This window comes from Phascolarctos cinereus, unplaced genomic scaffold (assembly GCF_003287225.1).
Source record: "Phascolarctos cinereus isolate Bilbo 61053 unplaced genomic scaffold, phaCin_HiC Scaffold_30;HRSCAF=533, whole genome shotgun sequence".
Lineage (NCBI taxonomy): Eukaryota > Metazoa > Chordata > Mammalia > Diprotodontia > Phascolarctidae > Phascolarctos > Phascolarctos cinereus.
The window spans coordinates 20,533-92,621 of NW_027555636.1; the positions used below are offsets into that span (position 1 = coordinate 20,533).

Consider the following 72,089-nt stretch of genomic DNA (forward strand, 5'->3'; position numbering starts at 1 on the left):
ACAACATTTTTTTTTATTGTGACTGGAACTCTGGGATCATTTTATATGATGGCATATAGCATCTAATATAAATTTCATCATGAATTTTCAAGTTACATGTGGGAAATCCAATCTCCAAATTCTGTTTACAAAAATAAAATTGAATGAATGAATGAATGGACTAAAGGGAGTCCTGGGACCGGTGATTGCCCCCAGGGCAAGGGGATTGACTTCCCTGGGCTGTTTTTCCCAGTGAGGAAGGGTATCAGCCAGGGTCATGGGGAACAAGACAGAGACAACAGGAGGGGGGACTCTGTAGTGGCCCGTCCACCTGGTCTTGAATCTCAAATTCTACTCAGCTCAGTAAACCTGGTAAAATCAAAGCAACTAATGGAGCATTCATTTTCTTGAAACAGAAGGCCTTTCCTTTACAGGAGAAGTTAAGAAAATAATAGGCTCTCTAGGCCCTTAGATACCACTGAAATACTCAGAAGGCTTAAAAAGTCCATGAGAATGCAGTTGAATTCATTAACTCCCTGACACTTGTCCCTCAATAGCAGTATTATTATTATTCTTTTATCAGGGTTTAGAAAGGAAGAAGACTTTGCTCCTCATATAGTATTCATGATGACCTCATGAAAAAGGAAGCAGGCTATAAAAATCAGGTATCAATGTTATCTCAATGCTTACCTTTTCATCAGGATCAATGCATGATATGCATTCAAACTTACACTCTTCAAGCCAATTTCTTATTATGTTTATATCCTGCTCAGCCCCTGGTCTGCCTGTCTTCATACACATCACAAAAACCTTACAAATTTTTTCCATGTTATAGCATTCCTGTTTGTAAGTAAAATTAATAAGGCCAGTTTATTCCTATGGATCAAAAAATATAACATCCTAGACACACAGGCCCATATGCTGCCTGTCCATCTCCTGGGGTCAGGGATGGGGTTTATCTGAGAGCTCAAACTAACCATCTCTCTTTGGAGTAGGGGTATATGTGTATGTGTGTGTGTGTGTGTGTGTGTGTGTGTGTGTATTGAAATACACAGACCAGTACAGCAGAGCCATTCTAACAAAACTGGCATAAAGGTGGCACTACCACATGAAAACCACCTGTACTGCACCACTGAGTAACATCATATCACTCTGAGATAAGGCAGGGCTTGGGTTTGAGTTTATCTGGGGAATGGGTAGTCCTGTGAGGGAACAGGAATGATAGCAGCATGGATTCCCTAGGTGCTGGATGGGGCCATATCCAGTGACTTTGCACAGCCCTCCCTCATTCAAATCCAATTCCTATACAAGTCATGGCATCACCTTCCTGATGTGTGGGACAGTGACCACCGAAATCAAGAGTTTGGAGTCTGCATCAGAGATCAGAAAATGTCTTTATTCTTTCTCATGAGAAAGGGCACAGCCCTTATCACTCAAGCAGCAGCAGCCAGGGAGTGAGCCCGCTGGCTGTGAGAAGCAAAGTTTTATAGCCCTAACGGTGCCCCCTCCCACTCTCTTACCTCTTTCCCCCATTGGCTGGGTACTCAAGGCGTACAATCTAAACTCGGCAACTAATACCCAATAGAAGCAAACATACCCATATTTGGAAACTAGATGTATGTATGTGCCAGGAAGCGGAGCGACCAGGAACTGCCTTTGCTGACCTGGATTTTTGAGAAAGGGGGAAACTCAACTTAGGGCTTTTCTAGAAAAGTGAAACTTAGGCCTGAGGGAACTGCACTTTAGGCCATCTCTCACACTGATGTTATTGTCCTCTTTGAGAATGAAGGACAAACAAGACAAGGTGAAGAAGGAGAGTACTCCAAGCATGGAAAGACAGTCTGGTGGAATGCTGATTCTGGAGAAGATCAAGCAGTCCAATTTGACTTGACTAGAAAACAGATGAAGGGGTGCAATATGAAATCAGTTTGAAGAGTTAGGTCGGAGCCAGATTTTGAAGGGCTCCAGATGCCAAACAGGGAAGTCTATGTTATCTCAAAGGGAATAGACAGCCAATGGAGTTTTTTGAACAGATGAGTGAAACAACATACAAATCTCCCCTCTTACAGCTATGGTAAGGAGCCAGTTCGACTGCCTGAACGAGAAGCCATGCAGTTGTCAGATGCTTACATTACTCAAGCTTAGATAAAATTAAGAATTTACCAGTTCAGGGCCATCATTTTTTTCATACTGTCCCTTTGAATTCAACCTTGAAGTAGTTGCTGTTTTCATGATAAAATAGGATTAAAAAAAGAACAAAAGAATAAGGTTACTTATTTATTGCTTTCCCACATATTCTTTCTCTCTCACACATTTTTTTAACCCCATTCCCTCCTGTGTTCTCCAGCAGATTGCTCCTATAGTCATTTCCCCTCTTCCTCTATCTTCTAACCTCTCCCTATCCATGAATCACTTCCCTACAACCTATAAATAGGCCCAAGTCTTTCCTACCTTCCACAAATCTTCACCTTCCCTGCTAGCTGTTGCACTCTCTCTCTCTCTCTCCTTCTCTCTCTCTCCTTTTTTTCAGCCACACTCCTGTCTTCAATCATTTGCTTTACTTCCTCTCCTCTCACTCACTCTTCAACCCTTGTTATCTGGCTTTAGGTCTCATCACTCAACAAAAACTGCTCTCTGCAGATTCACCAGTGCCCTCATCACCTCATCATTGTTTTAAAATTGTTTTAAAATCCTCATCCTTCACCACTCTGTAGCATTTGACACTAAAGACTGCCCTACCTTATCCTCCTCTCTCATAGATGGTATTTTGTGATACTAGAGAAAGGAAATAAGCATTTCTATAGTGCCTACTGTATATCAGGCACTTTTTATGATTTTTAACTCATTGAATCCTCACAAAAACCCTGCAAGGGAGGTACTATTTTTTAAAAAATAACAAGCATCAGCAGATATTTATTGAATTAGATAGTGACAGATAAAGTCTAGGAGGTAAGGAAGAGGAAAGGCTTGAAATTGACTTGAAATTTTTTAATTTCAAAGACTGAAAAACGTCAATATAGCAGAGATTCTACCACATACACACTACTGCCATTACCTGCTATACATTAGTAAGAGAATCAGAGTCTATCATATTCTTTTTCATACAGTATTTTATTTTTTCCAATTACATGTAAAGATAGTATTCAACATTCACTTTTATAAGATTTTGAGCTCCAAATTTTTTCTCCCTTCTTCCCTTCCCCCCTCCCCAAGACAGCATCCAATCTCATATAGGCTATACATTTACAATTATATTAAATATAGTTCTACTTCAGTCATGTTGTGAAAGAAGAATTGGAACAAAAGGAAAAAAATGTGAGAAAGAAAAAGCAAATAAACAAAAAAAAAAAGAGTATGCTTTAGTCTGCTATTTTATTCCCATTTTTGAGTTGACAAAATTAAAATTGAGGCAAATAGGTTAAGTGACTTCCCCAGGGTCACACAACTAGTAAGTGTCTGAGGCTGGATTTGAGCTCCAGACTCAGGGCTCTGTCTACTGTGCCACCAGCTGTCTGTCTTGGTTCTCCTCTTCCCTGTCTGGCTGCTCTTTCTCAGTATCCTTTGCTTAACCATCACCCATATTTATGTTCACTTACAGTGGGTATATCCCAAGGCTCTGTCCTGGAACTGATTCTCCTCTCTTCCTTTCCTCTGTAATTGGTGGATTACCATAGCTACTATTCTCTCATTTGGTAACTTCATTAGCTTCTATGTATGTAATCACAGTTCTGGTGTAGATGACTCCCAGATCTACATATATGGCCCTGGCCTCTCTCCTCACCTCAAGTACCATATCACCAACTGCTTCTGAAGTGGACATACTACAGACATCTCATAAGAGCCATGTCTGAGCACAACTCATTGTCTTTCCTCTTAAACATACCTGTCTTCTAAACTTCCTTGTCCCTGCTAAGGCTACCACCATCCTTCCAATGATGCCCAACACTCACTCCTCAAATCCAATCTGCTGTCAAATGTTATCAATTCTGTCTTCATGACGTCTCTTCCACATGCCCCCTTCTCTTCCACACTAGTTCAGCCTCTCCCTTCGCCTATTACAACAGCCTCCTTATTAAATCTGCCTTCCTTAAGCCCCTCCCCACTCCAACCTATTGCCCTTATACCAGCCAGAGTGATTTTCCTGAAGCACAGGTATGACCACGTCACTTCTTTTCTCAAAAAGCTCTAGTGACTCCTTATTACATCTAAGATCAAATATAAGGCCATATTATTTAAAGCTCTTTGCCTTGTGGACTCCACCTATCTTCCTAGGCTTACTACACAGTATTTCCCTTCATGTTCCCTCCAGTCCAGCTAAATTGACCTTCTTGCTGCTTCTGAGACATACATAACCTTCTATTTCACAACTCTTTGCCCTTTTACTGGCTTTCCACTACACCTGACACATACTCTGTCCTCATCTCTCCCTCTTAGAATTCTGGATCTCCTTCAAGATTCAGTTCAAGCTCCATCTTCACATGAGACCTTTCCTGATTCCTGCATCTGCAACTGCCCTGCTTCCAAAAATCACTGTGTATAGATTCTGATTGCATTTTGTATATATACTTCTAAGTGCATGTCTCCTTCAACAGAATGTAAGCTCCTTGAGGGCAGGAACTATTTTACTTTTGTCTTTGTACCCTCAGCATCTAGCACAGTGCTTGACACACAGCCTGTGCTTAGTAAATATTTGTTGATTGATTTTTAAGTCCTGGGTTTTTTTTTTAATTTCTATGAATGTTTCCCTGCTTTTGTCTATTTGCTGGATACTCTATGTAAATCATGAGGGAGGAGAGATGAGAGAAGGGTAGAAGTAAACCAAAGATGTAAATGCAGAAAGTCTGTGGTACACGGGCAAGTTAAGAATAGAAGGAGTTGGCCATCAGAAGAAATGAATTTCATGAAGTCCAAAAATATAGGTAGAGTCAGAGCCTTTTGTTCAAAAGTTTGCCCGACTATACAGGATTATAAGCAAAAAAAAAATAATAAATTGAGGATAGACAGAAAAATTGATAAGCACATAAATGAATTAATATATGGATGGAAAAAATAAAGAGAAGCAACTTGTATTTTTTAGGTACAAATTTAGTGTTTAGCTTTCTTTAACTTGACAATGGGATGGTTTAAAACTGGAGTCAAATCAGCAAATATTTATTAATGTGCCAGGCGCTGCAGTAAGCTCTGAGGATACAAAGAAAGGTAAAAGACGGTCCTTGCCCTCAAGGAGCTCACCTCTAACTAGAGGAAGCAACATGCAAACATTTACAGGAAGCCAGGAGGTGGAGATGAGGAGGGAGAACTGGAGGCTGGAAACACAGTCCAGCTGGGCTCACTCGTAACTGTCTTTGCTGCCACGACAGATACTGTTTACAGTTCCTCAAGATGGGAAATGTTTCTTGCTACAAAATAAGGAGATGTTACAAGGATCACTTCCTCCCCAGGAAACTGGGGAGGGAGGGAGGGAAATCATAGGCATAAATCAGGAAGTAAAAGGGAAAACAAGATTCCCATCAACAGGCTCTCTACTCCCCTGATGTAATCCTAGTTTGATTCCCAATGTTAAAGTTCAGAGCCTAATGTTCACATGGCTCTTTTCTTATATGCCCACCCTGAACTTGCCCTTTTCACAAAACTGCAGATTTGGACAACAGCTAAGAAGCCCTCTGCTACAATCAACCCTGACCAAGAATCTCCTTCTAACAACATCCCTGATGCAAGGGCTAGTCTCCCGCTCAAGACACACACACACACACACACACACACACACACACACTCCTCGAGTTAGGGGAAGATTCATGGAGGCTGTGCATGCCACTTCTAGACAGCCCTAACTGTTAAGAAATTTCCCCTTACATCAAGCCTAAACTTGCTTTTTCAGGACCCCCACCCGATAGCCTTATCTTACTGTCTGGGACCAAGCAGAATAAGGATTGGCCCCTCACCCATATATATTCTGATAAAGTTTCATTTACTGAGTTTACTGCTGCATCGCCAACCTGAGAAAGTCTAAAGTCTGTTGTGAAAAGAGCATGTTTGATTCAAGGGCATGCTGGGAAATATGTTTAACAACCAGCTTGGGGAGGGGGTATAGAGTAGGGGGGGATGATTATACCCTGGACTCCTATATAACTACTATATAACCTGCATTACTAATATTTTATCCATCATTTTCTTAAATTAGACAACCAAAAACAATAAATCAAATCCCCACTTGAAGTATAAATGCTTATACTGACAATCTAACAATCCCCACCAAGGGAGCAGGTTCTGCTACTTAACATTATTGACCCTGGGCTAGTGACTTGACCCCTGGGATGCTTACCTGTCAGAAGAAAGGACAATATTTGTATCATCGGGGTTGCTGTGAGAAAAACCTTTTGTAAACCTGGCAGTGCTTTGAACATATTGGCTGCTGAATGTGGGCACAAAGCTCCTCTGACTTTTTCATCAAGCTGGGACTCCAGGATCCCACAGTGCTGTGGGCTAATGACAGCTCCCTGAAACAGTCTCCCTTAGACCCTGCAGTCCTGACTGACCTTGCTCAGGCAGCTCAGCAGCATGTGCTTAAACAAGATGTTTCTGCCTAGACGTGTTGATAACTCTAAAAGTGAAACCCATTCATAAAGAGTCCACTAACATTAATCTGAGTTTTGAGACACAACCCTCTTCCACAATCTGGCACCTTTCCAGCTTCATCTCTTTACTCTGGGGCTTGGACCCTGCATTACACATTAATTGGGCCATTCTCTACAAAGGCTGCTACACTCTACCACCTTCCTGCTTTTGCTCATGCTATTACCTAAACCTGAGATCTCTTCCCACATGCTCCTCTTCTACTCAATTTCTATCTTTTAAAGCCCAACCTAAATGCTTACCCAAGTGGTGGCATGGTACATTGTCTAGACTACTGGACTTGAAGTCAGGATAAACTGACTTTGAATCCCACTGTTGGCAATTACTATCTGGATGATCACAAGCAAGTCCCTTCCCCTGAGACTCAGTTTCTTCACATATAAAATGAAGACAATAACAACTTTAGTACCTACCACTCTATACTACAGCCACATTGGCCTGCTTGATCCTTATACAAGGATCCATCTCCTCTCTGGGTCTTTTCACAGGCTTTCTCCCCAGGCCTATGGAGCCCTTCTGCTTAATAGAATCCCTACCTTCCTTAACTGACCAAAGTGAATTTCAGTTGTTGCTTTAGAGTTGAGGGGGAAGCGGGGAACAGTCCTCTGAATAACACCACCCCTTCCTATCCTGATCCCCCAGTTGCTAGTGTCCTCTCAGAGATAACTTTGCATATCTATTTATTTAATTTTCTGTGTATGTATTGTCTTCCCTAAAATGTAAGCTCCTTGAAGGCAAGAGCTAAATTGGTTTTAGCTTTGTATTCCCAGCACCCAGCACATACTAAGTGTATACTGAATGAGTGAAGCAAGTTGGCAGGGACCACTTATTTTGTCAAAGTCCTTCCCTATGGTCAACAAGTAGGAAGCCCTTTTTATATGCTAAGCACCAAAGATATAGAGGAATGCAAAAACAGAGTCCCTGCCTGTCCTCGAGAAGCTCAAATTCTAATGAGGGACACAACATACAAACAACTACATACCTTTTTTTAACTGACCCAGTCTCTAACCTGGGAATAAGGAGACAGAGCAGATAAGAGACTAGGTACTTGTGATCAAGTGGCGTATTAGTTAAATAGTTTCATTATGAGGAACAGATTTGCACATTGGGAATCCTCCTGATCAGGGATAAACTCCAAGGATCAGATAGATTATAAACTCCTTCAGGTATAGAGAACCTTGCCTAGCCTATAGCTGAACAAAGGGAATCTCAGTAAATACCTGTTGGTTTGGAATGGAAAGGGGGGTGGGGAGATGTCCCCTGAATAACCATTTATGGAGTTATCAAAATGAATCTTGAATCTATTGATGGTTTTGGTCTCAGCACTTGGTAGGCCTGGTACTCTAAAAAGGGCCCTGGTTAGAAGCCAGAAGACCTCAGATCTGGTCCTAGCTCCCCACTTACTAGCCAAGTGACTTTGGACTAGTAACGTAACCTCCATAAATATCAGTTTCTTCATCTCGCTTCCTGTGTATTTCCTGGTTATTTCAAGTCCTCATCTTTTTGACTGGAGCTCCAAATGCCCATCGTAGCCCCTGATCTTTTTAAACTCTCTCTACCTTTTCTATGTGGGTGACAGCTGGGAGTGAAGCAGCAAGGTCAAAGCTCTGGAATCCAACACTGTGTCTGACTCTCACTAGCTGTGCAAATTCAGCTGACTGGTGTAGGAGCTGGGCAACCATAAACAGGAAAGTCTTTAACCTCCAAGCCTCAGTTTATCCGTTTGTGAAATGGAGCTAAAAATACCTGGGTCAGTGGCTTAGCTTACCAAAGGTCTAGTGGGGTTCACAAATGAGAAGACGATTTAAAGAGCTCAGTGACAGTCAAACCTGATTATTCCTATGGGGGTCTGGATAGGAGGGTGTCGGTGCAAGGGAAACCTGATGGGTGGAACCCCCACCAACCCCCAGCAGGAGGGGAGCCCTGACCGAGCAGCCCCACCTTACCCAACTCAGCTACCAGGTCTGTTCGACCTATATCCAGCAATCCTTCAATTAACTCCAAGAAGGCCAGGGTCATGACATAATGCTTCATTCGCTGATCGGACAGCTTGGAGGTCTTGGTGGATTCCTTCAGGCATTCCACAGGCATTTCAGCTTGGTTCGGTCAGCTTCTCCAGTGTACTCATCACTTAGGCCTCTAACTCCTCCATGGCTCGGGAGAGGGCGTCGGGGGCTGCAGGTGAGGGGCGGGGGAGAGCTATCGGGCCCAGCCCCGAGCTAGGGGGCTGAGGCAGCGAAAATGAAACTGCTGCCTGTGGACTTGGAAGACCAGCGCGCTGGCCTGACCTAGATAGACTCTGGGCTGGCTGTCTCGGGGCAGGGAGGAAGAGCTGTCCAGGACGGACGCCGCCAAGGAGGGTGTGGATGGGAGTGGGCTGCGAGGAATGGTTTCTTTTCTCCCCTCTGCTTTCCTCTGCCAGTCTGTCCTGTACCTGAGTCCATACTTCCGCCACGGATCTGTCTTTTCTGTCTCTCTCTGCCTCTGTCTCTTTATCTCTCTGTCTCTCAGTCTCTGCCTCTGTGTCTCTCTATCCTCCTTTCTCTTTCTCGTCTTTTCTCCCTACCCTTTCTTTCCCCTCTCCGTCTTCTGTCTCCCTCCCCTCTCCTCTCTCCCCTTTTTCATCTTTCTATACGCTTTCTTTCCCTCCCTCCTCTCTCCCTCTCCACTCTCTTCTTCTACACCCTTCTCCCTATATCTCCTTTTTTTAAATTTTTTTTCTTCCATGTGCTTTTGAGTTGAAAATTTTTCTCCCTTTTTCTCCCCCCCACCCTCCCCAAGATAGCGCACAATCTGACATAGGCTTTACATTTACATACCCATTAAACATATTTTCACATTAGAGAAGTTGTAAGTAAAAATTAAAACCAATAGGAGGAACCATCAGAAAGATTAAACAAAACTCAACAGAAGGTAAAAATAAGTGATAGCAATTCGACTTCCATAGTTCTTTCTTTGGATGTGGACAGCATTTTCCACCCCGAGGCCTCTGGAGATGTCTTAGATCCTCATAATGCTGAGAAGGGTTCAGTTTAACATTCTTAGTCATTGCATAATGTGGCTGTTATTGTGTACAAAGTCCTCTTCGTTCTGCTCACTTCACTCTGCATCAGACCATATAAGTCTTTCCAGGTTTTTCTGAAGTCAGCCTGTTCATCATTTCTTATAGCACAATAGTATTCCATTACATTCATATACCACAACTTGCTCAGCCATTCCCCAATTGATGGGCATCCTCTCAATTTCCAATTCTTTGCCACCACAAAAAGAGCTGCTATGAATATTTTTGTACATGTGGGTCCTTTTCCCATTTGTTTGATCTCTTTGGGATATAGCCCTAGAAGTGCTATTGCTGGATCAAAGGGTATGCACATTTTTGTAGCCCTTTGGGCATAGTTCCAAATTGTTCTCCAAAATGGTTGGATCATTTCACAACTCCGCCAAAAATGTATTAGCGTTCCAATTTTCCCACATCCTCTCCAACATTTATCATTTTCCTGTTTTGTCATGTTGGCCAATCTGATAGGTGTGACGTGGTACCTCAGAGTTGTTTTGATTTGCATTTCTCTAATCAATAATGATTTAGAGCATTTTTTCATATGACTATAGATGGCTTTAATTTCTTCATCTGAGAACTGTCTGTTCATATCCTTTGACCATTTATCAATTGGGGAATGGCTCCCTATATCTTCTATTCTAAAGTCCAGTATTTCTAACCCTTTTTGCACTGAGGATTTGGGACAAAATCTGCAGAATGAATCAGTGTGGTTGATCTGGCCATTCAGTTATTCCCTAATGCCTCAGAATATCCCAATTTTACCCACTCTTTCAATCCTAACTCAGGTAACCACTACTCACTTGCCCTGATTTTTCTCAGCTTGCTTTACCCTTGTGGTCACAGAGCATTTTGAAAAATTAAATTTTATTGACATCTTCAGCTTCTTACATCATCAGATTTGTCCCAAGTACCCACCTACTTGAAACGCCTCTCATGTTTTTAATTGGAAAACAAATTGCATTTTGGAAGAACTCACCATACAAAGTGACAATTCCAAAATCAAAGATGTGGCAGAGGAAATGAACAAATATCTTGAACTTAGGCATGAAACAGGGAATTGGTGCTTACCAGGGATCACAAGGGATGCTCTTGCAAAGGAGATCCAAACTTATGAGATGACCTCTCAGTTTCCTTACCCACTGAGATGGCCACTTTCAGGCATTTGGAAAGGACCCTGCATTTGAATTCTCAGTTGAAAACAATGCCTAAAGGGTCAGTTACATGGGACAGTGGATAGAACATCTGCCTTCGAGTCAGGAGGGCATGAGTTCAAATGTCACCTAGCACATTTACTAGCTATGCAACCCTGGGCAAGTCACTAAACCTCCAATTATCTCATAAAAAAAAATAACTGTTTGACCTAGAGATAGTCACTTAATCTCTTTGGGTTTCATCTACAAAATTGGTAAAAAAAAAAAATTGGAGGGTAGGACTATTCTGTGATCCCTAATAACCATCCCACGGCTCATAGAATAAAGTCTGAACTCTTCAATCTGGCTTTGAAGGCCTTCTATAATACAGATCCTCCCTACCTGTTCAACCTCATCTTTCATCAGTCTGAGTCAGATCCTTTTTCTGTGGACAGTTAGCAAGTGATTGCCTGTTGTTCCTGACTCCACCATTCAATGGGGTCCCCACCTAGGTTCTTGAGTTTCTATTCTAGTGGGATATAGGCTCTGGAAGAAAGGCCCTGAGTATGGGCAGGGAGATGGGGTTGTAGGACAGCAATTTCATGAGAACAAGCTTAAGTTTGCAGAGGCTCATATGCAGGTTGGCTGCCAGATGATGGACTTTCTGGCCACAATATCTCTCAAAAACCTTTTAAGGGGGCTGTGATCTGTGAGAGAAGAAGGATTATAAAGTAGGAGTGAATTACAGACCCCTGAAATATAATGGCTTGCAGAGCACTTTTTTCACTATAACCCTCTGATGCCAGTAGTGGGAAGTTTATTATGCATGTTTGGTAACTTCCTTGAGGGAGGCAAAGGAGCACTTGGGAAAGACCATCAGCTCTGGAATCAGAGGACCTGTGTTTACATCACACCTATGTCATATATTACCTTTGAGGCCTCAGTTTCCCCATCTGCAAAATGAGCAAGCTGGACTATAGTGCCCTCCAGCACGAGGTTTATGGTCCCATAAATAGTAGCCTACTCCAGATTTCTAGGCTGCATATCCACTGTTCTTTCCTTTTGTTACAAACAGGAGCCCCTGTCCCTTAGGGCATTGGGAAGAGCAAAACTAGATCTTTAAAAAACCCTCTTTGCATAACACCAAGTTCTGACTGGTATTATTGGGCCCCCAAGTAGCCCCTCATCTTTGTACTGCCCATCACTTTGCTTTCCATGTTCTGTGGATAGAAGCAGCTGAATGAGAAATTAAGGTTATGTTTCATATTCATAGATCTCTCAATAATACACTATCCTTTGAGATTACCCTTCCTTTATCCAAATATTAGTGTGCTTCCAAATAGAATATTCCTTCCAATTATAGACATGTTCTTCATGAATTTTCCAAGTAATGTAGAGCTCAAGATCTTCCTAGACAATGTACAATGCTGTCAGAAACAGAAAGAGTTATATTAAATTAGCAATTAAATCTGAGCTGGAGGGTGATGAAGGATACACTGGAACTCCCATCTAGCCTCAGTTTGGAAAGCAGAAACATGTAGTTGAGAAGGAGTCTAATTCTGGCTAGAGGCTGGATTATTAGGGGGAAGGAAAAACATGGCAAGATGGGTGGTAGCAGCTCAGCCCTTTACCTGCTGCTTGACTCCAAGATCCAGAGTGAACTCTCCAAAGAGGCAAAATATTGCTGATGCATCTGCTAATCATTTCTCCTTTCCTTTCCCTAGAAGCCTTCTCCCCCTAGTGACAGCCCTCTCTTCTGACTGATGAGATCCTGGCCTTGACCACCAGGCCATTCCCAATCCCATTCCTTGTTCTCCACAATTTTCTCCCTTCCAACCCCTTGGTATGGATTGTCTCTCCTCTTCCCCACCCCCATTAGAATGGAAGCTCTTTGAAGGTAGGGATTGTCTTCATTTTTTTTTTTGCTTCTACTAATATCCTGGGCACTTAACACAGCGCCTGGCACACAGTAAGTACCAAATAAGTGTTTTGTCTATCTATCCACCTGGCCACATGCCCTTACCAATAGAGGGATCTTCTATAACAACAAGGCTCTATTACCAATCCACAATGGGCTCAGAATTGAGGAGCATAGGAACAGGAATGGAGGTTATTACAAACGAAACACATCCATTTTCCTGCCCTCAAGAAGTTTAACATCTCCTCAGGGAAACCAGGCACAAAGGTGGAACAGGTGATCTGAGACAATGAGCATGATTAAGGGCTAAAATGATTTGTACAGGAGGAATATGAGAAGGAAGAGATACCTGGGTTGGGTTGGAAGGAGTTGGCTGAAGGAGCGGGCCACTGAAGGCTGGCCTGGTGCTGGATAGCTGGGGTGGGGAGTGGAGACTGAGTCTAAGCTTAGAGGGGGCATGGTGTGAGGATGAGACCAGTCTGGCTGGAAGGAGAGGTTCCCAATGAGAACGGGAGTAAATCAGATGAAATGTGCTAGGCAGAGTGAGACCAGATTTCAGACTATAGAATACAATTGTAGAATTATAGAATCTTAGAGATGGAAGGGACTTTTCAGATCACCTAGTCCAGTCTCTTCTCTTTATAAACAGAGAGTTATTTTAACAAGGACAAGTGGCCAGAAAGTTGGGACTAGAGCCCAGGACCCCTAAGCCCTGACCAATGTGCTTTCCTCTTAATGCTTAAATGTGATGTAATAGAAAGAGCACTGGATTTAGAGTCAAGATCTGAGTACAAATCCTGGCTTTGTTGCTCACTGATCATGTGATTTTGGTCAAGTTATTCTTTCAGAGCCGTGGTTTTATCTTATGTAAAGGGGATAGGGGGAGTTGGACTGAACTCTCTTCTGGTTCAGAACCTCTGATCCTGTGGGCTGCAAACTCCCTTGAGGGGTGTGACATAACAGGGGTACTTTCCAAAGGTCGAACACAGGGCCAGTGACTGGAAGGCAGACCAGGACGTAAGGCCATTGGGATCATCCAGGTGCACCATGGGAAGGGGCCACACTACAGTGAGATCTGGGGGAATATCTTCAATCACATCCTCCCTTAAAACTGGTAAAGTGCATTACTTCCGTTACCTTCCTTTGACTCTGACAACCCTATGCTATAAGTACTATAGCTGTTACTGTTTCCATTTTACAGATGATCTAGGAGATAGGAGTCAAATTCAGGCCTTCCTCCTGACTTCGTGTCCATCACTCTTTGCTAAACCATATGGCACCACACTCTTTAAGGAAAGGAAAGGATTGATGTGAGAAATGAGAGACAGGAGTTAATGACTGATCAAATGAGACAGAAAATATAGAAAAGCCAAGGATGGCTGAGGATTTGAGTGTAGGTGACTGGAAGGTAGAAATAGGCACAGTGAAAGGCAAACTGTTTTCCAACAAGGTTGGTTTGGGGCAGTAGAGGGGCCCAGGGCAGACAGCTCCAGGCTTGGAATGAGAAAGACCTGAGTGACCTCAGCTGTTGATGATTCTTAAAAGGGATCATTCTTGCACTGCCTACCTAAGAGGTTCTTTTCAGGATCAGATGAGATAATGGAAGCCTTTTTTAAGCTGGGTTGCCTAGGTGATGAACTCCTTGAAACTTAGGGTGTATTCATGTCCAGAGGTGAATCTTCTGGGATGGAGAGGATTAGGGCACACATACTGAGGGCAGCCTGTGCAAGCATCCTAAATCTCTAAGTAGGAAAAAAATGCTACAGATGTGGGTAAGGAATATGAGAGAGAGAAGAGAATCAATGACAGAAACAACCCACCAGCCCTTTCCTATGTGACTGAATAAGTAGATATTAAAAGACCTGTGTTATCATTATTATAATGAGGATGTGTCATCTCCAAACATCCACAACCTGTCCGGGAATTTATTTATCAGGAACTTTACTCCTGTTTCATCTACCTAACGAAGCCTATTTCATACAAAGGCCTGGCATTGATGATAGCAGCCAAGGGAGAAGGTTCTGCTGTCAGAAGCTCCTTATGAGCCAGCACTGTGTTGAGCAGTCAAGGAAGGTAACTAACACTGTGCCCTAGGAGAGGCAGAGCTTGGAGGGATAATTTGAGATTCCCATTAACTCCTCTTGGTCAGGCTGCTCTGGAGTATCATGGTCAGCTCTGGGAGGCACATTTCAGAAAGGAAATTGATAAACTGGAGGGTGCAGGAAGGCAATGAGGATGGTGAAGAGAGTTTCAAGTTCAGGCCATAGGAACTTTGGGATCAGGAATGCTTCGGGAGACATTGGGCATGGTCAGGGAGAAGGCACATCTAAAAAGCTGTCAAGGGGGCCAGGCGATTCCTATGTTTAGGGTTGGCCCCTGGGGGAAGAATTAGGTGCAAAGGGTGCAATTGCAAAAAGGGAATTTGAGACTTCACAGAAGTCTATTTTCTGGCTTTTCACATTGAGCTCTGCTCCTGGAGCACAGCGGGCACTATCCCAAGCTTCTAGTGCTGGGAACCTGGGGCCTGGTCACTGGCTTTGTGCTCTGGGGCCTCAGGTGCAGGTGGTTTGCTTGCTGCACTGGGTTGTAGGCTGGGTTCTGGGGCTGCAGGCCTGACAGCTGGCCTGCTGTGCCACTGGCCTGCTGAGCCAGGAACAAGGGGCCTTGCTTGCTGATCTCTGCTGTGGCTCAGAGCCTCCTGCTGGCTCCCAGACACTGGGTGTGCTGGGCTGTACTTCCCTTTTACCCAAGTGAGACAGAGCTTTCCTGAAATCCTTCTAAATTAGCTTCAGCTGGAAAACTGTTTGACTCCATCCTTTTGTGGGTTCTGTCCCTCCAGAATCTGCTTTGGGGTTTGATTTAACATTGTTTCCTAGGGAAACTGGGAAGAGCTCCAGCAGCTTCCTGACTTCTCTTCACCACCTCAGCTCCATGCCTGAATCTACTTTTCTACATAAATGCTGTATTTCCCTAGTAGAATGTAAGCTCCCAGAGGGGAGGAATTATTTTATTCTGTCTTTCTATCTGCTAAGTTGCATGCTTAACAAATTATAACAAAATTGGTCTTAAAACTTCACTAGACAATTAGGTCTACTACAGATGTGCAACATTTTGTCTCCAAATCCATCTTGTCACAGGCTAATGGCCAAGCCTGATTTTTTTTCAGTATCTACCTGTTCCATGAAAATCGTGGTTAGGTTTTATTCCCTCAAGACTGAGTCTGAAGTATGAACGAAGAGAGAGCTGACCTTTTCTGCCTACACTTCAGATAAAGGCCCTTGATACCAAGTCAAGTCTATTTTTCTAGAACAGACATCCTGGGGCCTAAATATTTTAAGCACGTTTTCTTTTGGATAACTGTATTTTGAAAGAATTGGTTTCCTTTGTAATCCTACATGTTTTGTTTCATGCATTTAAAAAACATGATTCTGAGGAGGAGCCCATGGGTCTCAGCAGCCGACCTAAGAGATCTGTGACACCAATAAAGGTGAAGTCACTGGGTCCCAACCCAATAGATCTCTCCCAAGCCACCCTTCCCCCAACTCTTTCACTATTTCTTTCCCTTATCTTTTTGGCCACAGGACTCCACAAGCTACCTCTGGATGACCTGACCTTCTGAACCCTTGCTCTATTTCTTGACAGAAACTCTTAATTCCTTCCCAATTTCCCCCACACTCTAGCCATGTCTTGTCCTGCTTTACAACTGGCCTTCTTCTTTCCTGGGGCTAATCAATCCATTTTTGAACACTGTCACTAAACCTCTGACTCAGTATAAAATTAACATCCCCAAATTTCACATTCCAGATAATAGTGCAGCGGGGTAGATGTGCACAGCAAATGAGTATAATAACATTACATTCCCTCCCTGGCAAGAGAGGTTGTGGGGAGGGGGAAGTGTTACATGCTGAGGGTGTGCAGAGGCCATCAGATACTGGGACAGTCTCCAACGGCAGCCAAGGGCTGGGGGAGATGACAGTGATGGCTAATCTTGGACCAGCGCTGGGAGGAGGGAGAGAGATGTTAAATTTGTCAACCAGATTTCTTCTGAGACTCAAGTGCTGCTCAACTGAAAAGAATTTAAAAAGGCTCCAGGTAGGAGCACAGGGCTAGGGAGAAGGCAGAAGAGATTAAGAACAAGCAGGCTCCCTATCCACAGCTCCACACTCCCTCTCCTCTGTTAAATGTGTCTGATGACACTTGTACTACCACCGCCCAAAGCTGTTTCAAGAGTCATGTTGCAGGAGATATCATAGAAAGCCTGCTCCAGAATCACAAAGCCCCACGTAATTGTTGTTACTTCTATTAAAACTATTATAAGTTATTAAAATACTATAATTCTTAAAACTATTGTTATTATTTAGATTGTAAAGTTTTCCAGAGGGATGTGAGCAACATAGGGGCAGCTAGGTGGCACAGTTGATACAGCACTGGCCTTGGAGTCAGGAAGACCTGAGTTCAAATCCAGCCTCAGACATTTACTAGCTGTGTGACCTTGGGTAAGTCACTTAAGCCCAACTGCCTCATCAAAAGAGCATAAAACAAAAAAGAATGTGAGCAAATGGAGGGCAGGGCCTACTTTGCCTCTGTATCCCCAGTGCTTAGCACAAAGTAGGCACATACCAGGTATGGTTGTTTCCATACCTCATATCAAGCTCTGAAGGTAAGCCCTGGGATGGGGAACTTTATGGAAATTCAGCTAAGTCCTACCATGCTGGCTACTCATGTACCCAGGAATTGACCATATAACTTCTGCCTGAGAAGCAGCCTAGCCAGCTTTGGAGAGGCTCCTCCCTCAAGGATTTCCAGTCACAGTAACTCATGAAGCTGTCTAGCAAAGGAGGGATGGAGATCTGCATTGGTGGAAGAAGCCGCCACGTTAACAAAATCACAGCTCCAGAAGAGCTGCCTGAAACCATGAAGGGAGATTTGAGAGCTGACTGCCATCATCATCATCATCTTCATCATCGTGTCCTTTCCTACCTCCATATCCAACTGGTCACTAAATCCTCTCAATCTCATATTGCTTCCTTCCTTTCTGGTACAGTCTCCCCAATCACTACCACTATAGAATAGTCCTGGTTAGAATTTCTGCATAATATTTTAACTCTCAGAACGTGTCTTTCTCCATTTGCCCGGATGCTCAATAACTCTGTGGCCCTGGAGAGCCTCATCACATTGGTTAGCGAGTTTTCTCATTCCTAAAATCCAGATATGGTAATAGCACCTAACTCACATGCTGGCTGTAAAGATGAAATGAGCTGCTGTATCGAAAAGGCTTTGCAAACCATTGCAAAAGCTACGATTTACATAGTTTTTACTATGTGCCAGGCACTGTGCTAAGCTCTTTACAAACATCTCATTTGAGCCTTCCATCAACCCTGGAAGGTAGGTGCCACTAGTATACCCATTTTACAGATGAGGAAACTGAGGCAAACACAGATTTGTTTTTTTTTTTTAAGTGACTTGCCCATGATCACACAGCTAGGAAGTATCTGAGGGCAGATGGGAAACTAGATCTTTCTGACTCCAGGCCTGGTGCTCTATTCACTACTCCACCTCACTGTCCAACAAAGTGCCATATCAATGTTACCTATTAGGCTTTCTCACCCCTCATTAGTGCTCTTCCTCTAAGATTACATTCCATTTACCTTCTCCTCTAGTCTTTCCCTCTCTCTCCTTCCCTCCCTTTCTCCCTTTTCCTTTCTCCCTCTCTCCTTCACTCCTCCCTCCCCTTCATTCTGTCTCCTCATCCTCCATTACCCACATATGTGTGGGTCTACACACACACACACACACACACACACGAGCAGGGTATCACAAAAGTATTGGTGCAGTTTTAAGGTTCCATACCTGAAATTCCCTGTGTGGATATATATGCATGTGTTTCAAAATATGTGTGTATGTATACATATATACATATACACATATGGATATACACATACACATTTCTTACAAACATAGTCATTTCCTTGTCCTACCCATTAGACTGTCGGTTCCTTGACTTCAGGGACTGTCTTTGCCCTTCCCTGTAGCTCTGTGGCTTGTAGAATATGAAATGACTGAGGGACCAAAGCTTTGTCAAAGGTAGAGGAACAGATCTCTAACCTGTGGGTGGCTGGAGCCAAATGAAGCAGGTAGAGACAGAAGAGTCAGGAATCAAACAAAAGTTTATTTTCAGAGTGAGGAAAACAGGTTTGCAAATCAACGTCCTACTGAAGAGAGCTTGTGATTTGTGGCAGGGGGAGGGTTATTAAGCATGAAACCCACAAAAAGACAGGACCCAACACAATCATTCTTAGGTCTTGAGTAAACGGTTCCCACAGCAGGGTGACATGTACGGGTGTCTTTAGCACAACAGAGGAGTTCTTGGGTCCTGTGGGAACAGTCTCTAACTTTGCAGGGTCTTTGAGGCTTGTGAGCATTTAGCAGGGAACAGAACCAGGGTCAGCGTGGCAGGAACATGAGTGCAGCACCTGCTTCAGTTCACTTAGTAATGACAAGTGCAGGGATTGTCCAGAGTGTCAGGATATAAGACTGACTGCTTTGTGCTGCAGTTTCTGATGAAACCTTCACAACACATTACATCCAACACACATAAGAGCCAGTATTTGATACAGTGTAAAGCACAGTGCTAATGCATAAACAAATTATTCTGTACTGAAAATCTTCCACCTCCTCCACCTCTGCCTCCACCAAGCGTCAAAAGTACACAGCTTTGGTGAGAGTGGACTCCATGACAGGCACCACTTTGACAGGATCCTCGTCCATGTAAAAGTCTGTGTGCACCACTCTGTTGTTCACCTACAAGATAAAAGGCCCAAATTACACAAGGAAATGAATAAAATTCAATTCCACAATTAGATAGCTGAGCAGGGCTGTCTTTAGCCTCTTTTTGTATCTCCAAAGTTTAGTTAGATGTCTGGCATGTAGGAGGTGCTTAAGAAATGTTTCATGATTATTAAACAAGTATTTATTAGGCACTCAGGGTGCTCTAAGCCACATTCTAGGTGAGGAAGAAACAAAGACCAAGGAGTTAACTTTTTAAGGCCACATACAATACCTACATCAATAAGCAATAAGTATATGCAAAATACAGACAAGGTAATGGGGAAGGGAGAGATTAAAGCAGAGTTCTCAGAACCCAGTAGATGAGGCAAAAACCTTTGTATAGGAAGTAACCCAGAGCTAAAATTAGTAGAAGAGCTAGAGATTCCAAGAGGCAGACGTGAGGAGAGAGTGAAATCCAGGCATTAGACAAAGACAGGGTCTGAGTCTGCAGAACCAGAGAGTAGGCCAGTTTCACTGAAATGCAGAGTTGGGGGTGGGGTGCAGACTGTAGAGGATTTTAAATGTCAAATAAAGCAATAGGGAATCATTAACACTTCTTGAGCAGGGGCCTGACATGGTAAATCTGGGACATGTGAATGTCTGGGACAGGACAACTCTCTTGTAAAGTGCAATAGCAATGTACAGTATTATTATAACAATGATGATGAAGAAGATATCTGTAATAAACTTGACACTGATTTCTCTTCATTCAGCCCAAAGAGCATGGGAGCTGAGTTGTTCCTACTTCCAGGCTGATCCATTCTCATTACTGGACCATAACTTAGAACTGATGGGATAGAGAGGGATGAGAGAGAGAAACAGAGAAAATGACTATTTAAATGAACACCTCAGCCCCTTGTTTGCTAACAACACTGATAGCAGCACAGTCTGCCCTAAGAGCTTACAATCTACTGAGGAAGGGCAACAACCATGAGAGAAGAGTTCAAAGAAAGAAGGAAGACATCATCTCAGGAGGAGAAAGACTGCAGGTAAGAGTGCAGGCACCCGGCCTACATGCACACACACATGCACAAATGCTGCCCAGGGAATTCCAGGCAATGTGCTGACAGGAAGAAATAGATGCTTCTTAACTAGTGGAGGAAAAATAGCAGAACATGGAGCATGAATCCATTTATTGATAACTCACTTGAGTAAAAAAATCCACAATATGCAACTTCTTGCCATGTTTCTGAAAGACTTCATCCATTGCTTGAATCATCACAGAACCATCTTCTGGGTGGCGTAAAGCAATGTGATCTACCAGTGGAGAAATGAGAATATTGTTTAAATTTTTGACTAAAGTGTTCTAAAAATGCACACACACACATGTGGAATCTAGAAAAACACTTACTAAGCAAGATATCCCTTTATTCGGTGCAACAGTAGGACATGTCTACATTTTGATTAAGCTGTCCAGTATTTACACTTGTGCTACTTCCCAAATCTCTTCCTTGGGCCCTTAACTCTACCAGTACACTAACTAGGCAGTCTAAATGCACAGCCCATAAAGAATCCATGGCAGATGAGGTCAGTAACTAATTTACAGTGGGCCATGAACCAGGAAAAGCCTCTGTCTGCCCAGCAAACTCATATGAAGGACACGAGATATTATCTGAAGCCAAGGCTATGTTTTCCCAGTGATGCTTTACTCAAGAACCTACAACTTTCAGTCTCCAATACACCGTGTAAAGTAGCTGGCCAGTCCCTAGAGCATTCTGCTCATAATCAGAAGGGAATCTACACGACGCAAAGAACGTTCCATACAACATTCTCAAGGATATGGTCAGTTTCCTTTGACCTAAAGACTTTAAGTAAGGGAACACTTACCATCTATCAAGATGCCAATTACACTTTGGACAGCGATAATTATTTGTTGGGCTTTACTGACAGGAAGCCCAAATATGCCTCTCTGCACTTTATACCTTATTCTATTGGTCCTAGTGAGGGTCTAGTAGACCAAGCACAGTATCTGAATTGCAGAGGTTCAAAGGACATCATAACCATCTACTCCCACCCATCTCTGAACAACAATCTACTCTACAATATGGTCAACAATTCAATGGTCATTGGGGCTTTGCTCCAACCAATTCCCAAACCAGTCTACTCTGCAAATGGCTCTAAATATGGGGAAATTTTCCCCATCATTAAACCTATACCTTCTCCTCTGCAGCTTTCACCCACTCTTCCTATTTCTCAACTTTAGGGCAAGCCAAATAAATGGCCTCACCCTTAAATCTGGTAGTCCTTCAGATACTTGACAACAGTTATCACCTCCCTCCTAATCTTCTCTTGTCCAAACCAAACATTCTCAAACAATCTCCAAAACACCATCCAACATCACCATTCTAGTCACCCTACTCCTACGTGTTCCAGTTTATATCTGTCTTTCCTAAAATAAAGCGGTTGTTGAATTGTTCTAGAACTATCTAGACCCTACTGGGGTTTTCTTGGCAAAGACAGTGGAGTGACTTTCCATTTCCTTCTCCAGCTCATCTTACAGATGAGGAAACTGAGGTAAACATGGTGGCATGACCTGCCCAGAGTCACATAGCTAAAAAGGTTCCGAGGCTACATTTGAACTCAGGAAGATGACTTGCCTGGCACTCTATCCATGGCACCAAGCAGCTGCTTTTTGAGGTATTCAACACTGAATACAATATTCCAGGGGTGGCCTCAGCCTGGCAGAGGACGGTGAGATGATCAGCCAATTTCTGAACATATTCTCTTAATGCATTTTCTACTACCACATCGCCCAATGCTGATTTATGTTTGGCCTCTAGCTCCTTAACAACCCCCAGATATTTTTCAAATGTATTGTTCTCTAGCCATCTCTCCCCTATATTTAAATTGAGCACTTGAATTAAGACTTAGTATTTATCCTCATTAAATTACATCTTACTACATTTTGACAAAAATTCTGGCCTGCTGAGAGCTTTCTAGATTATGATTCTGACATCCAAATTTCTAGCTCTCTCAGTTTGGTGACTTCTGAAAATTTTAGAATCATGCTATCTCTGCTTTCCTCTAAATAAGGGATTGAGATGTTAAACATAGAGCCAATGGGAGTCTGCCTAACTGCAAATGGCTGACCAGAAGGCCAAAACCCTGCTGGGTTGAACAAATTCTGCCTTAGGAAAAAATATTGTATGGAATTAGTCATTTTAGTTTTTGGTGATCTATGTTTACAGGGTGATGCACAAGAAGAGTTTTACTACAAATCTGAAACGTAAATAATCAGAACTGGATTTTGAACAGTCATTATCACTTTCATTCAATATGCCTTGACAACGCATAAATTCACTGCCTTACCTTCATGGGTGGATAGAGGATAAAGTAATCACTGAATGTGGGAAGTCGCTTTTTCTCTGAATCATTCTTCCATTGGTTCACCATCGGCTTGAACAACACCACCATCTCTTCGACCTGTTTTTGTGGGAGAAGATGTGAACAGCCAGTGAGATAAACAATTTCCAGCAATCTGATGTTAATGCCAAATGAACCTATCATAAGTGAGCCCATGTCACTGCATATACACTGAAGGGAGTAGTTCACAGTCATGGGCCCCAATAGCTCCAGAAAAGCTAGGCAAGCCAGATCCCAGTCTAAGGAGCAAACAGCACACATACCAACAGTAACATTCCTCAGAATTGGTAGGCCAAGGATTAACAATTTCATCATGTCAGAGGCTAGTAGGATCACAGCATCATAAATTTATGGCTGGAAAGGACCTTAGAGATAATCCAGCCCACTCTCTCATTGTACAAATAAGAAAACCAAGCCCCAGAGAGGTTACATGACTTGCCCAAAGTCACTGAGAAAACAGTATGAATAATATAAGTAAAGCATGTTGAAAAACTGAATTATCTACTTTAAAATGCCAGTTATTTCTAGGAGTATTTTAAGCAACAAAATGAGGATTCAAACCCAAATGCAATCTCTATTCAAATGCATTTCACTGGGCCCTGAGAAATGACAGAAACTTATCCCAAAATGAGTGAGGAAGAGAGGGCCACAGGGAAACACCCATAAAAAAGTAGAAGAGGGAATATCACAGTGGAAAAACCGCAAAACCTTGGATTTATAAATAATAAGATCTTGAATCTACTTGCTTAAAAGGACCTAAGATACTCTAACTTGTAGGATGCTAACATTATGGTTCCCTCCGGCTGGAAATATACAAAATTTGGCATCTTTATGGATGTCAACGGGCAGCTAATGAGTATTTCTTCTTGTAAGATAAGGAGAAGCAGTAGAGAAAGGAAATTCTTTCTGGGATGAAAATCAGAGTCAGGATTTCCTAAAGAGAAGAAGAAAATACTTACAGTGAAGCCTAAGAATTCCCTGCCACTGCTGAGGTGTTCTTTTTCCTTCTACTTACCTCCTCTACAAGCCTGGATTATAAAGATTTTTGGTTTCTTTTGAAGTGCTGGACAGTTTTTATTGTTGAACATTTCAAAGATGTCTGATAAGTTGATTCTTTCATCCAGTACTGTTTTTATAACGCCTTTTCCTCCATGGGCCATGAGAGTAACAAGGCAGCAGCTCACATCATCTTTTCTTTTATTTATTCCATCTCGAAACTCTCGTAATTTCTCCATTAACCCCTGTGGCAAATAGCATTGCAAAACCGATTTATCCAAAGGGTGGACTTAGAACCATTTGTATTATCTACAGTAATTCTCAGAATTCCCTCATTTTAGAGGCAGCGAGGTGACGCAGTGAATAGAGTACTGGCCTTGGAATCAGGACAACGCGAGTTCAAATCCAGCCTGAGACACATAACACTCACTAACTGCGTGACTCTGGGCAAGTCACTTAACTCCAAATGCCTCACCAAAAAAAAAAAGAGGAAATCCCCCATTTTACCCAGGTTGTGATATTAATTGCTTAGCTTCTAACATGAAATATTGACTGTTAAAAGGAAGTGAAGGTCTAAGATGGCATCATCATCATCACCTTTGTAGACAGTTTTGAAAAGAAACCTGGTCCTCAGGAAGACAGAAAGTTTAAGAAGGAAAAGTAAAACACTTCATTTTTATTACAACTGTGGGACTCTGGGATCATTTTATATGATTACATAGAGCACCTCATGCAAATTTCATCTTGAATCTTCAAGTTACATGTGAGAAATCCAATCTCCAAATTCTGTAGACAAAGATAAAATTGAATAAATGAATGAATGAATGAATGAATGAATGGACTAAAATCCAATACTAATCATTGTTGGGAGAGTGGGACCAGTGATGGCCCCCAGGGCAAGGGCATTGACATCCCTGGGCTGTTTTTCCCAGTCAGGAAGGGTATCAGCCAGGGTCATGGGCAACAAACAAGACAGAGACGACAGGAGGGGGGACGCTGTAGGGGCCCGTCCACCTGGCCATAGATCTCAAATTTGTTTTCATTTAATAGTATTTGGTTTCAATTACGTGCAATGATAGGTTTGAATATTCACTTATGAGACTTTGAGTTCCAGTTTTTTGTTCCTTCCTGGACTCCTCCCGAATTGGTAGGCAATCTGATATAGCTTATACATGTGTAATCATATTAAACATATCTGCATACTGGTCATGTTGTGGAAGAAGAATAAGAACAAAAGGGGAAAAGCACGAGAAAGAAAACACAGAAAAAAGAAAATAGTATGCTTTCATCTGCATTCAAACTCCAGTTCTTCTGTGCATGTGGATAGCATTTTCCAAAATAAACCTTTTGGAATTGTCGTAGATTCCTGCATTGCTGACAAGAGCTAAGTCTATCATAGTTGATCATCACATAATGTGGCTGCTACTGTGTACAATATTCTCCTGTTTCTGCTCACTTCACTCAGCATCGGTTCTTGTAAGTCTTTCCAGGTGTTGAAATCAGCCTGCTCATCATTTCTGTTTTTTCCTTGGTTTCTTTGCTTTTGGCTTGGCGATGGGGTTAAGTGACTTGTCCAGGGTGACACAGCTAGTAAGTGCCAAGTGTCAGAGGCTGGATTTGAACTGAAGTTGTCCTGACTCCAGGGCTGGTGCTCTATCCACTAGGCCACCTAGTGGCCCCCTGGCTCATCATTTCTGATAGCACAACAGTATTCCACTACATAAACATAACACAACTTGTTCAGCCATTTCCCCAACTGATGGGCATCCCCTCAGTTTCCAATTCTTCACCACCACAAAAAGAGCTGCTATAAATATTTGTCTACATGTGGGTCATTTCCATTTTTTTATGAGCTCTTTGGAATACAGACCTAGTAGTGGCATTGCTGGATCAATGAGTATGCACAGTTTTGCAGCCTTTTGGGTATAATTCCAAATTGCTCTCCAGAATGATTGGATCGGTTCACAACTCCACCAACAAAGCATAAGAGTTCTAATTTTCCCACATCTTCTCCAACATTTATCATTTTCCTTTTCCGTCATATTATCCAATCTGATATATGGGAGATCGTAACTCACAATTGTTTTAATTTGCATTTCTCTAATCAATAGTGATTTAGAGCATTTTTTCATAGGAGTACAGATAGCTTCAATTTCTTTATCTGAAAACTGCCTGTTCATCTTCCTTGACCATTTGTGAATTGGGCAATGACTTGTACTGAATCTCAAATCCTACTCAGCTCTGAAAAACACATAGACTCAAAGCAACTAATGGAGCATTCACACTCTTGAAACATAAAAAGGCTTTCCTTTACAGGAGAAGAATTCATTAATTCCCTGACACTTGTCCCTTGAGAGAAGTACCAAGATTCTTTTATCAGGGTTTAGAAAGGAAGAAGACCTTGCTGCTCAGATATGTATTCATGATGACCTCATCAGAAAGAAAGCAGGCTATAAAAGTCAGTTACCAATGCTGTTGTCTCAACGCTTACCTTTTCATCAGGATTGATGCAAGATGTACATTCAAACTTGCACGCTTTAAGCCAGTTTCTCATTCTCTTCATATCCTGCTTAGCCCCTGGTCTGCCTGTCTTCACACACATCACAAAAGCCTTACGAGGTTTTTCCATGTTATAGCGTTCCTGTTTGTAAGTAAAATTAATGAGCCCAATGTATTCCCATGTATCAGAAAATATAACACCCTAGACATATTGGCCCATATGCTGCCTGCGAACCTCCTGGGGTCCGGGATGGGGTTTATCTGAGAGCTCAAAGCTGACCATCTCTCTTTGGGGGAGGGGTGTGTGTGCATGTGTGTATAAATAGATTTCTTTCATCTATAAGTTCCTGACAATCTCCATTTCAGAGTAGTTCTAACAATACAAATCACTCCTTCTGAAATACTTAGAACCAGCAAAGTAGGGCTATTGTAACAAAACTGGCAGCATGGTGTCACTACCACATACAAAACACCACCAGTTAAAATCATACCACTCTGAGGTAAGGCAGGGCTTGGGTTTGAGTTTATCTGGGGAACAGGTAACCCTGTGAGGGAACAGGAATGAGAGCAGCATGGATTCCCCAGGGGCTGGAGCCTTCTCATCCTTTCTACAAGTCAGGAACTTCAACAGATTTCAGTGGATTACACATAGACTACAAAGTCCCCCAAATCTCCCCAACCCAGAGCTATGGCCCCAAGAATTCCAATGAGAACATGACACTTAAGTCCCCGGACAGGTGTGGCCCTATTCTTTCCTGCTCCCAGGAGTTAGTCCAGAGGCTCCCACCACCAAAAGGAAGAGATGCAGAAACAGCTGGAGGGGCACAAGACAGCAATCTGGCATTCCTTGACGTTTTATCTTTGGGAGCTGAGTGGGGAGCAGGAGAGACCCTTCCTCCCATAAAGCACCAGCAAGCCCCTCAGCACTTTGCTAAGAGGACAAATATGGCCCAACTGGTTAGGTCTTAGGGGCTGGGTGTTGGTTGCCCTACCATAAAGTAGCTGGTTTAGCACCACCTCTTGGATTCTTGGGGCAGGGAGCCATTTTTACTGCCTCTAAGATGATCTGGGTGACTGACACTGAGGAGGACACACTCTTTAGAGATACCATGCCTCGGATCCACCAGTGTCTTCCATTTTGTTCCCTAAGTTTTCCCTCAGCCTCTTTCTGCAATGCAGCAGGGATTCCCCAATCCTTCCCCTTTCCTAGGAGCTCTGGTGGGATGTGGCTGCCTTGCTTCCACATGGGGGAGATAACAAAGTAGTAATGAGGGGACAAAGAAGGTAAAGGTAGAAATGAGGGTGGTTCTAGGAAAACAGAAAGACCACAGGATTTGGATTCAACAGAACTGGGTTTAGCTCTGGGGTCTAGCACTTCCTAACTGCGTCCTTGATCAAATCAGGTAACTTCTCAACCTGTTTTCTCAGCTATAAAAGGGGTACAGGAATGTTGACATCTAATACTTATATAGCATTGTAAGATTTGCACAGTACTTAAAGAGGCCATCTTATTTGATCATTGCAAAAACTCAGAAAGGTAGGTGTTATTATCATCATTTTACACATGAAAGGCCTGAGGCATAGACAGATTTGAATGCCCAAGGGTCATGTAGCTAGCAAGTGTTTAAGAATGGATTTGAACTCTGGTCTTCCTTGGGTCTTCAGGTCCAGCATTCTGTCCTAGGCACCACCTAGCTGCCTGCAGGAGGAATGGGAATACTAACTGTTCTTCCTCCCTCTCCCAGTTTAAGTAGCTAATGAGATAAATGGATTGAACAAGCATTTATTAAGTCCTTATTCTACATTAGGCACTGTGCTGACACTGTACATACAAAGACCAAAACATCACAGTCTTTGCCACCCATGGAGTTTACGTTATACTGGAGAGCTCCAACCACTGGGGTGAAGGGGGTGGCCTTAGGTACAAGGTGGCAGCTAAGCTGAGTTTTGAATGAAATCCAGGGATTCCTTGAGGTGCAGGTGAAGAGAGAGAGTACTCCAGGAATGGGAGACAGTCTGGTGGAATTCTGCTGATTCTGTAGAACATCTAGCAGCGGAATTGACTTAACTAGAGAATGTATGAAGGGGTGGGACATGAAATCAGTTTGAAGAGTTAGATCGGAGGCAGATTTCAAAGGGCTCCAAATGCCAAACAGGGAAGTCTATGTTATCTCAAAGGGAATAAACAGATAGTGGAGTTTTTTAGAACAAGGGAGTGAAACAACATACAAATCTCCCTTTTTACACCTACAGGAAGGAGCCAGTTGCCTGAATGAGAAGCCATGTGGTCGTTAGTTACATTATCAAGGCTTAGATAAAAAGTTACCATTTTAGGGCCATCATTTTCATACTGTCTCTTCAAAGTCATTGTCAAAACGCTCAGTATTTTCGGGGAAAATGGACCACCAAAAAAGAACAAAGAATAGGGTTATTTATTTATTGCTTTCCCACATCTTCTTTCTCTATCTCTCACCACATTTCCTTAACTCCATTCCCTCCAATGTTCTCCTACAATCATTAATCCTCCTCTGTCCTCTAACCTCTTCCTATCTGTGGGTTCCTTCCCTATAGTCTATAAATAGGCCCCACCTTCCACAGATCTCCACCTTCCCTGCTACCTATTGTGCTCTCATTCTCTCTCTCTCTCTCTCTTTCTCTCTCTCTCTCTCTTTCCTTTTTTTTTTCAGCCACACAGTTGTCTTCAATCATCCTCTCTACTTTCTCTCCTCTCTCACTAACTCTTCAACCCCTTGTAATCTGGCTTTGGGCCTCATCATTCAACAAAAACTGTTCTCTACAGATTTGCCAGTGACCTCTTCATTGCCAAATAGGATGGCATTTTCTCAATCCTTACCTTTTTTATCTCTCTGCAATATCTGATGCTGGGAATTGCGAAGAATCCATCCACACCAACGTAGTATGTCCAACATGATGTTTTGTACTGGAGAAAAGGAAAAAGTATTTATATAGTGACTACTGTATGCTAGGCACTTTTTACAAATATTACTCCTCGATCCTCTCAAAAAACCTGGCAAGGGAGCTGCTATTTTATCCCCATCTTTCAGTTGACAAAATTGAGGTAAAACAGGTTAAATAACTTCCCCAGGGTCACACAACTAGTAAGTGTCTCAAGCTGGATTTGAACTCCAGGCTCAAGGCTCTATCTACTGTGTCACTAGCTGCCTGTCTTGGTTCTCCTCTCTCTGGCTGCTCTTTCTCAGCATCCTTTGCTTCACCATCATCTATATTCATGTTTCCTTAAAGTTGGGATACCCCAAGGCTCTGTCCTGGAGGAGCTTCTCTGCTCTCCCTCTGCAATTGGTAGACTGGCCCAGCTACTATTCTCTCATTTGGTAACTTCATTAGCCTCTATGGATTTAATCATGGGACTGGTGCAGATGACTCCCAGACCTACATATATGGCCCTGGCCTCTCTCCTCACCTCCAGTCCCATATCACCAATTGCTTCTGAACTGGACATACCACAGACATCTCCTAAGAGGCTACTATGTGCCAGGCAGGGGGAAGCTCTGAGGATACAAAGAAAGGTAGGTAAAAGACAATCCCTGCCTTCAAGGAGCTCACATCTAATACAGGAGGCAACATGCAAACAGCTGGGAACAAATCAGGCTACATTAAAGCTCTGATCAAAGAGAAAGCACTAGGATTAAGGGGGATAGGCAGGGGCTTCTTGTAGAAGAGGAGACTTGAGCTGACACTTAAAGGAAGCCAGGAGGTAGAGATGAGGAGGGAGAACTGGAGGTTGGAAACACAATCCAGCTGGGCTCACCCATAACTGTCTGTGCTGCCATGACACATACTGATTACAGTTCCTCAAGATGGGAAATGTTTCTTGTTACAGAGTCTACAGGGATCACCCCCTCCCTAGAAAAGTGGGGTGGGGGGAAAATTAAAGGCATAAATCAGGAGGGAAAAGGGAAAATAAGGTTCCTGTTAAGAGGTTTTCTACTCCTCTGTAGTCCTAGTTTGATTTAGCGTTAAAGCTCTGAGCCTAATATTCACTTGACTCTTTTCTCATATGCCCACCAGGCACTTAGCCTACAGCAGCTAAAAAGCTCTCTACTACAATCCTAACCTGAGTAAGAATCTCCTTCTACAATATCACTCATAGGAGGCTACTCTCCCACTGAAGATGCTGCCCCCACACACACACATACTGCCCCCCCAGTGAGGAGAAGCCTCATTGAGGACATTCATGACACTTCTGGACAGCTCTAATTGCTAGGAAATTTCCCCTTACATCAAGCCTAACTTTTCCTTTTGGGACCCTCCCCCCCACCCCACCGATAGTCTTGTTTGCCCCCTGGGACCAAGCAGAATGAGGATTGGCTCCTCTCCCACAAGTATTCTGATGAAGTTGAGTTTACTAAGTCTACTTATACTGCTGCATCTCCAACCTGAGAAAGTCAGCTGTGGAAAGGGCATGTTTGGAATTAAAAGATCTGAATTTAAGTGGCATACTGGGAAATATGAACCAGCTTGGGGAGGTGGTATAGAGTGGGTGGGATGATTATACCCTGCACTCCTATATAACTTCTATATAATCAGAATTACTGATATGTTCTCCATCACTTTCTTAACTCTAGACAACCAACAAACCATAAATGAAGTCCCCATTTGAAGTGTAAACATTTGTACTGACAATGTAACAAATCCCCACCAAGGGAGCAGGTTCTGCTACTTAGCATTATTGACCCTGGGCTAGTGACTTGAACCCTGAGATGCTCAGGGGTCAAATGGAAATGACAATATTTGTATCATCGGGGTTGCTGTGAGAAAAGCCCTTTGTAAATGAGGAAGTGCTTTGAACACAACGGCTGCTGAATGTGGGCACAAAGCTCCTCTGACTTCTTTCATCAAGCTGGGACTCCAGGATCCCACAGTCCTGAGGGCTAATGACAGGTCCCTGAAACAGTCTCCCTTAGACCCTGCAACCCTGACTGACCTTGCTCAGACAGCTCAGCAGCATGTCCTCAAACAAAATGTTTCTGCCCAGACCTGTTGATAACTCCAAAAGGGAAACCCCTTCAAAAACAGAGTCCACCAACACTAATCTGAGTTTTGAGACACAATCCTCTTCCACAATCTGGCCCCTTTCCAGCTCCATCTCCTGGCTCTGGGGTTGGACCCTGCATCACACACTCATTGGGCCATTCTCTGCAAACCCTGCTACACTCTACCACCTCCATGCTTTTGTTCATGCTGTTACCTAAACCTGAGACATCTTCCCACCTGCTCCTCTTCTACTCGGTTTCTATCTTTTGAAGCCCAACCCAAATGCTTACCCAAGTGGTGGCATGGTACATTGTCTAGACTATTGGACTTGGAGTCAGGACAAACTCACTTCAATCCCACCAGTGAAGTTATTAGCTGGATGATCACACGCAAGTCCCTTCCCCTGAGACTCAGTTTCTTCCCATATAAAATGAAGACAATAACCCCTTTAGCACGTCCTACTCTGCTACAGCCATTCTTGCCTGCTTGGCCTTTATATGTGATTCCATCTCCTCTCTGGGTCTTTGCACAGGCTTTCTCCCCAGGCCTATGGAGCCCTTCTACTTAACAGAATCCCTGCCTTGCTTAGCTGACCAAAGTGAATCTCATTTATTGCTCTGTAAGTGAGGGAGAAGGAGGGAAAAGTCCCTGAATAACACCACCCCTCCCTATCCTGATCTCCCAGTTGCCAGTGTCACCTCAGAAATGACTCTGTATATATTTTATTTAATTTTCTGTGTATATGTTGTTTTCCCTAGAACGTAAACTCCTAGAAAGGCAAGAGCTAAATTGGTTTTAGCTTTGTATCCCCAGCACCTAGCATATAGTAAGTGCATACTGAATGAATGAAGCAAGCTGGCAGGGACCACTTATTTTGTCAAAGTCCTTCCTTATGGTCAGCAAGCAGGAAGCCCTTCCCTAGTGCCAAGCCCTGTGCTAAGCACCCAAGACATAAAGGAAGGCAAAAACAGAATCCCTGCCTGCCCTCAACAAGCTCCCATTCTAACAGGGACACAACATACAAACAACAATATGCAGTGCTGGAATTCATATTACATGCCAAATGCATGTAATATATGCCACACACTTGACCTGTCTCACCAGCACTGTAAATATTGTTGGAGATCTTTCATGCTAATGATCTCAAAAGATTAGGGATAAACTCCAAGGATCAGATAGATTATAAAGTCCTTTGGGTATCTAGCACCCTGCCTAGCATGTAGCTCAACAAAAGGAATCTCACTAAATACCTGTTGGTTTGGAATGGAAAGGGGGGGGGATGTCCCTGAATAATCTCTTATAGAGTTATCAAAATGAATCTTCAATCTATTGATGTTTTGGGGCCCAGCACTTGGGAGTCATGGTATTCTAAAAAGGGCCCTGGTTTAGAAGTCAGAAGGCCCCATTTATTAGCTAAGTGACCTTGGACAAGTCTAGTACTCTGTATAATAAATAGCAGTTTCCCATTCTGGCTTCCTGTTTATCTCCTGGTTATTTCAAGTCCTCATCTTTTCAACTGAAGATCCAAACGCCCATCTGGGCCCCTGATCTTTTTAAACTCTCTCCATCTTTTCCACCTGGGTGACAGGTGGGGGGCAGCAAGGTGATGGGGGACATGTAAAGCTCTAGCATCCAGCACTGCATCTGACTCTCACTACCTGTGCAAATTACGTTGCTTGGTAGCTCACTAGCCGGGTGACCAAACATAGGGAAGTCACTTACCCTCTAAGCCTCGGTTTGTTCCTCTGTAAAACGGAGCTAAGAATACCTGGAGCAGTAGCTTAGCTTACCAGGGATCTCGTGGGACGCACCCATGAGATGATCTGAAGAGCTTAGGGACGGTCAAAGCTGATGATTCTTCAGGGGGTGGGGAGTGGAGGTGGGAGTAGGAGGGCTTCGGCGCGAGATAAACCCAGAGATGAACCCAGAGGGCGGGACCCGCCCCCGCCCCCGCCCCCGCCCACGCCCCCCAGGAGGGGAGCCCCGAGCTTGCACCCCACCTTACCCCACTCGGCTACCAGGTCGTTCCGGCGCATCCGCTGGAACACCCGGACCAAGACCCTGGGGGTCCCGGACACGACGTAGCGCTTGACCAGCAGATCGGCCAGAGCCGAGGTCGTGGGGGCCGTGTCCAGGTCCTCCATCGGGATCCTAGGCTTCTTCCCGGAGCTCCTCAGGTAAAACTTGAACTCTTCCAGCTCGGGTGGGCTCAGGCGGTCCAGCGTGCTCACCACCCGGGCTCTGAGCGCCTCCATGGCCGCGGAGGGAGCGCCGGGGGCTGTGGGGGAAGGCTGCGGGGTGGGGAGGGGACACAGCCCGAGCTAGGGGGCGGCGAAGGCGAAAGTGAAAACAGATGTCCGCAGACTCGGGAACCGCTCTCGCTAGCCCCACCAAGACCCAGGCGTGGCGGTCCGGGGGCGGGGAGGAGGAGCGCGCCCGCGCGGACCCCGCCCCGAGGTGGGGATGGGCTGCGAGGAGTCCTTTTCCTTCTGGCCTCTGCTTTCCTGGGAGGGTCTAGCCTTCTGTCCTGCGCCCCTGCTTCCCATGCGGGTCTGGCTCTCTGTCTGTCTCTGTCTGTGTCTCTGTCTCCATCTCTCTCCCTCCCCTCCCTGCTCGCCTCCTTCTCTTTCTCCTCTTTTCTCCCCATCCTCTCCTCTCTCCTCTTCCACTCCTGTCTCCTCCATTCTTCTCTCCCTTTCCTCTCCTCTCCTCTCTCCCCTTCTTCATCTTTCCATCCCTTTTCCTTCCCTACCTCCTCTCTCCCCCTCCACTCTCCTCCTCTAAACCCACCCCGCTGTCTCTCATTCTAAAGTCCAGTGTTTCTAACCCTTTATTGCACTGAGGGTTTGAGACAAAGCTGCAGAATGAATCTCTGTCACTGAGCGGGCCGTTCAGTAATTCCCCGATGCCTCAGAATATCCCAATTTTACCCACTCTTCAAATCCTAACTACTCACTTGCCGTGATTTTTCTCAGCTTGCTTTACCCTTGTGGTCACAGAGCATTTTGAAAAATAAATTTTTACTGACATCTTCAGCGTCTTACATCATCAGAGTTGTCCCAAACAACCATCTCTCTGAAACGCCTCCCATTTTTTTAATTGGAAAAGAAATTGCATTGTGGAAGAACTCACAACACAAGGTGACAATTCCAAAATCAATGATGTGGCAGAGGAAATGAACAAATATCATGAAGTGAGGCAGAAAACAGGGAACTGGTGCTCACCAGCATCATCAAGGGGTGCTCTGTGCAAAGGAGATCCAGACTTATGAGATGACATCTCAGATCCCTTACCCTCTGGGATGGTCACTTTCAGGAATTTGGAAAGGATCCTAGGTTTGAATTCTCAGTTCAAAAGAATGCCTATGGGCTGGTAAGTGGCACAGAAGATGGAGCTCCAGCCTTGGTGTCAGAAGCACCTGAGTTCAAATTTGGCCTCAGACACTTCACACTTCCTAGCTATGTGATCCTGGGCAAGTCACTTAATCCCATTGTCTAGCCAAAAAAAGAAAAAAATGCCTGAAGGGACAGCTACTCAGCCCAGTGGATGTAAGCACCTGCCTTCCAGTCAAGAGGACCTCAGTTCAAATCAGACCTGAGACACTTACTGGCTATGTGACCCTGGATAAGTCACTTAACCCTGATTGCTTTCTGTCCCCCCCCAAAAAAAAAACCCGGTTTGACCCAGGGCAAGTCATTTAATCTCTTTGGGTTTCGTCTACAAAATTGGTTTAAAAAAATGTGAGGGTAGGACTATTCTGTGATCCCTAATAACCATCCCATGGCTCATAGAATAGAGTCTAAACTCCCCAATCTGGCTTCGAAGGCCTTCTATAATACGGGTACTCCCTACCTGTTCAACCTCATCTTTCATCAATCTGAGTCAGATCCTTTTTCTGTGGACAGTTAGCAAGTGATTACCTGTTGTTCCTGCCTGCACCATTCAATGAGGTCCCCACCTAGGTTCTTGAGTTTCTATTCTAGTGGGATATAGGCTGTGGAAGGTTCTACCCACTCAGAAAGGCCCTGAGTATGGGCAGGGAGATGGGGCTGTAAGATGCCGATTTGATGAGGACAGGATTAAGTTTGCAGAGGCTCATATGCAGGTTGGCTGCCAGGTGATGGACTTTCTGGCCACAATACCTCCCAAAAACCTTTCAAGGGGGCTGTGATCTGTGAGAGAAGAGGGATTATAAAGTGGGAGGGAATTATAGACCCTTGAAATAATGGCTTACAGAGCACTTTCCTCACTATAACCCTCTGATGCCGGTAGTGGGGGGTTATTATCCACTTTTTGTGATCTCCTTGAGGGAGCCAGGGGAGCACCTGGGAAAGATCATCAGCTCTGGAATCAGAGGATTCGTGTTTAAATCTAAGCTATGTCATATGTTACCTTGGAGGCCTTGGACCAGGGGTGGGGAACCTGCAGTCTTACGGTCACATGTGGCCTTCTAGGGCCTTAAGTGTGGCCATTTGACTGAATCCAAACTTTACAGAACAAATCACTTAATTAAAAGGATTTTATTTTTAAAAAAAAGTTGCTCTGTAAAATTTGGATTCAGTCAAAAGGCCACACTTAAGGGCCTAGAAGGCCACATGTGACCATAAGGCTGCAGGCTCCTGACCCATGCCTAGGGCAAAGTTACTTGAACTTCCTTATCCTCAGTTTCCCCATCTGTAAAATGAATGGGCTGGACTATAGTACCTTTTAACACGAAATCTATGGTCCCAGAAACAGTACTCTACTCACGGTTTCCTGACTGCATAGACATGGCCCTTTCCCTTTTTAACCAGCCCCCTCTCCCTTAGGGCATTTGGGAGGGCAAAACCAGATGTTTAAAAAACTCTCTTTGCATAACATCAAATTCTGACTGGTATTATTGGGCCCCCAAGTACCCCTCATCCTTGCACTGCCCATCCCATTAGCCCTCCACATTCCATGGATAGAAGCAGCTGAATGAGAAATTAAGGTTATGTTTCATATTCCTAGATGTCTTAATAACAGACTATCCCTTGAGATTACCCGTCCTTCATCCAAATATTGGTGTGCTTCCAAACATAACGTTCCTTCCAATCATAGCCATGTTCTTCATGAATTGTCTTCCTACACAACGTACAACAACGTACAATGCTGTCAGAAATAGAAACAGTTAAATTAAATTAGCAATTAAATCTGAGCTGGAAGGTGAAGGATACACTGGGACTCCCAGCTAGCCTCAGTTTGGAAAGCAGAAAGGGAGCAGAATCATGTAGTTGAGAAGGAGTCTAATTCTGGCTAGAGCCTGGATTATTAGGGGAGAGGAAAAACATGGCAAGATGGGTGGTAGCAGCTCAGCCCTTTACCTGTTGCCTGACTCCTAGATCCAGAGTGAACTCTCCAAAGAGGCAAAATATTGCTGATGCATCTGCTAATCATTTCTCCTTTCCTTTCCCTAGAAGCCTTCTCCCCCTAGTGACAGCCCTCTCTTCTGACTGATGAAGTCCTGGCCTTGACCACCAGGCCATTCCCAATCCCATTCCTTGTTCTCCACAATTTTCTCCCTTCCAGCCCCTTGGTATGGATTGTCTTTCCTCTTCCCCAACTCCATTAGGATGGAAGCTCTTTGAAGGTAGGGATTGTCTTCATTTTTTTTTCTTTGCTTCTACTAATATCCTGGACACTTATCACAGTGCCTGGCACACAGTAAGTACTAAATAAGTATTTTGTCTATCTATCCACCTGGCCACATGCCCTTACCAATAGAGGGATCTTCTATAACAACAAGGCTGTATTACCAATCCACAATGGGCTCAGAATTGAGGAGCATAAGAACAGGAATCGAGGTTATTACAAAAGAAATGCATCCATTTTCCTGCCCTCAAGAAGTTTAACATCTCCTCAGGGAAACCAGGCACAAAGGTGGAACAGGTGATCTGAGACAATGAGCATGATTAAGGGCCAAAATGATTTGTACAGGAGGAATATGAGAAGGAAGAGATACCTGGGTTGGGTTGGAAGGAGTTGGCTGAAGAAGTGGGCCACTGAAGGCTGGCCTGGTGCTGGATAGCTGGGGTGGGGAGTGGAGACTGAGTCTAAGCTTAGAGGGGGCATGGTGTGAGGATGAGACCAGTCTGGCTGGAAGGAGAGGTTCCCAATGAGAACGGGAGTAAATCAGATGAAATGTGCTAGGCAGAGTGAGACCAGATTTCAGACTATAGAATACAATTGTAGAATTATAGAATCTTAGAGATGGAAGGGACTTTTCAGATCACCTAGTCCAGTCTCTTCTCTTTATAAACAGAGAGTTATTTTAACAAGGACAAGTGGCCAGAAAGTTGGGACTAGAGCCCAGGACCCCTAAGCCCTGACCAATGTGCTTTCCTCTTAATGCCTTAAATGTGATGTAATAGAAAGAGCACTGGATTTAGAGTCAAGATCTGAGTACAAATCCTGGCTTTGTTGCTCACTGATCATGTGATTTTGGTCAAGTTATTCTTTCAGAGCCGTGGTTTTATCTTATGTAAAGGGGATAGGGGGAGTTGGACTGAACTCTCTCCTGGTTCAGAACCTCTGATCCTTGGGCTGCAAACTCCCTTGAGGGGTATGACATAACAGGGGTACTTTCCAAAGGTCGAACACAGGGCCAGTGACTGGAAGGCAGACCAGGACGTAAGGCCATTGGGATCATCCAGGTGCACCATGGGAAGGGGCCACACTACAGTGAGATCTGGGGGAATATCTTCAATCACATCCTCCCTTAAAACTGGTAAAGTGCATTACTTCCGTTACCTTCCTTTGACTCTGACAACCCTATGCTATAAGTACTATAGCTGTTACTGTTTCCATTTTACAGATGATCTAGGAGATAGGAGTCAAATTCAGGCCTTCCTCCTGACTTCGTGTCCATCACTCTTTCTAACCATATGGCACCATACTCTTTAAGGAAAGGAAAGGATTGATGTGAGAAATGAGAGACAGGAGTTAATGACTGATCAAATGAGACAGAAAATATAGAAAAGCCAAGGATGGCTGAGGATTTGAGTGTAGGTGACTGGAAGGTAGAAATAGGCACAGTGAAAGGCAAACTGTTTTCCAACAAGGTTGGTTTGGGGCAGTAGAGGGGCCCAGGGCAGACAGCTCCAGGCTTGGAATGAGAAAGACCTGAGTGACCTCAGCTTTGATGATTCTTAAAAGGGATCATTCTTGCACTGCCTACCTAAGAGGTTCTTTTCAGGATCAGATGAGATAATGGAAGCCTTTTTTAAGCTGGGTTGCCCTAGGTGATGAACTCCTTGAAACTTAGGGTGTATTCATGTCCAGAGGTGAATCTTCTGGGATGGAGAGGATTAGGGCACACATACTGAGGGCAGCCTGTGCAAGCATCCTAAATCTCTAAGTAGGAAAAAAATGCTACAGATGTGGGTAAGGAATATGAGAGAGAGAAGAGAATCAATGACAGAAACAACCCACCAGCCCTTTCCTATGTGACTGAATAAGTAGATATTAAAAGACCTGTGTTATCATTATTATAATGAGGATGTGTCATCTCCAAACATCCACAACCTGTCCGGGAATTTATTTATCAGGAACTTTACTCCTGTTTCATCTACCTAACGAAGCCTATTTCATACAAAGGCCTGGCATTGATGATAGCAGCCAAGGGAGAAGGTTCTGCTGTCAGAAGCTCCTTATGAGCCAGCACTGTGTTGAGCAGTCAAGGAAGGTAACTAACACAGTGCCCTAGGAGAGGCAGAGCTTGGAGGGATAATTTGAGATTCCCATTAACTCCTCTTGGTCAGGCTGCTCTGGAGTATCATGGTCAGCTCTGGGAGGCACATTTCAGAAAGGAAATTGATAAACAGGAGTGTGCAGGAAGGCAATGAGGATGGTGAAGGAGTTTCAAGTTCAGGCCATAGGAACTTTGGGATCAGGAATGCTTCGGAGACATTGGGCATGGTCAGGGAGAAGGCACATCTAAAAAGCTGTCAAGGGCCAGGCGATTCCTATGTTTAGGGTTGGCCCCAGGGGGAAGAATTTGGTGCAAAGGGTGCAATTGCAAAAAGGGAATTTGAGACTTCACAGAAGTCTGTTTTCTAGCTTTTCACATTGAGTTCTGCTCCTGGAGCACAGGGGGCACTGTCCCAAGCTTCTAGTGCTGGGAACCTGGGGCCTGGTCACTGGCTTTGTGCTCTGGGGCCTCAGGTGCAGGTGGTTTGCTTGCTGCACTGGGTTGTAGGCTGGGTTCTGGGGCTGCAGGCCTGACAGCTGGCCTGCTGTGCCACTGGCCTGCTGAGCCAGGAACAAGGGGCCTTGCTTGCTGATCTCTGCTGTGGCTCAGAGCCTCCTGCTGGCTCCCAGACACTGGCTGTGCTGGGCTGCACTTCCCTTTTACCCAAGTGAGACAGATCTTTCCTGAAATCCTTCTAAATTAGCTTCAGCTGGAAAATTGTTTCACTCCATCCTTTTGTGGGTTCTGTCCCTCCAGAATCCCTTTTGGGGTTTGATTTAACATTGTTTCCTAGGGAAACTGGGAAGAGCTCAAGCAGCTTCCTGACTTCTCTCACATCTGCTCCACGATACTACTTTTCTACATAAATGCTGTATTTCCCTAGTAGAATGTAAGCTCCCAGAGGGGAGGAATTATTTTATTCTGTCTTTCTATCTGCTAAGTTGCATGCTTAACAAATTATACTAAATTGGTCTTAAAACTTAATAGACAATTAGGTCTATTACAGATGCACATTTATTCTCCAAATCCATCTTGTCACAGGCTAATGGCCAAGCCTGATTTTTTTTCAGTATCTACCTGTTCCATGAAAATCGTGGTTAGGTTTTATTCCCTCAAGACTGAGTCTGAAGTATGAACGAAGAGAGAGCTGACATTTTCTGCCTACCTTCAGGTAAGTCCCTTGATACCAAGTCAAGTCTGCTTTCTAGAGCAGACATCCTGGGGCCTAAGTATTTTAAGCATTTTTTTTTGATAACTGTATTTTGAGAATTGGTTTCCTTTGTAATCCTACATGTTTTTTTCATGCATTTAAAAACATGATTCTGAGGAGGAGCCCATGGGTCTCAGCAGCCGACCTAAGAGATCTGTGACACCAATAAAGGTGAAGTCACTGGGTCCCAACCCAATAGATCTCTCCCAAGCCACCCTTCCCCCAACTCTTTCACTATTTCTTTCCCTTATCTTTTTGGCCACAGGACTCCACAAGCTACCTCTGGAATGACCTGAACCCTTCTGAACCTGTCCTGTTTCTTGACAGAATCTCTTAATTCCTTCCTAATTTCCCCCACTCTAGCCATGTCTTGTCCTGCTTTACAATGGCTTCTTCTTTCCTGGGGCTAATCAATCCATTTTTGAACAGTGTCACTAAACCTCTGACTCAGTGTAAAATTAACATCCCCAAATTTCACATTCCAGATAATAGTGCAGCGGGGTAGATGTGCACAGCAAATGAGTATAATAACATTACATTCCCTCCCTGGCAAGAGAGGTTGTGGGGAGGGGGAAGTGTTACATGCTGAGGGTGTGCAGAGGCCATCAGATACTGGGACAGTCTCCAACGGCAGCCAAGGGCTGGGGGAGATGACAGTGATGGCTAATCTTGGACCAGCTGGGAGGAGGGAGAGAGATGTTAAATTTGTCAACCAGATTTCTTCTGAGACTCAAGTGCTGCTCAACTGAAAAGAATTTAAAAAGGCTCCAGGTAGGAGCACAGGGCTAGGGAGAAGGCAGAAGAGATTAAGAACAAGCAGGCTCCCTATCCACAGCTCCACACTCCCTCTCCTCTGTTAAATGTGTCTGATGACACTTGTACTACCACCGCCCAAAGCTGTTTCAAGAGTCATGTTGCAGGAGATATCATAGAAAGCCTGCTCCAGAATCACAAAGCCCCACGTAATTGTTGTTACTTCTATTAAAACTATTATAAGTTATTAAAATACTATAATTCTTAAAACTATTGTTATTATTTAGATTGTAAAGTTTTCCAGAGGGATGTGAGCAACATAGGGGCAGCTAGGTGGCACAGTTGATACAGCACTGGCCTTGGAGTCAGGAAGACCTGAGTTCAAATCCAGCCTCAGACATTCTAGCTGTGTGACCTTGGAAGTCACTTAAGCCCAACTGCCTCACAAAAAGCATAAAACAAAAAAGAATGTGAGCAAATGGAGGGCAGGCCTACTTTGCCTCTGTATCCCCAGTGCTGCACAAAGTAGGCACATACCAGTATGGTTGTTCCATACCTCATATCAAGCTCTGAAGGTAAGCATGGGATGGGGAACTTTATGGAAATTCAGCTAAGTCCTACCATGCTGGCTACTCATGTACCCAGGAATTGACCATATAACTTCTGCCTGAGAAGCAGCCTAGCCAGCTTTGGAGAGGCTCCTCCCTCAAGGATTTCCAGTCACAGTAACTCATGAAGCTGTCTAGCAAAGGAGGGATGGAGATCTGCATTGGTGGAAGAAGCCGCCACGTTAACAAAATCACAGCTCCAGAAGAGCTGCCTGAAACCATGAAGGGAGATTTGAGAGCTGACTGCCATCATCATCATCATCTTCATCATCGTGTCCTTTCCTACCTCCATATCCAACTGGTCACTAAATCCTCTCAATCTCATATTGCTTCCTTCCTTTCTGGTACAGTCTCCCCAATCACTACCACTATAGAATAGTCCTGGTTAGAATTTCTGCATAATATTTTAACTCTCAGAACGTGTCTTTCTCCATTTGCCCGGATGCTCAATAGATCTGTGGCCCTGGAGAGCCTCATCACATTGGTTAGCGAGTTTTCTCATTCCTAAAATCCAGATATGGTAATAGCACCTAACTCACATGCTGGCTGTAAAGATGAAATGAGCTGCTGTATCGAAAAGGCTTTGCAAACCATTGCAAAAGCTACGATTTACATAGTTTTTACTATGTGCCAGGCACTGTGCTAAGCTCTTTACAAACATCTCATTTGAGCCTTCCATCAACCCTGGAAGGTAGGTGCCACTAGTATACCCATTTTACAGATGAGGAAACTGAGGCAAACACAGATTTGTTTTTTTTTTTTTAAGTGACTTGCCCATGATCACACAGCTAGGAAGTATCTGAGGGCAGATGGGAACTCAGATCTTTCTGACTCCAGGCCTGGTGCTCTATTCACTACTCCACCTCACTGTCCAACAAAGTGCCATATCAATGTTACCTATTAGGCTTTCTCACCCCCTCATTAGTGCTCTTCCTCTAAGATTACATTCCATTTACCTTCTCCTCTAGTCTTTCCCTCTCTCTCCTTCCCTCCCTTTCTCACCTTTTCCTTTCTCCCTCTCTCCTTCACTCCTCCCTCCCTCCCCTTCATTCTGTCTCCTCATCCTCCATTACCCACATATGTGTGGGTCTACACACACACACACACACACACACACACACAGAGCAGGGTATCCCAAAAGTATTGGTGCAGTTTTAAGGTTCCATACCTGAAATTCCCTGTGTGGATATATATGCATGTGTTTCAAAATATGTGTGTATGTATACATATATACATATACACATATGGATATACACATACACATTTCTTTACAAACATAGTCATTTCCTTGTCCTACCCATTAGACTGTCGGTTCCTTGACTTCAGGGACTGTCTTTGCCCTTCCCTGTAGCTCTGTGGCTTGTAGAATATGAAATGACTGAGGGACCAAAGCTTTGTCAAAGGTAGAGGAACAGATCTCTAACCTGTGGGTGGCTGGAGCCAAATGAAGCAGGTAGAGACAGAAGAGTCAGGAATCAAACAAAAGTTTATTTTCAGAGTGAGGAAAACAGGTTTGCAAATCAACGTCCTACTGAAGAGAGCTTGTGATTTGTGGCAGGGGGAGGGTTATTAAGCATGAAACCCACAAAAAGACAGGACCCAACACAATCATTCTTAGGTCTTGAGTAAGTTCCCACAGCAGGGTGACATGTACGGGTGTCTTTAGCACAACAGAGGAGTTCTTGGGTCCTGTGGGAACAGTCTCTAACTTTGCAGGGTCTTTGAGGCTTGTGAGCATTTAGCAGGGAACAGAACCAGGTCAGCGTGGCAGGAACAGAGTGCAGCACCTGCTTCAGTTCACTTAGTAATGACAAGTGCAGGGATTGTCCAGAGTGTCAGGATATAAGACTGACTGCTTTGTGCTGCAGTTTCTGATGAAACCTTCACAACACATTACATCCAACACACATAAGAGCCAGTATTTGATACAGTGTAAAGCACAGTGCTAATGCATAAACAAATTATTCTGTACTGAAAATCTTCCACCTCCTCCACCTCTGCCTCCACCAAGCGTCAAAAGTACACAGCTTTGGTGAGAGTGGACTCCATGACAGGCACCACTTTGACAGGATCCTCGTCCATGTAAAAGTCTGTGTGCACCACTCTGTTGTTCACCTACAAGATAAAGGCCCAAATTACACAAGGAAATGAATAAAATTCAATTCCACAATTAGATAGCTGAGCAGGGCTGTCTTTAGCCTCTTTTTGTATCTCCAAAGTTTAGTCAGATGTCTGGCATGTAGGAGGTGCTTAAGAAATGTTTCATGATTATTAAACAAGTATTTATTAGGCACTCAGGGTGCTCTAAGCCACATTCTAGGTGAGGAAGAAACAAAGACCAAGGAGTTAACTTTTTTAAGGCCACATACAATACCTACATCAATAAGCAATAAGTATATGCAAAATACAGACAAGGTAATGGGGAAGGGAGAGATTAAAGCAGAGTTCTCAGAACCCAGTAGATGAGGCAAAAACCTTTGTATAGGAAGTAACCCAGAGCTAAAATTAGTAGAAGAGCTAGAGATTCCAAGAGGCAGACGTGAGGAGAGAGTGAAATCCAGGCATTAGACAAAGACAGGGTCTGAGTCTGCAGAACCAGAGAGTAGGCCAGTTTCACTGAAATGCAGAGTTGGGGGTGGGGTGCAGACTGTAGAGGATTTTAAATGTCAAATAAAGCAATAGGGAATCATTGACACTTCTTGAGCAGGGGCCTGACATGGTAAAATCTGGGACATGTGAATGTCTGGGACAGGACAACTCTCTTCTAAAGTGCAACAGCAATGTACAGTATTCTTATAACAATGATGATGAAGAAGATATCTGTAATAAACTTGACACTGATTTCTCTTCATTCAGCCCAAAGAGCATGGGAGAGCTGAGTTGTTCCTACTTCCAGGCTGATCCATTCTCATTACTGGACCATAACTTAGAACTGATGGGATAGAGAGGGATGAGAGAGAGAAACAGAGAAAATGACTATTTAAATGAACACCTCAGCCCCTTGTTTGCTAACAACACTGATAGCAGCACAGTACTGCCCTAAGAGCTTACAATCTACTGAGGAAGGGCAACAACCATGAGAGAAGAGTTCAAAGAAAGAAGGAAGACATCATCTCAGGAGGAGAAAGACTGCAGGTAAGAGTGCAGGCACCCGGCCTACATGCACACACACATGCACAAATGCTGCCCAGGGAATTCCAGGCAATGTGCTGACAGGAAGAAATAGATGCTTCTTAACTAGTGGAGGAAAAATAGCAGAACATGGAGCATGAATCCATTTATTGATAACTCACTTGAGTAAAAAAATCCACAATATGCAACTTCTTGCCATGTTTCTGAAAGACTTCATCCATTGCTTGAATCATCACAGAACCATCTTCTGGGTGGCGTAAAGCAATGTGATCTACCAGTGGAGAAATGAGAATATTGTTTAAATTTTTGACTAAAGTGTTCTAAAAATGCACACACACACATGTGGAATCTAGAAAAACACTTACTAAGCAAGATATCCCTTTATTCGGTGCAACAGTAGGACATGTCTACATTTTGATTAAGCTGTCCAGTATTTACACTTGTGCTACTTCCCAAATCTGTTCCTTGGGCCCTTAACTCTACCAGTACACTAACTAGGCAGTCTAAATGCACAGCCCATAAAGAATCCATGGCAGATGAGGTCAGTAACTAATTTACAGTGGGCCATGAACCAGGAAAAGCCTCTGTCTGCCCAGCAAACTCATATGAAGGACACGAGATATTATCTGAAGCCAAGGCTATGTTTTCCCAGTGATGCTTTACTCAAGAACCTACAACTTTCAGTCTCCAATACACCGTGTAAAGTAGCTGGCCAGTCCCTAGAGCATTCTGCTCATAATCAGAAGGGAATCTACACGCAAAGAACGTTCCATACAACATTCTCAAGGATATGGTCAGTTTCCTTTGACCTAAAGACTTTAAGTAAGGGAACACTTACCATCTATCAAGATGCCAATTACACTTTGGACAGCTATAATTATTTGTTGGGCTTTACTGACAGGAAGCCCAAATATGCCTCTCTGCACTTTATACCTTATTCTATTGGTCCTAGTGAGGGTCTAGTAGACCAAGCACAGTATCTGAATTGCAGAGGTTCAAAGGACATCATAACCATCTACTCCCACCCATCTCTGAACAACAATCTACTCTACAATATGGTCAACAATTCAATGGTCATTGGGGCTTTGCTCCAACCAATTCCCAAACCAGTCTACTCTGCAAATGGCTCTAAATATGGGGAAATTTTCCCCATCATTAAACCTATACCTTCTCCTCTGCAGCTTTCACCCACTCTTCCTATTTCTCAACTTTAGGGCAAGCCAAATAAATGGCCTCACCCTTAAATCTGGTAGTCCTTCAGATACTTGACAACAGTTATCACCTCCCTCCTAATCTTCTCTTGTCCAAACCAAACATTCTCAAACAATCTCCAAAACACCATCCAACATCACCATTCTAGTCACCCTACTCCTACGTGTTCCAGTTTATATCTGTCTTTCCTAAAATAAAGCGGTTGTTGAATTGTTCTAGAACTATCTAGACCCTACTGGGGTTTTCTTGGCAAAGACAGTGGAGTGACTTTCCATTTCCTTCTCCAGCTCATCTTACAGATGAGGAAACTGAGGTAAACATGGTGGCATGACCTGCCCAGAGTCACATAGCTAAAAAGGTTCCGAGGCTACATTTGAACTCAGGAAGATGACTTGCCTGGCACTCTATCCATGGCACCAAGCAGCTGCTTTTTGAGGTATTCAACACTGAATACAATATTCCAGGGGTGGCCTCAGCCTGGCAGAGGACGGTGAGATGATCAGCCAATTTCTGAACATATTCTCTTAATGCATTTTCTACTACCACATCGCCCAATGCTGATTTATGTTTGGCCTCTAGCTCCTTAACAACCCCCAGATATTTTTCAAATGTATTGTTCTCTAGCCATCTCTCCCCTATATTTAAATTGAGCACTTGAATTAAGACTTAGTATTTATCCTCATTAAATTACATCTTACTACATTTTGACAAAAATTCTGGCCTGCTGAGAGCTTTCTAGATTATGATTCTGACATCCAAATTTCTAGCTCTCTCAGTTTGGTGACTTCTGAAAATTTTAGAATCATGCTATCTCTGCTTTCCTCTAAATAAGGGATTGAGATGTTAAACATAGAGCCAATGGGAGTCTGCCTAACTGCAAATGGCTGACCAGAAGGCCAAAACCCTGCTGGGTTGAACAAATTCTGCCTTAGGAAAAAATATTGTATGGAATTAGTCATTTTAGTTTTTGGTGATCTATGTTTACAGGGTGATGCACAAGAAGAGTTTTACCACAAATCTGAAACGTAAATAATCAGAACTGGATTTTGAACAGTCATTATCACTTTCATTCAATATGCCTTGACAACGCATAAATTCACTGCCTTACCTTCATGGGTAGGATAGAGGATAAAGTAATCACTGAATGTGGGAAGTCGCTTTTTCTCTGAATCATTCACTTCCATTGGTTCACCATCGGCTTGAACAACACCACCATCTCTTCGACCTGTTTTTGTGGGAGAAGATGTGAACAGCCAGTGAGATAAACAATTTTCCAGCAATCTGATGTTAATGCCAAATGAACCTATCATAAGTGAGCCCATGTCACTGCATATACACTGAAGGGAGTAGTTCACAGTCATGGGCCCCAATAGCTCCAGAAAAGCTAGGCAAGCCAGATCCCAGTCTAAGGAGCAAACAGCACACATACCAACAGTAACATTCCTCAGAATTGGTAGGCCAAGGATTAACAATTTCATCATGTCAGAGGCTAGTAGGATCACAGCATCATAAATTTATGGCTGGAAAGGACCTTAGAGATAATCCAGCCCACTCTCTCATTGTACAAATAAGAAAACCAAGCCCCAGAGAGGTTACATGACTTGCCCAAAGTCACTGAGAAAAAACAGTAGGAATAATATAAGTAAAGCATGTTGAAAAACTGAATTATCTACTTTAAAATGCCAGTTATTTCTAGGAGTATTTTAAGCAACAAAATGAGGATTCAAACCCAAATGCAATCTCTATTCAAATGCATTTCACTGGGCCCTGAGAAATGACAGAAACTTATCCCAAAATGAGTGAGGAAGAGAGGGCCACAGGGAAACACCCATAAAAAAGTAGAAGAGGGAATATCACAGTGGAAAAACCGCAAAACCTTGGATTTATAAATAATAAGATCTTGAATCTACTTGCTTAAAAGGACCTAAGATACTCTAACTTGTAGGATGCTAACATTATGGTTCCCTCTCCGGCTGGAAATATACAAAATTTGGCATCTTTATGGATGTCAACGGGCAGCTAATGAGTATTTCTTCTTGTAAGATAAGGAGAAGCAGTAGAGAAAGGAAATTCTTTCTGGGATGAAAATCAGAGTCAGGATTTCCTAAAGAGAAGAAGAAAATACTTACAGTGAAGCCTAAGAATTCCTGCCACTGCTGAGGTGTTCTTTTTCCTTCTTACTTACCTCCTCTACAAGCCTGGATTATAAAGATTTTTGGTTTCTTTTGAAGTGCTGGACAGTTTTTATTGTTGAACATTTCAAAGATGTCTGATAAGTTGATTCTTTCATCCAGTACTGTTTTTATAACCTTTTCCTCCATGGGCCATGAGAGTAACAAGGCAGCAGCTCACATCATCTTTTCTTTTATTTATTCCATCTCGAAACTCTCGTAATTTCTCCATTACCCCTGTGGCAAATAGCATTGCAAAACCGATTTATTCAAAGGGTGGACTTAGAACCATTTGTATTATCTACAGTAATTCTCAGAATTCCCTCATTTTAGAGGCAGCGAGGTGACGCAGTGAATAGAGTACTGGCCTTGGAATCAGGACAACGCGAGTTCAAATCCAGCCTGAGACACATAACACTCACTAACTGCGTGACTCTGGGCAAGTCACTTAACTCCAAATGCCTCACCAAAAAAAAAAAGAGGAAATCCCCATTTTACCCAGGTTGTGACATTAATTGCTTAGCTTCTAACATGAAATATTGACTGTTAAAAGGAAGTGAAGGTCTAAGATGGCATCATCATCATCACCTTTGTAGACAGTTTTGAAAAGAAACCTGGTCCTCAGGAAGACAGAAAGTTTAAGAAGGAAAAGTAAAACACTTCATTTTTATTACAACTGTGGGACTCTGGGATCATTTTATATGATTACATACAGCACCTCATGCAAATTTCATCTTGAATCTTCAAGTTACATGTGAGAAACCCAATCTCCAAATTCTGTAGACAAAGATAAAATTGAATGAATGAATGAATGAATGAATGAATGAATGAATGAATGAATGGACTAAAATCCAATACTAATCATTGTTGGGAGAGTGGGACCAGTGATGGCCCCCAGGGCAAGGGCATTGACATCCCTGGGCTGTTTTTCCCAGTCAGGAAGGGTATCAGCCAGGGTCATGGGCAACAAACAAGACAGAGACGACAGGAGGGGGGGACGCTGTAGGGGCCCGTCCACCTGGCCATAGATCTCAAATTTGTTTTCATTTAATAGTATTTGGTTTCAATTACGTGCAATGATAGGTTTGAACATTCACTTATGAGACTTTGAGTTCCAGTTTTTTGTTCCTTCCTGGACTCCTCCCGAATTGGTAGGCAATCTGATATAGCTTATACATGTGTAATCATATTAAACATATCTGCATACTGGTCATGTTGTGGAAGAAGAATAAGAACAAAAGGGGAAAAGCACGAGAAAGAAAACACAGAAAAAAGAAAATAGTATGCTTTCATCTGCATTCAAACTCCAGTTTTCTGTGCATGTGGATAGCATTTTCCAAAATAAACCTTTTGGAATTGTCGTAGATTCCTGCATTGCTGACAAGAGCTAAGTCTATCATAGTTGATCATCACATAATGTGGCTGCTACTGTGTACAATATTCTCCTGTTTCTGCTCACTTCACTCAGCATCGGTTCTTGTAAGTCTTTCCAGGTGTTTCTGAAATCAGCCTGCTCATCATTTCTGTTTTTTCCTTGGTTTCTTTGCTTTTGGCTTGGCGATGGGGTTAAGTGACTTGTCCAGGGTCACACAGCTAGTAAGTGTCAAGCGCCTGAGGCTGGATTTGAACTGAAGTCGTCCTGACTCCAGGGCTGGTGCTCTATCCACTAGGCCACCTAGTGGCCCCCTGGCTCATCATTTCTGATAGCACAACAGTATTCCACTACATAAACATAACACAACTTGTTCAGCCATTTCCCCAACTGATGGGCATCCCCTCAGTTTCCAATTCTTCACCACCACAAAAAGAGCTGCTATAAATATTTGTCTACATGTGGGTCATTTCCATTTTTTTATGAGCTCTTTGGAATACAGACCTAGTAGTGGCATTGCTGGATCAATGAGTATGCACAGTTTTGCAGCCTTTTGGGTATAATTCCAAATTGCTCTCCAGAATGGTTGGATCGGTTCACAACTCCACCAACAAAGCATAAGAGTTCTAATTTTCCCACATCTTCTCCAACATTTATCATTTTCCTTTTCCGTCATATTATCCAATCTGATATATGGGAGATGGTAACTCACAATTGTTTTAATTTGCATTTCTCTAATCAATAGTGATTTAGAGCATTTTTTCATAGGAGTACAGATAGCTTCAATTTCTTTATCTGAAAACTGCCTGTTCATCTTCCTTGACCATTTGTGAATTGGGCAATGACTTGTACTGAATCTCAAATCCTACTCAGCTCTGCAAAACACATAGAATCAAAGCAACTAATGGAGCATTCACGCTCTTGAAACATAAAAAGGCTTTCCTTTACAGGAGAAGAATTCATGAATTCCCTGACACTTGTCCCTTGAGAGAAGTACCAAGATTCTTTTATCAGGGTTTAGAAAGGAATAAAACCTTGCTGCTCAGATGATGACCTCATGAGAAAGAAAGCAGGCTATGAAAGTCAGTTACCAATGTTGTTCTCTCAACGTTTACCTTTTCATCAGGATCGATGCAAGATGTACATTCAAACTTGCACGCTTTAAGCCAGTTTCTCATTCTCTTCATATCCTGCTCAGCCCCTGGTCTGCCTGTCTTCACACACATCACAAAAGCCTTACGAGTTTGTTCCATGTTATAGCGTTCCTGTTTGTAAGTAAAATTAATAAGCACAATGTATTCCCATGTATCAGAAAATATAACACCCTAGACATATTGGCCCATATACTGCCTGCGAACCTCCTGGGGTCCGGGATGGGGTTTACCTCAGAGCTCAAAGCTGACCATCTCTCTTTGGGGGAGGGGTGTGTGTGCATGTGTTTATAAATAGATTTCTTTCATCTATAAGTTCCTGACAATCTCCATTTCAGAGTAGTTCTAACAATACAAATCACTCCTTCTGAAATACTTAGAACCAGCAAAGTAGGGCTATTGTAACAAAACTGGCAGCATGGTGTCACTACCACATACAAAACACCACCAGTTAAAATCATACCACTCTGAGGTAAGGCAGGGCTTGGGTTTGAGTTTATCTGGGGAACAGGTAGCCCTGTGAGGGAACAGGAATGAGAGCAGCATGGATTCCCCAGGGGCTGGAGCCTTCTCATCCTTTCTACAAGTCAGGAACTTCAACAGATTTCAGTGGATTACACATAGACTACAAAGTCCCCCAAATCTCCCCAACCCAGAGCTATGGCCCCAAGAATTCCAATGAGAACATGACACTTAAGTCCCCGGACAGGTGTGGCCCTATTCTTTCCTGCTCCCAGGAGTTAGTCCAGAGGCTCCCACCACCAAAAGGAAGAGATGCAGAAACAGCTGGAGGGGCACAAGACAGCAATCTGGCATTCCTTGACGTTTTATCTTTGGGAGCTGAGTGGGGAGCAGGAGAGACCCTTCCTCCCATAAAGCACCAGCAAGCCCCTCAGCCCTGTGCTAAGAGGACAAATATGGCCCAACTGGTTAGGTCTTAGGGGCTGGGTGTTGGTTGCCCTACCATAAAGTAGCTGGTTTAGCACCACCTCTTGGATTCTTGGGGGCAGGGAGCCATTTTTACTGCCTCTAAGATGATCTGGGTGACTGACACTGAGGAGGACACACTCTTTAGAGATACCATGCCTCGGATCCACCAGTGTCTTCCATTTTGTTCCCTAAGTTTTCCCTCAGCCTCTTTCTGCAATGCAGCAGGGATTCCCCAATCCTTCCCCTTTCCTAGGAGCTCTGGTGGGATGTGGGTGCCTTGCTTCCACATGGGGGAGATAACAAAGTAGTAATGAGGGGACAAAGAAGGTAAAGGTAGAAATGAGGGTGGTTCTAGGAAAACAGAAAGACAACAGGATTTGGATTCAACAGAACTGGGTTTAGCTCTGGGGTCTAGCACTTCCTAACTGCGTCCTTGATCAAATCAGGTAACTTCTCAACCTGTTTTCTCAGCTATAAAAGGGGTACAGGAATGTTGACATCTAATACTTATATAGCATTGTAAGATTTGCACAGTACTTAAAGAGGCCATCTTATTTGATCATTGCAAAAACTCAGAAAGGTAGGTGTTATTATCATCATTTTACACGTGAAAGGCCTGAGGCATAGACAGATTTGAATGCCCAAGGGTCATGTAGCTAAGCAAGTGTTTGAGAATGGATTTGAACTCTGGTCTTCCTTGGGTCTTCAGGTCCAGCATTCTGTCCTAGCCACCACCTAGCTGCCTGCAGGAGGAATGGGAATACTAACTGTTCTTCTCTTTCCCAGTTTAAGTAGCTAATGAGATAAATGGATTGAACAAGCATTTATTAAGTCCTTACTCTACATTAGGCACTGTGCTGGACACTGTACATACAAAGACCAAAACATCACAGTCTTTGCCACCCATGGAGTTTATGTTATACTGGGAGAGCTCCAACCACTGGGGTGAAGGGGGTGGCCTTAGGTACAAGGTGGCAGCTAAGCTGAGTTTTGAATGAAATCCAGGGATTCCTTGAGGTGCAGGTGAAGAGAGAGAGTACTCCAGGAATGGGAGACAGTCTGGTGGAATTCTGCTGATTCTGTAGAATATCTAGCAGGGAATTGACTTAACTAGAGAATGTATGAAGGGGTGGGACATGAAATCAGTTTGAAGAGTTAGATCGGAGGCAGATTTCAAATGGTATCTCAAAGGGAATAAACAAAGAATAGTGGAGTTTTTTGAACAAGGGAGTGAAACAACATACAAATCTCCCTTTTTACACCTACAGGAAGGAGCCAGTTGCCTGAATGAGAAGCCATGCGCTCGTTAGTTACATTATCAAGGCTTAGATAAAAAGTTACCATTTTAGGGCCATCATTTTCATACTGTCTCTTCAAAGTCGTTGTCAAAACGCTCAGTATTTTCAGGGAAAATGGACCACCAAAAAAGAACAAAGAATAGGGTTATTTATTTATTGCTTTCCCACATCTTCTTTCTCTATCTCTCACCACATTTCCTTAACTCCATTCCCTCCAATGTTCTCCTACAATCATTAATCCTCCTCTGTCCTCTAACCTCTTCCTATCTGTGGGTTCCTTCCCTATAGTCTATAAATAGGCCCCACCTTCCACAGATCTCCACCTTCCCTGCTAGCTATTGTGCTCTCATTCTCTCTCTCTCTCTCTCTCTCTCTCTCTCTCTCTCTCTCTCTCTCTCTTCCTTTTTTTTCAGCCACACAGTTGTCTTCAATCATCCTCTCTACTTTCTCTCCTCTCTCACTAACTCTTCAACCCCTTGTAATCTGGCTTTGGGCCTCATCATTCAACAAAAACTGTTCTCTACAGATTTGCCAGTGACCTCTTCATTGCCAAATAGGATGGCATTTTCTCAATCCTCACCTTTTTTATCTCTCTGCAATATCTGATGCTGGAATTGCGAAGAATCCATCCACACCAACGTAGTATGTCCAACATGATGTTTTGTAATACTGGAGAAAAGGAAAAAGTATTTATATAGTGCCTACTGTATGCTAGGCACTTTTTACAAATATTACTCCTCGATCCTCTCAAAAAACGCAGGAAGGGAGCTGCTATTTTATCCCCATCTTTCAGTTGACAAAATTGAGGTAAAACAGGTTAAATAACTTCCCCAGGGTCACACAACTAGTAAGTGTCTCAAGCTGGATTTGAACTCCAGGCTCAGGCTCTATCTACTGTGTCACTAGCTGCCTGTCTTGGTTCTCCTCTCTCTGGCTGCTCTTTCTCAGCATCCTTTGCTTCACCATCATCATATTCATGTTTCCTTAAAGTTGGGATACCCCAAGGCTCTGTCCTGGAGAGCTTCTCTGCTCTCCCTCTGCAATTGGTAGACTGGCCCAGCTACTATTCTTCATTTGGTACTTCATTAGCCTCTATGGATTTAATCATGGGACTGGTGCAGATGACTCCCAGACCTACATATATGGCCCTGGCCTCTCTCCTCACCTCCAGTCCCATATCACCAATTGCTTCTGAACTGGACATACCACAGACATCTCCTAAGAGGCTACTATGTGCCAGGCAGGGGAAGCTCTGAGGATACAAAGAAAGGTAGGTAAAAGACAATCCCTGCCTTCAAGGAGCTCTCATCTAATACAGGAGGCAACATGCAAACAGCTGGGAACAAATCAGGCTACATTAAAGCTCTGATCAAAGAGAAAGCACTAGGATTAAGGGGGATAGGCAGGGGCTTCTTGTAGAAGAGGAGACTTGAGCTGACACTTAAAGGAAGCCAGGAGGTAGAGATGAGGAGGGAGAACTGGAGGTTGGAAACACAATCCAGCTGGGCTCACCCATAACTGTCTGTGCTGCCATGACACATACTGATTACAGTTCCTCAAGATGGGAAATGTTTCTTGTTACAGAGTCTACAGGGATCACCCCCTCCCTAGAAAAGTGGGTGGGGGGAAATTAAAGGCATAAATCAGGAGGGAAAAGGGAAAATAAGGTTCCTGTCATAAGGTTTTCTACTCCTCTGTAGTCCTAGTTTGATTTAGCGTTAAAGCTCTGAGCCTAATGTTCACTTGACTCTTTTCTCATATGCCCACCAGGCACTTAGCCTACAGCAGCTAAAAAGCTCTCTACTACAATCCTAACCTGAGTAAGAATCTCCTTCCACAATATCCCTCATATAAGGCTAGTCTCCCACTGAAGATACTGCCCCCCACACACACATACTGCCCCCCCAAGTGAGGGGAAGCCTCATTGAGGACATTCATGACACTTCTGGACAGCTCTAATTGCTAGGAAATTTCCCCTTACATCAAGCCTAACTTTTCCTTTTGGGACCCCCCCCCCCCCGATAGTCTTGTTTGCCCCCCGGGACCAAGCAGAATAAGGATTGGCTCCTCTCCCACAAGTATTCTGATGAAGTTGAGTTTACTAAGTCTACTTATACTGCTGCATCTCCAACCTGAGAAAGTCAGCTGTGGAAAGGGCATGTTTGGAATTAAAAGATCTGAATTCAAGTGGCATGCTGGGAAATATGAACCAGCTTGGGGAGGTGGTATAGAGTGGGTGGGATGATTATACCCTGCACTCCTATATAACTTCTATATAATCAGAATTACTAATATGTTCTCCATCACTTTCTTAACTCTAGACAACCAACAAACCATAAATGAAGTCCCCATTTGAATTGTAAACATTTGTACTGATAACGTAAGAAATCCCCACCAAGGGAGCAGGCTCTGCTACTTAGCATTATTGACCCTGGGCTAGTGACTTGAACCCTGAGATGCTCAGGGGTCAAATGGAAATGACAATATTTGTATCATCGGGGTTGCTGTGAGAAAAGCCCTTTGTAAATGAGGAAGTGCTTTGAACACGACAGCTGCTGAATGAGGGCACAAAGCTCCTCTGACTTCTTTCATCAAGCTGGGACTCCAGGATCCCACAGTCCTGAGGGCTAATGACAGGTCCCTGAAACAGTCTCCCTTAGACCCTGCAACCCTGACTGACCATGCCCAGACAATTCAGCAGCATGTGCTTAAACAAGACGTTTCTGCCCAGACCTGTTGATAACTCCAAAAGGGAAACCCCTTCAAAAACAGAGTCCACCAACACTAATCTGAGTTTTGAGACACAATCCTCTTCCACAATCTGGCACCTTTCCAGCTCCATATCCTGGCTCTGGGGTTGGACCCTGCATCACACACTCACTGGGCCATTCTCTGCAAACCCTGCTACACTCTACCACCTCCATGCTTTTGTTCATGCTGTTACCTAAACCTGAGACATCTTCCCACCTGCTCCTCTTCTACTCGGTTTCTATCTTTTGAAGCCCAACCCAAATGCTTACCCAAGTGGTGGCATGGTACATTGTCTAGACTATTGGACTTGGAGTCAGGACCAACTCACTTAATCCCACCAGTAGAAGTTATTAGCTGGATGATCACAAAGTCCCTTCCCCTGAGACTCAGTTTCTTCCCATAGAAAATGAAGACAATAACCCCTTTAGCACGTCCTACTCTACTACAGCCATTCTAGCCTGCTTGGCCTTTATATGTGATTCCATCTCCTCTCTGGGTCTTTGCACAGGCTTTCTCCCCAGGCCTATGGAGCCCTTCTACTTAACAGAATCCCTGCCTTGCTTAGCTGACCAAAGTGAATCTCATTTATTGCTCTGTAAGTGAGGGAGGAGGGGAAAATCCCCTGAATAACACCACCCCTCCCTATCCTGATCTCCCAGTTGCCAGTGTCACCTCAGAAATGACTCTGTATATATTGTTATTTAATTTTCTGTGTATATGTTGTTTTCCCTAGAACGTAAACTCCTAGAAAGCAAGAGCTAAATTGGTTTTAGCTTTGTATCCCCAGCACCTAGCATATAGTAAGTGCATACTGAATGAATGAAGCAAGCTGGCAGGGACCACTTATTTTGTCAAAGTCCTTCCTTATGGTCAGCAAGCAGGAAGCCCTTCCCTAGTGCCAAGCCCTGTGCTAAGCACCCAAGACATAAAGGAAGGCAAAAACAGAATCCCTGCCTGCTCTCAACAAGCTCCCATTCTAACAGGGGACACAACATACAAACAACAATATGCAGTGCTGGAATTCATATTACATGCCAAATACATGTAATATATGCCACACACTTGACCTGTCTCACCAGCATTGTAAATATTGTTGGAGATCTTTCATGCTAATGATCTCAAAAGATTAGGGATAAACTCCAAGGATCAGATAGATTATAAAGTCCTTCGGGTATCTAGCACCCTGCCTAGCATGTAGCTCAACAAAAGGAATCTCACTAAATACCTGTTGGTTTGGAATGGAAAGGGGGGGGGGATGTCCCCTGAATAATCTCTTATAGAGTTATCAAAATGAATCTTCAATCTATTGATGTTTTGGGGCCCAGCACTTGGGAGTCATGGTATTCTAAAAAGGGCCCTGGTTTAGAAGTCAGAAGGCCCCATTTATTAGCTAAGTGACCTTGGACAAGTCTAGTACTCTGTATAATAAATAGCAGTTTCCCATTCTGGCTTCCTGTTTATCTCCTGGTTATTTCAAGTCCTCATCTTTTCAACTGAAGCTCCAAACGCCCATCTGGGCCCCTGATCTTTTTAAACTCTCTCCATCTTTTCTACGTGGGTGACAGGTGGGGGGCAGCAAGGTGATGGGGGACATGTAAAGCTCTAGCATCCAGCACTGCATCTGACTCTCACTACCTGTGCAAATTACGTTGCTTGGTAGCTCACTAGCCGGGTGACCAAACATAGGGAAGTCACCCTCTAAGCCTCGGTTTGTTCCTCTGTAAAACGGAGCTAAGAATACCTGGAGCAGTAGCTTAGCTTACCAGGGGTCTCGTGGGACACACCCATGAGATGATCTGAAGAGCTTGGGACGGTCAAACTGATGATTCTTCAGGGGGTGGGGAGTGGAGGTGGGAGTAGGAGGGCTTCGGCGCGAGATAAACCCAGAGATGAACCCAGAGGGCGGGAACCGCCCCCGCCCCCCCTTAGGAGAGCCCCGAGCTTGCACCCCACCTTACCCCACTCGGCTACCAGGTCGTTCCGGCGCATCCGCTGGAACACCCGGACCAAGACCCTGGGGGTCCCGGACACGACGTAGCGCTTGAGCAGCAGATCGGCCAGAGCCGAGGTCGTGGGGGCCGTGTCCAGGTCCTCCATCGGGATCCTAGGCTTCTTCCCGGAGCTCCTCAGGTAAAACTTGAACTCTTCCAGCTCGGGTGGGCTCAGGCGGTCCAGCGTGCTCACCACCCGGGCTCTGAGCGCCTCCATGGCCGCGGAGGGAGCGCCGGGGGCTGTGGGGGAAGGCTGCGGGGCGGGGAGGGGACACAGCCCGAGCTAGGGGGCGGCGAAGGCGAAAGTGAAAACAGATGTCCGCAGACTCGGGAACGGCGCTCGCTAGCCCCACCAAGACCCGGGCGTGGCGGTCCGGGGGCGGGGAGGAGGAGCGCGCCCGCGCGGACCCCGCCCCGGGATGGGGATGGGCTGCTAGGAGTCCTTTTCCTTCTGGCCTCTGCTTTCCTGGGAGGGTCTAGCCTTGTCCTGCGCCTGCTTCCCATGCGGGTCTGGCTCTCTGTCTGTCTCTGTCTGTGTCTCTGTCTCCATCTCTCTCCCTCCCCTCCCTTCTCTCCTCCTTCTCTTTCTCCTCTTTTCTCCCCATCCTCTCCTCTCTCCCTCTTCCACTCCTGTCTCCTCCATTCTTCTCTCCCTTTCCTGTCCTCCTCTCCCCCCTTCTTCATCTTTCCATCCCTTTTCTTTCCCTACCTCCTCTCTCCCCTCCACTCTCCTCCTCTAAACCCACCCCGCTGTCTCTCATTCTAAAGTCCGGTGTTTCTAACCCTTTATTGCACTGAGGGTTTGAGACAAAGCTGCAGAATGAATCTCTGTCACTGAGCGGGCCGTTCAGTAATTCCCCGATGCCTCAGAATATCCCAATTTTACCCACTCTTCAAATCCTAACTACTCACTTGCCGTGATTTTTCTCAGCTTGCTTTACCCTTGTGGTCACAGAGCATTTTGAAAAACAAATTTTTACTGACATCTTCAGCATCTTACATCATCAGAGTTGTCCCAAACAACCATCTCTCTGAAACGCCTCCCATTTTTTAATTGGAAAAGAAATTGCATTTTGGAAGAACTCACAACACAAGGTGACAATTCCAAAATCAATGATGTGGCAGAGGAAATGAACAAATATCATGAAGTGAGGCAGAAAACAGGGAACTGGTGCTCACCAGCATCATCAAGGGGTGCTCTGTGCAAAGGAGATCCAGACTTATGAGATGACATCTCAGATCCCTTACCCTCTGGGATGGTCACTTTCAGGAATTTGGAAAGGATCCTAGGTTTGAATTCTCAGTTCAAAAGAATGCCTATGGGCTGGTAAGTGGCACAGAAGATGGAGCTCCAGCCTTGGTGTCAGAAGCACCTGAGTTCAAATTTGGCCTCAGACACTTCACACTTCCTAGCTATGTGATCCTGGGCAAGTCACTTAATCCCATTGTCTAGCCAAAAAAAGAAAAAAATGCCTGAAGGGACAGCTACTCAGCCCAGTGGATGTAAGCACCTGCCTTCCAGTCAAGAGGACCTCAGTTCAAATCAGACCTGAGACACTTACTGGCTATGTGACCCTGGGTAAGTCACTTAACCTCGATTGCTTTCTGTTCTCCCCCCCTAAAAAAAAAACCTGTTTGACCCAGGGCAAGTCATTTAATCTCTTTGGGTTTCGTCTACAAAATTGGTTTAAAAAAATGTGAGGGTAGGACTATTCTGTGATCCCTAATAACCATCCCATGGCTCATAGAATAGAGTCTAAACTCCCCAATCTGGCTTTGAAGGCCTTCTATAATACGGGTCCTCCCTACCTGTTCAACCTCATCTTTCATCAATCTGAGTCAGATCCTTTTTCTGTGGACAGTTAGCAAGTGATTGCCTGTTGTTCCTGCCTGCACCATTCAATGAGGTCCCCACCTAGGTTCTTGAGTTTCTATTCTAGTGGGATATAGGCTGTGGAAGGTTCTACCCACTCAGAAAGGCCCTGAGTATGGGCAGGGAGATGGGGCTGTAAGATGCCGATTTGATGAGGACAGGATTAAGTTTGCAGAGGCTCATATGCAGGTTGGCTGCCAGGTGATGGACTTTCTGGCCACAATACCTCCCAAAAACCTTCCAAGGGGGCTGTGATCTGTGAGAGAAGAGGGATTATAAAGTGGGAGGGAATTACAGACCCTTGAAATAATGGCTTACGGAGCACTTTCCTCACTATAACCCTCTGATGCCGGTAGTGGGGGGTTATTATCCACTTTTTGTGATCTCCTTGAGGGAGCCAGGGGAGCACCTGGGAAAGATCATCAGCTCTGGAATCAGAGGATTCGTGTTTAAATCTAAGCTATGTCATATGTTACCTTGGAGGCCTTGGACCAGGGGTGGGGAACCTGCAGTCTTACGGTCACATGTGGCCTTCTAGGGCCTTAAGTGTGGCCATTTGACTGAATCCAAACTTTACAGAACAAATCACTTAATTAAAAGGATTTTATTTTTAAAAAAGTTGCTCTGTAAAATTTGGATTCAGTCAAAAGGCCACACTTAAGGGCCTAGAAGGCCACATGTGACCATAAGGCTGCAGGCTCCTGACCCATGCCTAGGGCAAAGTTACTTGAACTTCCTTATCCTCAGTTTCCCCATCTGTAAAATGAATGGGCTGGACTATAGTACCTTTTAACACGAAATCTATGGTCCCAGAAACAGTACTCTACTCACGGTTTCCTGACTGCATAGACATGGCCCTTTCCCTTTTTAACCAGCCCCCTCTCCCTTAGGGCATTTGGGAGGGCAAAACCAGATGTTTAAAAAACTCTCTTTGCATAACATCAAGTTCTGACTGGTATTAATGGGTCCCCAAGTAGCCCCTCATCCTTGCACTGCCCATCCCATTAGCCCTCCACATTCCATGGATAGAAGCAGCTGAATGAGAAATTAAGGTTATGTTTCATATTCCTAGATGTCTTAATAACAGACTATCCCTTGAGATTACCCTTCCTTCATCCAAATATTGGTGTGCTTCCAAACATAACGTTCCTTCCAATTATAGCCATGTTCTTCATGAATTGTCTTCCTACACAACATACAACAACGTACAATGCTGTCAGAAATAGAAACAGTTAAATTAAATTAGCAATTAACTCTGAGCTGGAGGGTGAAGAAGGATACACTGGGACACCCAGCTAACCTCAGTTTGGAAAACAGAAAGCGAGCAGAATCATGTAGTTGAGAAGGAGTCTAATTCTGGCTAGAGCCTGGATTATTAGGGGGAAGGAAAAACATGGCAAGATGGGTGGTAGCAGCTCAGCCCTTTACCTGCTGCTTGACTCCAAGATCCAGAGTGAACTCTCCAAAGAGGCAAAATATTGCTGATGCATCTGCTAATCATTTCTCCTTTCCTTTCCCTAGAAGCCTTCTCCCCCTAGTGACAGCCCTCTCTTCTGACTGATGAGATCCTGGCCTTGACCACCAGGCCATTCCCAATCCCATTCCTTGTTCTCCACAATTTTCTCCCTTCCAGCCCCTTGGTATGGATTGTCTCTCCTCTTCCCCACCCCCATTAGAATGGAAGCTCTTTGAAGGTAGGGATTGTCTTCAATTTTTTTTTTTGCTTCTACTAATATCCTGGACACTTATCACAGTGCCTGGCACACAGTAAGTACTAAATAAGTGTTTTGTCTATCTATCCACCTGGCCACATGCCCTTACCAATAGAGGGATCTTCTATAACAACAAGGCTGTATTACCAATCCACAATGGGCTCAGAATTGAGGAGCATAGGAACAGGAATGGAGGTTATTACAAAAGAAATGCATCCATTTTCCTGCCCTCAAGAAGTTTAACATCTCCTCAGGGAAACCAGGCACAAAGGTGGAACAGGTGATCTGAGACAATGAGCATGATTAAGGGCTAAAATGATTTGTACAGGAGGAATATGAGAAGGAAGAGATACCTGGGTTGGGTTGGAAGGAGTTGGCTGAAGGAGCGGGCCACTGAAGGCTGGCCTGGTGCTGGATAGCTGGGGTGGGGAGTGGAGACTGAGTCTAAGCTTAGAGGGGGCAGAGTGTGAGGATGAGACCAGTCTGGCTGGAAGGAGAGGTTCCCAATGAGAACGGGAGTAAATCAGATGAAATGTGCTAGGCAGAGTGAGACCAGATTTCAGACTATAGAATACAATTGTAGAATTATAGAATCTTAGAGATGGAAGGGACTTTTCAGATCACCTAGTCCAGTCTCTTCTCTTTATAAACAGAGAGTTATTTTAACAAGGACAAGTGGCCAGAAAGTTGGGATAGAGCCCAGAACCCTAAGCCCTGACCAATGTGCTTTCCTCTTAATGCCTTAAATGTGATGTAATAGAAAGAGCACTGGATTTAGAGTCAAGACCTGAGTACAAATCCTGGCTTTGTTGCTCACTGGTCGTGTGATTTTGGTCAAGTTATTCTTTCAGAGCCGTGGTTTTATCTTATGTAAAGGGGATAGGGGGAGTTGGACTGAACTCTCTCTGGTTCAGAACCTCTGATCCTTGGGCTGCAAACTCCCTTGAGGGGTATGACATAACAGGGGTACTTTCCAAAGGTCGAACACAGGGCCAGTGACTGGAAGGCAGACCAGGACGTAAGGCCATTGGGATCATCCAGGTGCACCATGGGAAGGGGCCACACTACAGTGAGATCTGGGGGAATATCTTCAATCACATCCTCCCTTAAAACTGGTAAAGTGCATTACTTCCGTTACCTTCCTTTGACTCTGACAACCCTATGCTATAAGTACTATAGCTGTTACTGTTTCCATTTTACAGATGATCTAGGAGATAGGAGTCAAATTCAGGCCTTCCTCCTGACTTCGTGTCCATCACTCTTTCTAACCATATGGCACCATACTCTTTAAGGAAAGGAAAGGATTGATGTGAGAAATGAGAGACAGGAGTTAATGACTGATCAAATGAGACAGAAAATATAGAAAAGCCAAGGATGGCTGAGGATTTGAGTGTAGGTGACTGGAAGGTAGAAATAGGCACAGTGAAAGGCAAACTGTTTTCCAACAAGGTTGGTTTGGGGCAGTAGAGGGGCCCAGGGCAGACAGCTCCAGGCTTGGAATGAGAAAGACCTGAGTGACCTCAGCTGTTGATGATTCTTAAAAGGGATCATTCTTGCACTGCCTACCTAAGAGGTTCTTTTCAGGATCAGATGAGATAATGGAAGCCTTTTTTAAGCTGGGTTGCCCTAGGTGATGAACTCCTTGAAACTTAGGGTGTATTCATGTCCAGAGGTGAATCTTCTGGGATGGAGAGGATTAGGGCACACATACTGAGGGCAGCCTGTGCAAGCATCCTAAATCTCTAAGTAGGAAAAAAATGCTACAGATGTGGGTAAGGAATATGAGAGAGAGAAGAGAATCAATGACAGAAACAACCCACCAGCCCTTTCCTATGTGACTGAATAAGTAGATATTAAAAGACCTGTGTTATCATTATTATAATGAGGATGTGTCATCTCCAAACATCCACAACCTGTCCGGGAATTTATTTATCAGGAACTTTACTCCTGTTTCATCTACCTAACGAAGCCTATTTCATACAAAGGCCTGGCATTGATGATAGCAGCCAAGGGAGAAGGTTCTGCTGTCAGAAGCTCCTTATGAGCCAGCACTGTGTTGAGCAGTCAAGGAAGGTAACTAACACAGTGCCCTAGGAGAGGCAGAGCTTGGAGGGATAATTTGAGATTCCCATTAACTCCTCTTGGTCAGGCTGCTCTGGAGTATCATGGTCAGCTCTGGGAGGCACATTTCAGAAAGGAAATTGATAAACTGGAGTGTGCAGGAAGGCAATGAGGATGGTGAAGAGAGTTTCAAGTTCAGGCCATAGGAACTTTGGGATCAGGAATGCTTCGGGAGACATTGGGCATGGTCAGGGAGAAGGCACATCTAAAAAGCTGTCAAGGGGCCAGGCGATTCCTATGTTTAGGGTTGGCCCCTGGGGGAAGAATTAGGTGCAAAGGGTGCAATTGCAAAAAGGGAATTTGAGACTTCACAGAAGTCTATTTTCTGGCTTTTCACATTGAGCTCTGCTCCTGGAGCACAGCGGGCACTGTCCCAAGCTTCTAGTGCTGGGAACCTGGGGCCTGGTCACTGGCTTTGTGCTCTGGGGCCTCAGGTGCAGGTGGTTTGCTTGCTGCACTGGGTTGTAGGCTGGGTTCTGGGGCTGCAGGCCTGACAGCTGGCCTGCTGTGCCACTGGCCTGCTGAGCCAGGAACAAGGGGCCTTGCTTGCTGATCTCTGCTGTGGCTCAGAGCCTCCTGCTGGCTCCCAGACACTGGGTGTGCTGGGCTGCACTTCCCTTTTACCCAAGTGAGACAGAGCTTTCCTGAAATCCTTCTAAATTAGCTTCAGCTGGAAAACTGTTTGACTCCATCCTTTTGTGGGTTCTGTCCCTCCAGAATCTTTTGGGGTTTGATTTAACATTGTTTCCTAGGGAAACTGGGAAGAGCTCCAGCAGCTTCCTGACTTCTCTCACATCTCAGCTCCACCTGATACTACTTTTCTACATAAATGCTGTATTTCCTAGTAGAATGTAAGCTCCCAGAGGGGAGAATTATTTTTTCTGTTTTCTATCTGCTAAGTTGCATGCTTAACAAATTATTACTAAATTGGTCTTAAAACTTAATAGACAATTAGGTCTATTACAGATGCAACTTTTTTCCAAATCCATCTTGTCACAGGCTAATGGCCAAGCCTGATTTTTTTTCAGTATCTACCTGTTCCATGAAAATCGTGGTTAGGTTTTATTCCCTCAAGACTGAGTCTGAAGTATGAACGAAGAGAGAGCTGACCTTTTCTGCCTACACTTCAGATAAAGCCCCTTGATACCAAGTCAAGTCTGCTTTTAGAGCAGACATCCTGGGGCCTAAGTACTTTTAAACACATTTTTTTTGATAACTGTATTTTGAAAGAATTGGTTTCCTTTGTAATCCTACATGTTTTGTTTCATGCATTTAAAAAACATGATTCTGAGGAGGAGCCCATGGGTCTCAGCAGCCGACCTAAGAGATCTGTGACACCAATAAAGGTGAAGTCACTGGGTCCCAACCCAATAGATCTCTCCCAAGCCACCCTTCCCCCAACTCTTTCACTATTTCTTTCCCTTATCTTTTTGGCCACAGGACTCCACAAGCTACCTCTGGAATGACCTGAACCCTTCTGAACCTTGCTCCTATTTCTTGGCAGAAACTCTTAATTCCTTCCCAATTTCCCCCATGCTCTAGCCATGTCTTGTCCTGCTTTGCAATTGGTCTTCTTCTTTCCTGGGGCTAATCAATCCATTTTTGAACAGTGTCACTAAACCTCTGACTCAGTGTAAAATTAACATCCCCAAATTTCACATTCCAGATAATAGTGCAGCGGGGTAGATGTGCACAGCAAATGAGTATAATAACATTACATTCCCTCCCTGGCAAGAGAGGTTGTGGGGAGGGGGAAGTGTTACATGCTGAGGGTGTGCAGAGGCCATCAGATACTGGGACAGTCTCCAACGGCAGCCAAGGGCTGGGGGAGATGACAGTGATGGCTAATCTTGGACCAGCGCTGGGAGGAGGGAGAGAGATGTTAAATTTGTCAACCAGATTTCTTCTGAGACTCAAGTGCTGCTCAACTGAAAAGAATTTAAAAAGGCTCCAGGTAGGAGCACAGGGCTAGGGAGAAGGCAGAAGAGATTAAGAACAAGCAGGCTCCCTACCCAGCTCCACACTCCCTCTCCTCTGTTAAATGTGTCTGATGACACTTGTACTACCACCGCCCAAAGCTGTTTCAAGAGTCATGTTGCAGGAGATATCATAGAAAGCCTGCTCCAGAATCACAAAGCCCCACGTAATTGTTGTTACTCTATTAAAACTATTATAAGTTATTAAAATATATAATTCTTAAAACTATTGTTATTATTTAGATTGTAAAGTTTTCCAGAAGGATGTGAGCAACATAGGGGCAGCTAGGTGGCACAGTTGATACAGCACTGGCCTTGGAGTCAGGAAGACCTGAGTTCAAATCCAGCCTCAGACATTCTAGCTGTGTGACCTTGGAAGTCACTTAAGCCCACTGCCTCACAAAAAGCATAAAACAAAAAGAATGTGAGCAAATGGAGGGCAGGCCTGTTTGCCTCTGTATCCCCAGTGCTGCACAAAGTAGGCACATACCAGTATGGTTGTTTCCATACCTCATATCAAGCTCTGAAGGTAAGCATGGGATGGGAAGTTTATGGAAATTCAGCTAAGTCCTACCATGCTGGCTACTCATGTACCCAGGAATTGACCATATAACTTCTGCCTGAGAAGCAGCCTAGCCAGCTTTGGAGAGGCTCCTCCCTCAAGGATTTCCAGTCACAGTAACTCATGAAGCTGTCTAGCAAAGGAGGGATGGAGATCTGCATTGGTGGAAGAAGCCGCCACGTTAACAAAATCACAGCTCCAGAAGAGCTGCCTGAAACCATGAAGGGAGATTTGAGAGCTGACTGCCATCATCATCATCATCTTCATCATCGTGTCCTTTCCTACCTCCATATCCAACTGGTCACTAAATCCTCTCAATCTCATATTGCTTCCTTCCTTTCTGGTACAGTCTCCCCAATCACTACCACTATAGAATAGTCCTGGTTAGAATTTCTGCATAATATTTTAACTCTCAGAACGTGTCTTTCTCCATTTGCCCGGATGCTCAATAGATCTGTGGCCCTGGAGAGCCTCATCACATTGGTTAGCGAGTTTTCTCATTCCTAAAATCCAGATATGGTAATAGCACCTAACTCACATGCTGGCTGTAAAGATGAAATGAGCTGCTGTATCGAAAAGGCTTTGCAAACCATTGCAAAAGCTACGATTTACATAGTTTTTACTATGTGCCAGGCACTGTGCTAAGCTCTTTACAAACATCTCATTTGAGCCTTCCATCAACCCTGGAAGGTAGGTGCCACTAGTATACCCATTTTACAGATGAGGAAACTGAGGCAAACACAGATTTGTTTTTTTTTTTTTAAGTGACTTGCCCATGATCACACAGCTAGGAAGTATCTGAGGGCAGATGGGAACTCAGATCTTTCTGACTCCAGGCCTGGTGCTCTATTCACTACTCCACCTCACTGTCCAACAAAGTGCCATATCAATGTTACCTATTAGGCTTTCTCACCCCCTCATTAGTGCTCTTCCTCTAAGATTACATTCCATTTACCTTCTCCTCTAGTCTTTCCTCTCTCTCCTTCCCTCCCTTTCTCTTTTCCTTTCTCCCTCTCTCCTTCACTCCTCCCTCCCTCCCCTTCATTCTGTCTCCTCATTCTCCATTACCCAAATATGTGTGGGTCTACACACACACACGCACACACACACACACACAGCAGGGTATCCCAAAAGTATTGGTGCAGTTTTAAGGTTCCATACCTGAAATTCCCTGTGTGGATATATATGCATGTGTTTCAAAATATGTGTGTATGTATACATATATACATATACACATATGGATATACACATACACATTTCTTTACAAACATAGTCATTTCCTTGTCCTACCCATTAGACTGTCGGTTCCTTGACTTCAGGGACTGTCTTTGCCCTTCCCTGTAGCTCTGTGGCTTGTAGAATATGAAATGACTGAGGGACCAAAGCTTTGTCAAAGGTAGAGGAACAGATCTCTAACCTGTGGGTGGCTGGAGCCAAATGAAGCAGGTAGAGACAGAAGAGTCAGGAATCAAACAAAAGTTTATTTTCAGAGTGAGGAAAACAGGTTTGCAAATCAACGTCCTACTGAAGAGAGCTTGTGATTTGTGGCAGGGGGAGGGTTATTAAGCATGAAACCCACAAAAAGACAGGACCCAACACAATCATTCTTAGGTCTTGAGTAAACGGTTCCCACAGCAGGGTGACATGTACGGGTGTCTTTAGCACAACAGAGGAGTTCTTGGGTCCTGTGGGAACAGTCTCTAACTTTGCAGGGTCTTTGAGGCTTGTGAGCATTTAGCAGGGAAGAACCAGGTCAGCGTGGCAGGAACAGAGTGCAGCACCTTCAGTTCACTTAGTAATGACAAGTGCAGGGATTGTCCAGAGTGTCAGGATATAAGACTGACTGCTTTGTGCTGCAGTTTCTGATGAAACCTTCACAACACATTACATCCAACACATAAGAGCCAGTATTTGATACAGTGTAAAGCACAGTGCTAATGCATAAACAAATTATTCTGTACTGAAAATCTTCCACCTCCTCCACCTCTGCCTCCACCAAGCGTCAAAAGTACACAGCTTTGGTGAGAGTGGACTCCATGACAGGCACCACTTTGACAGGATCCTCGTCCATGTAAAAGTCTGTGTGCACCACTCTGTTGTTCACCTACAAGATAAAGGCCCAAATTACACAAGGAAATGAATAAAATTCAATTCCACAATTAGATAGCTGAGCAGGGCTGTCTTTAGCCTCTTTTTGTATCTCCAAAGTTTAGTTAGATGTCTGGCATGTAGGAGGTGCTTAAGAAATGTTTCATGATTATTAAACAAGTATTTATTAGGCACTCAGGGTGCTCTAAGCCACATTCTAGGTGAGGAAGAAACAAAGACCAAGGAGTTAACTTTTTAAGGCCACATACAATACCTACATCAATAAGCAATAAGTATATGCAAAATACAGACAAGGTAATGGGGAAGGGAGAGATTAAAGCAGAGTTCTCAGAACCCAGTAGATGAGGCAAAAACCTTTGTATAGGAAGTAACCCAGAGCTAAAATTAGTAGAAGAGCTAGAGATTCCAAGAGGCAGACGTGAGGAGAGAGTGAAATCCAGGCATTAGACAAAGACAGGGTCTGAGTCTGCAGAACCAGAGAGTAGGCCAGTTTCACTGAAATGCAGAGTTGGGGGTGGGGTGCAGACTGTAGAGGATTTTAAATGTCAAATAAAGCAATAGGGAATCATTGAACACTTCTTGAGCAGGGGCCTGACATGGTAAATCTGGGACATGTGAATGTCTGGGACAGGACAACTCTCTTGTAAAGTGCAACAGCAATGTACATTCTTATAACAATGATGATGAAGAAGATATCTGTAATAAACTTGACACTGATTTCTCTTCATTCAGCCCAAAGAGCATGGGAGCTGAGTTGTTCCTACTTCCAGGCTGATCCATTCTCATTACTGGACCATAACTTAGAACTGATGGGATAGAGAGGGATGAGAGAGAGAAACAGAGAAAATGACTATTTAAATGAACACCTCAGCCCCTTGTTTGCTAACAACACTGATAGCAGCACAGTACTGCCCTAAGAGCTTACAATCTACTGAGGAAGGGCAACAACCATGAGAGAAGAGTTCAAAGAAAGAAGGAAGACATCATCTCAGGAGGAGAAAGACTGCAGGTAAGAGTGCAGGCACCCGGCCTACATGCACACACACATGCACAAATGCTGCCCAGGGAATTCCAGGCAATGTGCTGACAGGAAGAAATAGATGCTTCTTAACTAGTGGAGGAAAAATAGCAGAACATGGAGCATGAATCCATTTATTGATAACTCACTTGAGTAAAAAAATCCACAATATGCAACTTCTTGCCATGTTTCTGAAAGACTTCATCCATTGCTTGAATCATCACAGAACCATCTTCTGGGTGGCGTAAAGCAATGTGATCTACCAGTGGAGAAATGAGAATATTGTTTAAATTTTTGACTAAAGTGTTCTAAAAATGCACACACACACATGTGGAATCTAGAAAAACACTTACTAAGCAAGATATCCCTTTATTCGGTGCAACAGTAGGACATGTCTACATTTTGATTAAGCTGTCCAGTATTTACACTTGTGCTACTTCCCAAATCTGTTCCTTGGGCCCTTAACTCTACCAGTACACTAACTAGGCAGTCTAAATGCACAGCCCATAAAGAATCCATGGCAGATGAGGTCAGTAACTAATTTACAGTGGGCCATGAACCAGGAAAAGCCTCTGTCTGCCCAGCAAACTCATATGAAGGACACGAGATATTATCTGAAGCCAAGGCTATGTTTTCCCAGTGATGCTTTACTCAAGAACCTACAACTTTCAGTCTCCAATACACCGTGTAAAGTAGCTGGCCAGTCCCTAGAGCATTCTGCTCATAATCAGAAGGGAATCTACACACGCAAAGAACGTTCCATACAACATTCTCAAGGATATGGTCAGTTTCCTTTGACCTAAAGACTTTAAGTAAGGGAACACTTACCATCTATCAAGGTAAGCCAATTACACTTTGGACAGCGATAATTATTTGTTGGGCTTTACTGACAGGAAGCCCAAATATGCCTCTCTGCACTTTATACCTTATTCTATTGGTCCTAGTGAGGGTCTAGTAGACCAAGCACAGTATCTGAATTGCAGAGGTTCAAAGGACATCATAACCATCTACTCCCACCCATCTCTGAACAACAATCTACTCTACAATATGGTCAACAATTCAATGGTCATTGGGGCTTTGCTCCAACCAATTCCCAAACCAGTCTACTCTGCAAATGGCTCTAAATATGGGGAAATTTTCCCCATCATTAAACCTATACCTTCTCCTCTGCAGCTTTCACCCACTCTTCCTATTTCTCAACTTTAGGGCAAGCCAAATAAATGGCCTCACCCTTAAATCTGGTAGTCCTTCAGATACTTGACAACAGTTATCACCTCCCTCCTAATCTTCTCTTGTCCAAACCAAACATTCTCAAACAATCTCCAAAACACCATCCAACATCACCATTCTAGTCACCCTACTCCTACGTGTTCCAGTTTATATCTGTCTTTCCTAAAATAAAGCGGTTGTTGAATTGTTCTAGAACTATCTAGACCCTACTGGGGTTTTCTTGGCAAAGACAGTGGAGTGACTTTCCATTTCCTTCTCCAGCTCATCTTACAGATGAGGAAACTGAGGTAAACATGGTGGCATGACCTGCCCAGAGTCACATAGCTAAAAAGGTTCCGAGGCTACATTTGAACTCAGGAAGATGACTTGCCTGGCACTCTATCCATGGCACCAAGCAGCTGCTTTTTGAGGTATTCAACACTGAATACAATATTCCAGGGGTGGCCTCAGCCTGGCAGAGGACGGTGAGATGATCAGCCAATTTCTGAACATATTCTCTTAATGCATTTTCTACTACCACATCGCCCAATGCTGATTTATGTTTGGCCTCTAGCTCCTTAACAACCCCCAGATATTTTTCAAATGTATTGTTCTCTAGCCATCTCTCCCCTATATTTAAATTGAGCACTTGAATTAAGACTTAGTATTTATCCTCATTAAATTACATCTTACTACATTTTGACAAAAATTCTGGCCTGCTGAGAGCTTTCTAGATTATGATTCTGACATCCAAATTTCTAGCTCTCTCAGTTTGGTGACTTCTGAAAATTTTAGAATCATGCTATCTCTGCTTTCCTCTAAATAAGGGATTGAGATGTTAAACATAGAGCCAATGGGAGTCTGCCTAACTGCAAATGGCTGACCAGAAGGCCAAAACCCTGCTGGGTTGAACAAATTCTGCCTTAGGAAAAAATATTGTATGGAATTAGTCATTTTAGTTTTTGGTGATCTATGTTTACAGGGTGATGCACAAGAAGAGTTTTACTACAAATCTGAAACGTAAATAATCAGAACTGGATTTTGAACAGTCATTATCACTTTCATTCAATATGCCTTGACAACGCATAAATTCACTGCCTTACCTTCATGGGTGGATAGAGGATAAAGTAATCACTGAATGTGGGAAGTCGCTTTTTCTCTGAATCATTCTTCCATTGGTTCACCATCGGCTTGAACAACACCACCATCTCTTCGACTGTTTTTGTGGGAGAAGATGTGAACAGCCAGTGAGATAAACAATTTCCAGCAATCTGATGTTAATGCCAAATGAACCTATCATAAGTGAGCCCATGTCACTGCATATACACTGAAGGGAGTAGTTCACAGTCATGGGCCCCAATAGCTCCAGAAAAGCTAGGCAAGCCAGATCCCAGTCTAAGGAGCAAACAGCACACATACCAACAGTAACATTCCTCAGAATTGGTAGGCCAAGGATTAACAATTTCATCATGTCAGAGGCTAGTAGGATCACAGCATCATAAATTTATGGCTGGAAAGGACCTTAGAGATAATCCAGCCCACTCTCTCATTGTACAAATAAGAAAACCAAGCCCCAGAGAGGTTACATGACTTGCCCAAAGTCACTGAGAAAACAGTAGAATAATATAAGTAAAGCATGTTGAAAAACTGAATTATCTACTTTAAAATGCCAGTTATTTCTAGGAGTATTTTAAGCAACAAAATGAGGATTCAAACCCAAATGCAATCTCTATTCAAATGCATTTCACTGGGCCCTGAGAAATGACAGAAACTTATCCCAAAATGAGTGAGGAAGAGAGGGC

At 43.9% G+C, this 72,089-nt stretch overlaps 2 protein-coding genes and 1 pseudogene across 3 annotated transcripts in view; all 3 read right to left on the reverse strand.

Annotated features, from left to right (window-relative positions):
• LOC110203938 (caspase-14-like) overlaps positions 1-891 on the reverse strand; it is a 6,993-nt pseudogene extending 6,102 nt beyond the window's left edge. The window contains exon 1 of the transcript XR_013485033.1: positions 670-891. The product of XR_013485033.1 is annotated as a caspase-14-like (transcript). The remainder of the gene's footprint in view (positions 1-669) is intronic.
• Positions 892-18,867: 17,976 nt separating this feature from the next.
• Positions 18,868-33,766, reverse strand: LOC110203936 (caspase-14-like). The gene is given in 9 exon segments (XM_078150563.1): positions 18,868-19,519; positions 20,694-20,852; positions 22,856-22,922; positions 22,924-22,969; positions 23,925-24,150; positions 26,397-26,546; positions 28,731-28,808; positions 29,257-29,345; positions 33,426-33,766. Coding segments are annotated over 9 exon segments (1,167 nt in total). The 5' UTR covers positions 33,676-33,766; the 3' UTR covers positions 18,868-19,417.
• Positions 33,767-43,481: 9,715 nt separating this feature from the next.
• Positions 43,482-58,100, reverse strand: LOC110203935 (caspase-14-like). The gene is given in 10 exon segments (XM_078150562.1): positions 43,482-43,814; positions 44,993-45,102; positions 47,152-47,268; positions 48,229-48,350; positions 48,352-48,451; positions 48,928-48,991; positions 50,702-50,851; positions 53,009-53,060; positions 55,685-55,688; positions 57,675-58,100. Coding segments are annotated over 10 exon segments (1,071 nt in total). The 5' UTR covers positions 57,925-58,100; the 3' UTR covers positions 43,482-43,712.
• Between the last annotated feature and the right edge of the window lie 13,989 nt (positions 58,101-72,089).